The 69699-nt window shown below is 39.9% G+C and overlaps 2 protein-coding genes across 9 annotated transcripts; one reads left to right on the top strand and one right to left on the bottom strand.

Moving 5' to 3' along the window:
- Positions 1–9328: 9328 nt before the first annotated feature.
- Positions 9329–34507, bottom strand: LOC139459815 (bromodomain-containing protein 3-like). Of its 6 annotated transcripts, none has more exons than XM_071241509.1 (23): positions 34118–34202; positions 30434–30507; positions 30132–30234; positions 29493–29687; positions 29071–29217; positions 28753–28821; positions 27967–28473; positions 27538–27735; positions 26686–26781; positions 26156–26257; positions 25640–25768; positions 25105–25308; positions 24585–24990; positions 23730–23900; positions 23154–23267; positions 22476–22607; positions 16302–16589; positions 15502–15591; positions 14855–15067; positions 13929–14104; positions 13562–13687; positions 13013–13261; positions 9329–12575 (listed from the first exon to the last, which is right to left on the bottom strand). In XM_071241509.1, the coding sequence occupies exons 2-23, from the start codon at positions 30469–30471 to the stop codon at positions 12510–12512; spliced, it is 3819 nt and encodes a 1272-aa protein (XP_071097610.1). In that variant the 5' UTR covers positions 30472–30507; positions 34118–34202; the 3' UTR covers positions 9329–12509. The 6 variants fall into 6 exon arrangements, with proteins under 6 accessions (XP_071097610.1, XP_071097611.1, XP_071097605.1 ...); XM_071241510.1 differs by having other exon boundaries at positions 30180–30234; XM_071241504.1 differs by lacking the exon at positions 30434–30507 and having other exon boundaries at positions 34118–34507.
- A 70-nt stretch (positions 34508–34577) lies between these two features.
- Positions 34578–63752, top strand: LOC139459130 (WD repeat-containing protein 5). Of its 3 annotated transcripts, none has more exons than XM_071240580.1 (14): positions 34578–34621; positions 36816–36978; positions 38102–38198; positions 39240–39313; positions 40836–40925; positions 43685–43774; positions 45128–45211; positions 45419–45474; positions 47779–47825; positions 52830–52905; positions 54876–54909; positions 55813–55887; positions 56756–56843; positions 62275–63752. In XM_071240580.1, the coding sequence occupies exons 2-14, from the start codon at positions 36832–36834 to the stop codon at positions 62373–62375; spliced, it is 1059 nt and encodes a 352-aa protein (XP_071096681.1). In that variant the 5' UTR covers positions 34578–34621; positions 36816–36831; the 3' UTR covers positions 62376–63752. The 3 variants fall into 3 exon arrangements, with proteins under 3 accessions (XP_071096681.1, XP_071096683.1, XP_071096680.1); XM_071240582.1 differs by lacking the exon at positions 34578–34621 and adding an exon at positions 34741–34819 and having other exon boundaries at positions 36816–36948; XM_071240579.1 differs by lacking the exon at positions 34578–34621 and adding an exon at positions 34741–34819.
- Positions 63753–69699: the final 5947 nt, after the last annotated feature.

Below are 69699 nucleotides of genomic sequence, written 5' to 3'. Positions count from 1 at the left end.
CCCATGCTTTTCATTATGAAAGTCAAATACAGCTGGTTAGATTTGATGTCTTGACCACCTGACTGCTCCTACCTGTCACTTCTCTGAGATGCTCGTTCAGTATTTAGTTTTCTTAACACATTCTAGTGCAAATTGAAAATTTCAGAGAAAAAGTTGAAGGAAAGGATATGTCAGAGGGAGCTTGTCAGGAAGATATTCTGGTGTCCTCCGCCGTGATGTTGCTGGAATATTGCTAAAAGCGGCGTAAAACTATACTCACTCATTGTCAGGAGATTAAGGAGCATGGGGAGGTAAGCCCAAACCACAACATACAGCCACTGCTACTTCCACGTGTGCACAGGCACAATATCCTGAAGCAGTAGCACACCTAAACCGAGCTTCAATTCGGATCCAAACAGGATTCTACTGACAAATTGGTCAAAAGGTCCAGGGGTGGTCTGGAAGCCTAGTGGTTAAAGCGTTCGCTCGTTATGCCGAAGACCCGGGTTCGATTCCCGACATGAGTACAATATGTGAAAGCCATTTCTGGTGTCCCCCGCCGTGATATTGCTGGAATATTGCTAAAAGCCGCGTAAAATCATACTCATTCATTCACTCGAAGGTCCATGCATATGTTCAGTCGGGTCAGCTTGTGATCAGGTGTCAACATTTTCGGTACCTCCTTGACGTGTGTCAGTGAAAGTTTTACTAACCAAATCTGTCAACGATATTCTGAACTGGCCGGTCCAGACTCGAATATTACAGACGTCAAACAGCTGGAATATTTCTGAGTGCGGCGTAAAACAACAAACCAACCAACCCATTACATAAATCTGTTTCGAAGGGTGATGCAAATAAGTAGATAGGCATTGCCATCGCAAAATATAATTAGTAAAATATTCATATCAATTTTTGAATTTCTCTTAAACTTGTGTTTCCACTCGATACTCTCGGGGTTTACAGAAGATTACTCTACGAGTGATCACATATTTATTTTATATTCACTGACCCGTGAAGATCCGGGGTAGAATAGGTCTTCAGCAACCCATGCTTGCCGTAAAGTGCGACTATGCTTGGCGTAAGAGGCGACCAACGGGATCGGGTTGTCAGGCTCGCTGATTTGGTTGATGCATGTCATCGTATCCCAATTGTGTGGATTGATGCTCATGATGTCAATCACTAGATTATCTGGTCCAGACTCGATTATTTACAGACCGCCGTCATATAGCTTTAATACTGCTGAGTGCGGCGTTAAACAACAAACAAAGAAACAAACAATTTATATTCACTGACACAAAACTACATCAAAGAGATGCATAGGGAATATTACTGAATGTTTGTTGACTTCAAAAAATCATTTGATCTTTGTACTTGCTCGATAAAGGTAGACATGGTAAGATAAGTATACTATTTAGAACTATATATGAAAACGTAAAAGCATGTGTAAGAAGAAGTGAAAATAATATGGAGTCCTGATGTATGCAATACACGTGCAGGTGTAAGACAGGGATGTATACTTTTCTTTTTATTTTGAACATTGATGACGAAGTTGTACAGGCATAGTCGATTATACTGTCTGCGGATGACGTTGCAATATTTGTTCTAAATGAACAGAAAAAGATCTATAATATTCTAAATAGATATTGTGCTAAGTGAGTGAGTGAGTATGGTTTTAAGCCGTTTTTAGCAATATTCCAGCAACATCACGGCGGGGGACACCAGAAATGGGCTTTACACATTGTACCCATGTCGGGAATCGAACCCGGGTCTTAGGCGTGACGAGCGAACGCTTTAACCACTAGGCTACCCGACCGCCCCTTGTGCTAAGTGAAAAGTATCTTTGAATACTAACAAAAACAAAACTAAAGTTGGTGTTTTCAAGAAATGTGGAAAGACATCTTTAGAAACATATTTTTTTAATTTGAAGTTTACACGATATACGGCTTTTCCATTGGACGAGAGGTCGGTCACATGACCGCGAAATTGACGTTCATAAGTGTATGAATGACACAATTTGACGTTCATACGTTTTTCACGAGACCGTGTTCTTGAAATGACGTAAATACTGACGGACAACTTCCACATTCCTGGGGAAACCCCTGGGAATTCCCTAGCACGAAAACATACCAATCATATCTCGTTAGAGAAAACGCATGACAAATACACGTGATAGCTGAAAATAGAGTTGGGGATTACCACATTTCAACCAACGAAAGTAGTTCGACGCCGCATAAATGCATTGAAAGCAATCAAGGAAACATCAAAGTGTACGGAACTTAGGAGTCTGTACGATATTCGGAAACCTGACTCTAATGAACAAACGAAGAAATGCACATCTAAACTATCGTATTATCGACTCAATCCGTGCCTAGACTGACATTGACCGTTCTTAGCAATCTATGAATTTACCTTAGTGTCTGTTTGACGCATCTTTATTCACCTTTCAATTATCGGCCAGTTGATCAATGATGACTAACACATGTAACCGCCACCGGTTCATTAACAACTTCGGAAATCTCTCCCGTCACGTTTTTCGTGTCGGCCATTTTGACGTCTTGTACTTGATGTAAATGTTATACGACGCGCTGTCATTGTGACTGACTTAATGAGGTAGTTCTTAACAGAGCTTTCTCATCTAATGAGGATATGATTTGAACACATGTGCTGCGTAAGATGTTTCTGAAGAGCAAGTTGTGCATCCATACGCCCATGTCACCTCTCTTTTTGAGGAACTATTTTACTCCGCGATATAGCTGGTTGTTGTATGGCTATCAGTGTAAACATGAAGTCACACGTACTAGCCCTAAATAAAATTGTTTTTTAGATCTTGGCCTACATCCTTTGAGGTAAGAAATTATGATATTTTTTTTTATAAGAACTGACTTTCACTTTGTGTGAGTTCATTGGAGTATGAACCTTCATAGAGGGAGGGCCAAACATTGTATGAACGTCGTCGCAAGCACCGACGTTCGAACAGTTTGGCCCTCACTCTATGAAGGTTCATACTCCAATGAACTCTAACAAAGTGAAGGTCAATTCTTAAGTATTCAACTGATCAGTCAATTAGTACATTTTGCTATCCATCTGTTGAATCACTGTTTAAGATGTTTGATTTGACGACTCGAAACTTTGTGGAACCCTATATCGCCACAGTATTATTGAAAAAATCCATACCAAATTCTGCAGATGTGTTCTTGGCGTCAGCTCCCAGTCACCGAACATGGCTATTTTAGCAGACTGCCGAAGGTACCCGATATTAGTAAACTATCAATGCGGTGTTGTCTCATAATGGATAAGTTTGCTCAGACAACCACATACTCGATACTCTAGACGATGCTATTACATGCTTAAAAATACCTTTGATGACTCTAGCAATACAAACTGTACCTCACCTGTTGGAATGCCTTTTCCCGTGGATTTGCATAAGCATAGTTATGCCAGGATGCTGGAAGTAAGATTATGTTTTTGGAAATGTTTCAGCAACGATGTAAAGATGTGTATTGCCAAGACTGGTCAGTTGATATCAGAGGTTGAAAACCGCTACATGTCTATATATGCCATGTTTAAGATGACTATAATACCTGAAATGTATTTAACAACTATTGAGTCGATATATATACGGAGATGTTTATCAAAGTTTAGATGTGGAGTACATTCCCGTAATATACAGTTATACAGACATTCCAAAGATAACGAAAGTTTAACATTGGTTTGTCCTTACTGCAAATATTACAAAGAGTGTGAGTATGGTTTTACGCCGCTTTTAGCAATATTACAGCAATATCACGATGGGGGACACCAGAAATGGGCTTCACACATTGTACCCATGTCAGGAATCGAACCCGAGTCTTCGGCTTGACGAGCGAACGCTTTAACCACTAGGCTACCCGACCTCCCCTATTACAAAGATGATGCACAGCATCTGTTATTTATATGTCCAGTATATGAAGATATAAGAATCAAATACATAAGAAAGTATTATTATAGGTATCAAACAATTACTACAGTTAATGAACAACAAAAAGAGACACACTCTTCTCAGACTTGCATTTTTGTCAATAACAATTGAAAGAAGATGATGCATAAAATACTAACAAGAAAACATCGTTATCAATGTCATCCGCCAATGGGACAATTTAGAATTTTGTTTGTTCACAAAGCAGTGAATATACACGGTAAAGGGAGGGTACCTCGTGAACAAATATATCACGTCATCGGTCTTTCTGTGAATGGCCTAATTGCAAGCACTTAAAAATGATGTACGAAAACAATTACGGATATATGATCCTGAAATTAACAGGACAACCCATCTGGTTTTAAGTTACGCTCTGGTTATGAAAGTAATCTGTATTTGTGTTAGGTCCAACTTGTTGCCAAGGAAACAGCAATGGCACCAGTTCATCATGTGTTTGATACATATGCAAAATTTCATAATAAAATATTAAACGGTTGCCGAGTTATGCCCCGGAAAGGAATGCTACGCGTATTTGAGTCTAAGTCGGGTATGTTGCCAAGGAATTTTTTAATATTTGTTTTAAATACTAAAACATCCAAAGACATCAGTTTAGCGTTATGCAAAGCTCCATATTAAATAATAAACGGTTTCCGAGTTTTGCTCTGGAAACGTGTTTGAGTTTAAGTCCAGTTTGTTGCCATGGAAACTCCAAAAACATTTTCTTAAAAAGATCAAAACACCAAAAGGCACCAGTTCGGCATTCAAAATGTGCAAAATGTCGGTTTCCTAAATGGTTTCCGAGTTCTGCTCACGAAACAAAACGTCACGGATAGATGAACGAACGGAAGGACGGACGGACGGACAGAATCCATTCCTATACCCCCCTCCCACTTCGCGGCGGGGGATAATACAACTCAAATGTGTACATCTATTCCGATTCAAAATACAAATGGTGCTCCATCGCAAATTGTCTTACAACAATCTAGCATTGTATATATCTATCTGTCTGTCTGTCTATTTAATACGGGTATCGTAGGCCACATTCCATGCATCATATCAACCAGTATCTCATAACAGGTGACGTACCCATGACGCCTTATGAACATGGGGATTGCAATTTCACAGTACACAGTAATGTTTGTTTGTATGTTTGTTGCTTAACGCCGCACTCAGCAATATTCCGGCTAAATGACGGAGGTCTGTGAACAATTAAGTCTGAACCAGACAAGTGATTGACATGCGCGTCAATCCACGCAATTAGGTTACGATGACATGCATCAACCAAGACAGCGAGCCTGACGACCCGATCCCGTTATAGTCGCCTCTTACGACAAGCATAGTCGCCTTTTACGACAAGCATAGTCGCCTTTTACGGCAAGCATAGGCTGCTGAAGACCTATTCTACCCCGGATCTTTATGGGTCTACACAGTAATAAGCAAAGTGAAGCAGGCGTTGTTATGATCAGTTTGGGTTGGTTCACAGATACCAGACACTCGCAATAGCGAATATGATCACCACGAGCACTTATGAACGCCCAGATTCGCCGTATTATCTGATGGCGTCATTGGGAATCCGTTGCCACTCGTCCTTCAGTGCGGCCTCCAGCTGTTAACGGTTCTGTGGTGGGTGGAGGCCTATTGCATGATTTGACGATCCACGTGATCCTACAGGTGTTCAATGGGGTCCGGTGAGTGAGCTGACCATGGAAGAAGGGAGACGTTGTGTACGTTGTGTACACACTTCTACATGAGGCAGGTATTGCCTGTGCCCGATCCGATAGGGATCAGAAAGATATTGCGCTTACGTCGGCGTTTTTGAGGAAATATCAATGGCGTGTAGCTCTGATTCACTGGCTGCTGTTTTCCTTGAAGCTATTAGTAGTGTAGCATTGGTCATGGTTCATATGGAGGCTCCATTAATGCTGACAACATTGATATATTCCAATTTGGGAATGTGTAGGTTCTTTTGATTTCTTCCAGGGCAAAGGATTTCATGATTCGATTTAGTCCTGGATGAGTACTTGTGAAGAGGCAAAAATGTTGCAGTACAGAGGCAAGGGCTGATCTGTAGCTTTCAGTTGTGCCATGTCTGAAATTCTTGTCCTTTCTGAGATGTAGCCAACAACCAGCAACTATAGGTATCGTTATATCCACGTCCAGTAAGCCTCTTACCCTTCGCCACTACATGAACTTCTATCGTGTAGATGGCAGCAGGTACTGGTCCCTATGAACTTGCCACTGATTTAGAGTAGCCACCGGCTTGCATCTTTGTTGAAATAATTTCCAGACGTGAAAATTGAGGTTGTTGAGGCTGCCGTAAAACATGTCGGATCTTGGCTGGCGCAGAAGATTGAAATGTTCAGGTAGTTGGAGAGGTTCTTCCATTGGGAGAGGCAGTAATCTCGGGAACCATGTCCTGTTGGGCCATGCCGCTTATGTACACAGGAAGCTTGTTGTTGCGGCAGGGGCCGAATAGATCCACATGTGGAGTATGCCAGGTTGCAGTTATCTGCTTGAATATCTTTGGATGGAAGGACAATTAAGTAGGCACGATCTTTTTCCTTGAACAGGTAATCTCCAAGTATGTTTAACTTGCCCTGTATGTAACGTGGTTCCATCCTGCAGCTCACCGAGTCTGCCAAGGCATATAAACGTGTAACCTTCTTCAACAAAAGCTGAGACCTCCCGCCCCTCGATGATGTATGTACCCTACCACTGTTGTGGCATCTGTCTCGATCAATACCGATGTAGCCAAAGTTGCCATGCTTTGATAGCTTGATAAATCATTCTCATTTCCAGATAGTTGATGTGCAACTTCTTGTCTTGAGTAGACCTTTTCACCTTTACGGGTTGCCCAGTCGTCTAAGGCGCCACGATTCGCTGTGCAGAGTTGCGTCCCTTGGGCACGCCAGAAACCTTTGATTGTGGGTTCGAATCCCGGTTCGCCCCGATTATGTTTCTAGGTTTGTCAGCACCATACCCGTGCTCGTGGGTTTCACCGAAGTGGTTAACGTCTGAGATCTGCATCACTTAGGGCTTTACACGTACATGCACGTCGCTATATAAGTGCAATAATCTTGGACGCGACGTTAAACCCCATTCCGTCACCACCACCACTTCGGGCTTTCTTCAGGGGGCAGGGGTGGCCCAGTTATCTAAGGCGCCACGATTCGCTGTGCAGAGTTGCGTCCCTTGGGCACGCCAGAAACCTATGATTGTGGGTTCGAATCCCGGTTCGCCCCGATTATGTTTCTAGGTTTGTCAGCACCATACCCGTGCTCGTGGGTTTCACCGAAGTGGTAAACGTCTGAGACATGCATCACTTCGGGCTTTCCTCCCACATTAAGCTGACACGCCGTGATATGACTGGAATACTGTTAAAAGCGGCGTTAAACCCAACTCACTCACTCACCCTTTACTGTGGTGTCATCCATGAGAGCACCCCATACCTCACCTGACACGTCCATGTGAAGGTGATGTAAAGAGGTGGAAAATTGAGAGGTCTGCCGCATGACATTGTGACGTAACAGCCATCAATGTTGTTCTGAGAGCTGAGCTGGTAGAGGTTGAGTTTGTTCGTCTAAATCTAGCTCTCTGCAAGTTTTGTAACTGCAACCTGCCTCTGTGGGTAAGTTCCTTGAGGGATGATCTAGCACAACCTGGGCTGGTTGAATGGGTTTAAGGTCATTTCTTTTTCTCTTGCATGTTTCTCCTCGTGGAGGCAGAAGGATACAAAAAGTAGCTAGAGACGGAGATGTGAAGATAGATGTCCTGTAAATCTAAACTTTTCATCCAATCTCCAATCCGAGGGCGTTCCTTAATTTCCTGGTCACAAACTAGATAATCTTTGTGGAGTAGGTTCAAATCGATGTGAAACTGGTGAAGAGAACCCTTGAATGTTGTCTGGCCCTTCTAAAGCGCTGATGGCTCCTTGTCTAGAAGCTTGTGAATGACCAAGCGGCTAGTTTGTCCTGTCAGATGAAAATAGCGCCCTACTAGGTGTATGAAACTTCAAGCAGCCAAGTGTCGTCCATGATTAACTTCTAATTTTGGGTGAATTGCATCAGACGACCCCCGACTGGGCCCAGGGTTGTCATTTTGTTGAATCTAGGTATTTTGCGATCTGCTCCATTTACAGATAATGATTTAGATCTATCCTCTTAACTGAGAAACAGAGTTTTTGAAATGTATAATCTCGTTACAGATCCCAAACGTTGATCTCTTAGATTTTACATGGATGAGGACGCATTTATGTTAAAAGGGAACGTGTGGGCTTAGGTGGGGCTCTGTTTCTGTCACAATTTTCCCTGACCAGAAAGATGTTTGCTCTTTAAATAATACGGGCAAGTTGGCAAGATTTGGGGAGATACCGTCCCCTTGTGATACGGTCAGCTAAGTGTCAGAGCAGATATTTTAGAACCAGAGAGTCACTTTATCCTTCACCCAGTATTTAGTCGTAGAAGGTATTTTCGCCTTTTTTGCCGATCTTCTTTTTTCTGGATGTGTCCGTGTCGTTACTCAAAGCCTTGTACAGTATATTAAACGTGCGTTTTGATAGATTCTTGCAATGGTTATATCTAGTTCTTGGAGAGCATGAAATCTTCTTGTATGCTTGACATCTGGGGTTTGGATCTCTGATCGATGCTGCACTCTGTACATGCTCCAATCTGGGATGGGGAGACCATCTCCCACAATTCATTCTCTAAACTCACTCATCACACACTGATCTTGCTTCTTAACACTCCCTTAAGTCGTCAATTTGCTCTCAGCTTGTCTACACTTGTGCATAAGATGATTTCAAGTAGTTACAGTGCGAAACCAAACCAAACGTGATTTTTTCATCTTGGCACCCAGGAATGTGATGTGCTGTTACATTTCCTGCGAAGGATAGGTTATAGGGCTGGGATGATACACTAACTGTGCGATCCGAAATGTAACACGATACTTGCACGTGGTCTTATCGGTAATGTGTAGGTCATCTTTGACAGGATGGCCAAATACCTGGCTCACTAACAATTAACTATTATGTATGGCGCATTGGATGAAAATATTTCCATTTTCACAAGTAATTAGTGTTTGGTGTAACATTCATTAAAGAATACATGTAAGGTTAGAATCGATACCTTTTACAGAGTGTGTAATTGTGATCCATACATGTATCGAGAAGTGAAAAATCGTGATCCACCGATGCATCCATGTATTGTCCCACTACTGAAAGGTTATCCTTCCAAGTATTAGATATGTTGGCAGTGAAGAGGATGAATGTTGAAAATTTTATAAAGAATATAGTGTGATTGACAGCCAAACTGGAATTTATGGCTTTGATGTAATAGAAGGGTATTCTAAGGAATCATATTCTTCTTTGACAAGAAAAAGCCAAAAAAGAGCAAGTAATACTGACAATGATGTTTTATTGAGCTGTACACAATAGGTAACAAAAATATAACTGTGCAGTACAGGTGGGTCCCCTCCATGCAGGCCCGTTTCTCTGTCCGTCCATACTATGAAGAAACACTCAACAGCAATAGTTAAATAATCATTAAATACACCTGATGGACAATAGCTTCTCTCTCTCTTTCTCTCACACAGCAACTTTCTTTGTGATCTCTCCTCAGTCTGGCTGGCACATGGTAGTGTCACAAGCAACATACAGCCATATTGATGCTAGCACATACAGAGTTATGTCCCCTGTATCAAGTGGAAATGGAACATGGGGAAACGCCAATTTGTAAATATAACGATTTACAAACATGGGAAATGCAAATTTGTAAATATAAAGATTTACATTCACAGATAACTAAATGGCAAGACTGTACAGCTAAACACTTCCAGTATTTAATATATCCTTGCTTTCCTCACAATTGAGTGACATGTGGCAGTTCAAGCCTTGGAATGAAGTCCATGTTGCTATTTAAACTGAATCAGCAGATGCAGACATATAGAAAAGTAAAAAAATAATGTTTTGTGCAAGGGGACATAACTCCAATGAGCAGCATCATCCGGACGCTAATCTACAGAACACAAAGTAAAGGCCTACAATATAGATACAAATACTCTCATACTACACAAATAACAAAAGTACAAATCTACGGAAATGTTACAAAATCTGAGTCACTGAAACATGTTTGATGGCATACTCAAGAAGAAAGTATTAGATGATGATCCTTTGGATGAAAATGAAACATGCAAGCACCCTATTTATATGATGTGGAAATGATGATCAAACCAAGCTGGATTGACAAGATTAAGTACAAAATGATACCAGCTAATGGCTTTTGATGATAACATGAAATGTATAGACCTACTTCTGAGCTAAGGTGTACCATCGGAATGCCTTGCCCTCAAACTAATACCCATTCATCCATCAGATCACTCCAGATCATATAATATATTAAGCTCCTCAAAAATGTACAGAAATACTCCTCACTATGGGCAGTTATTCACATCGCTAGATATGAATATTTTAAAAGAACACAGGCATACCTTAAGCTGGAGAAAATGACAGATACACAGGAAAAACTGTCACATTTTCATATTCATACTTATCAAACAGCTGAGGATAAGGAATGGAACAACTGGACATGTGCATTGTCGGCAGCGCAAACCACCCTCAGAATGAGGCAGTATGTACTCTAAAGATGTTAGGAATATGAGGAATAAAGAAAAGATATTTAATACTGCCAGAAAAATGATGACGATAGCACCAACCTGAATGTTATGAGATGTCAGAAGGAAATGACACTAGCTGGCTGAAGTATGACGTCATGTCGCAACCAGCATGTTGGGTCCCCCTCCCCCCAACCCAAGATATAAAACAATTTCCAATTTCTAGAACCTCAAAGAGATGTTACTCTCCATCTGACCCATTGTATAGCATAGTTCAGAGATGAATATTTGTCCTACAAGCAAGTATTTCTTAACAGAAATAACATTACTTCGCAACCTGGCTAGACAATCAAATGCCAGTTAGCATGCAGTAACGCTCAATTAGACCTTTATCCGACCAAATATGTATTCACTGGTGTTTAATCAGTGAACTTGGTTAAATCAATTTTCCTGTGACTTTGCAGATATGAAGCAAAATCAATCATAATAACAGCCATTATTAAATGTCCCTTCAAAATAATGCAGCTCATATTTTGTAACATGCTCGTACTAAATCAGTCTATCTGCTACAATTTTTACTATACATCGTACATAATATTAGCGGGGCCTCTGGATTCCAGATTATATAAATTCCAGTGTTATTTCTGCAACTTTGCAAAAGGGTTGTAACGATACAGCGATACAGTATTGTATTGAGATACAACACATTCACATACAGGCGTTATACAGTGCATTGCATACCTTAAATGCTATATTTTCATGATAAAGATCCCAAACCTGTGCTTTAAATCAGACAGAAAAACTTGCGGAAACTTCAATCAATTACGGTGCAATGCATTACGCATCATATCGCCCCCTTTCGCACTGAATATATATGTATAGTGCCCTCTGTATTGTTACAGTCCTACTGCACAATATGGATTATGCGGCATTGTGACTAGAACACATTGTGGCTAGCTACTTCAGCTACACAGGGACTGCACATGCACTGGCCATGGCTACACACAGCTTGTACAATCTGAGACAGCTGACCGTACCATGCTGACGCATTGCTGGTCACATACAGGCTGACCAGTTGCCATGGAAACAATGACAACAATCACATAAAGAACACCTGGCATGCACAAACACAATAGACCAGTCCTTGGCCATAGGTAAATCACTAATACTTCACAGTGAACAGTTATTGCTAGAAAGGGCATGAGAATGAATGCCTATATACAACAGGTGATCATTTGAACTTGTTTTAAGTGCTTAGGTTGCAAATGATGCTGAGCCCCTGTGGAGGAGGATGGGCGCCAGCCGGCTTGCATAACATGCTCTGTACAGTTCCTGAGAAATTAATCTGTCTTTACATCCAAGCTGGCAATAGGTCTGACCACCACAGCTACATCTTCAAGTCGACAGCAAAACACTGTGCCATTCATTCTGTTAGGATGGCTTGTTGTGGAATCACTACGACTTGCTCAAGGAAACTTAATCTGATTTTCAAGATGTCAACTGGATCATGAAAAAGAATCACATAACTGGACCCCAACTTACAATCTCATGCAATAATAAAAACAAATCGGGATTCTGTTTTATGTGACATATGTCACTTTGCATTGAACATTTTGAAAAATCTGCTTTCACTGAACCTGTCTGAAAATGCAGAAAGTTTTGCTTGTATTGTCACAATTCCTAACAGATTGTCTTGCAGTCAAATCAACTGATGCTTTTCTGTATAAATTGTCTGATATGCAGAAACAAGGCTGAAGAGAAACATGTAGTTGTCTGGATCTCTGCTCCTACGTCAGAATGAGGATCAACTTCTCCTGATTTTACAGGTTGTCCTCATGGTGCGAGGGTCGTTGACCTCTTCGTGCTGGGAGGGCCACCAGCCCTCCTCTCCGCCATGAACTCGGTGCCTGCTGGCAGTGTCAGAAGGTCCACAAGCAAACAGGCAACACACACCCCAGAGTGGGAGTCACTATAACATTTCCTCAAAGGATGCCATTAGTTCACTCTGTTCATTCATGTCGATACGGTTGGCCAACTGAAAGGACAAAGTAAGATGCATTATGTCAAAAGCATGACAACAAAACATCAAGGTAACATCTTTTTGGTCCAATATAACTGAACTTGATCTGATTGAAGAACAAATATTCCAGAGAGTAATATCAGTTGGAAAGTGCCCTATGCACACATATTAACGAGTGAATATTGTTTAATTCCAGTAAGCAACATAACAGCTTTATCACAACAGCCTTTAAAAAACAGGCAAACTAGAGGTTGTCAACAATGATCCAAGGAGTGAGTGTACAATCGCAACTTAGAAACTTTCACTGAATCTATTCTGCCTGGAATCCACTGAGTGTCCTCACCAAAGAGATAACATCTGATCATCAATGAATGAGTCCCTTCCCATAATACTTGTCAAATGGCTAACTCTCCCCTCGAATCCCCACCGAGACATGCTACATTCCAACTAACCGCCTCTCTGCGCCTGCGCTCCTGTTCTCGCATCCTCTCGCGTTCCTTCTGCTTGTTGATCTGCTCCACCTCGCGCTGCCGTATGATCTCGGCGTGGTGAGCCTGGGCCTGCTGGGCCTGTTTGGCCTGCTCCAGGGCCTCCTCCTCGTCTCGCTCTCTCTGACGCTCGCGTTCCTGACGCTGACGTTCTCTCTCGGCCTTCTCCTTCACCTGCTGACGATGAAGCAGCTGTGTCTGCAATGCTCGTTCCTAAAACAGAATTTACGTCAACATTCAGCTAAGACAGTACAGGAAATCCTTGTTTCAATAAAGTCAGTTTGTCCAAGTAATATAGTATAAAATGTATTGCATTACTGTTTCTAACAATTTCTAACACTTTTTCCTGATCACTCTTTAACATGGTATGAGACTCCTTAATGAGAAGTAAAGATTTCGGTAATATTATGAGAACATTTTAGTCAAATCCTCCATATTATTAATTCTTGTTCATATCATACTATATGTATGATAATGATCAACTGCATCAGCTGAAACAAGTTTGAAACATACCCTCTCTTCTTTCTCCTTGGCTTGTTTACGGAAGTGTTCGAAGCTGTTGACTGCAGCAGGTTTCCTTGACATGTTGTGTGAAGAGTTGGACGTGGCAATGCTTGACCAGGAGCCAGCATTCTTCAACTGAAACATCAATGCTGAAGATGAAACATTGGGCTCTAAACATGACACACACAACTACTGACCTAGTTCTAGATTTTCTTTGCTTGTTTTCAGATAGACGAGTTAGGAAGTTACCATGATCAATATCTAAAGTTTCTTACAATGTACAATTTCCAATGTCTTTGCCATAGGCACCACCTAAAGCAAAATTATAAGGCTTACATAGCTCAAGCTCTAAATGTTCTGAATGGTAATAACTCACCACATTCTGTTTCTGTTTGGTTGCAGCTGCGGCGGCGGCAGCTGCTGCTGCTGCTGCAGCAGCATGGGACGGTGGCATATGCATGGACATCTTTGGCTCCTTTTGAGGCTCCAAGGGTGAAGGCTGGGACAACATTGTGGATCCTGATCCATAGGCTATGCCTACACCGTGAGCAGCTGCCAGGGGAAAAAATAGGCTTGCTATAGAAGTGTGTTCCTGACAGGAATACAACAATTGCCCTTGCTTACTAGCGCCAGTCAGTACATCTTGACAGGCATAGCACCAACAATACATGCACTTATACAATTACATGGCTGTAGAGATAACTCAGCGAGTGATAACTGCTCAATGCCACAATCTTGCAGCTATTCACAATGAACCACGCCTCAGAAACGGACAATGATGTAAGTGTGTTCCACAAAAACCTGAACTGCAACTTAAATCGTACAACCAAAAACTTTTCAAAACAGGGCCTCATCCTTGAGACATTTAATGATGTATGCAAAAGGAACTTGAGAAACTGACCACAAACTTTCGAGCAAAATTTCTCTCATATGGTCTTATTTCACCTTTGACCTTCTCACTGCATGTGCCAAAAGAATTCCCTAGGTGCATGTTCAGAAAGTCAAGAAATTTAATGTCTTTTCAAGGCTTCTTTCCTCACATTCAAGGCCATAAATAGCCAATTGCCTAAAATCATGTCACATTTGAGTCAAATCCCAGAAAAAAATCTGGCAATGTTCACACGGAAACTTTGCCCACTTCCTTCCATTCAGTCATTCTCAAACAGAGGCTAAAGAAATGGAGAGAAAAATTTTATTGTTTCCGATCAAAACAGGTTGTTTTTTTCCCAACATATTAAAAGATATACAAAGGCATTCTGTGGGGCAGCAATTTAGCGATTGCTGTGGTGAAATATTGCTTACATATGGTGGCCCCAGGAGGGGCTGGCTTCGGACTGGGTTTGGGGCTTTCAGGCTCATCGTCACAAGGGAATAGTTTGGATAAGTCATCTGGTGGCGACTGGATTCTGGGAGATGTTCTTCTGACTTCGAGCGGCATCTTTGGTGGTGACGTCACCTCCACTTGCGGTGACATGGAAGGAGGTTTACTGACCGGGAGACTTGGTGTCACTGGAACTAATGATTGAGTAGTGTTAGCTAGTTTTTCTGAAAATGGATATTAAACTGTAACAATACGTCTACAGAAAATAAAAATAATAATAATCAATTTACAGAAGTCTGCAGTTTTGTTTAGTTTTTTTTGTTGTTGTTTAAAGCCACACTCAGCAATATTCCAGCTATATGACAGTGGTGTGTAGCCTGGACCAGACAATCTAGTGACTGACATGGGAGCATCAAGCCACACAATCATGCATCAACCAAGTCAGCAAGTCTGACCACCATATCCCATTAGTCACCTCTTACGACAAGCATAGGTTGAAGACCTATTCCAACCCGAATCTTCACTATTGACAAGAGTTCCACATTATGCCTTGCCTGGAATATTGAAAGCAGATCGTCTGGTTAGAGAGACAATAAGCTTGCACGGCTACCCCCCTCTCCTGACTTACTGGTATTCTTCAATGGTGGCTTGGCTGTGGCCATTGCCGTGGGTCTGCTTGGCTGCTGAGGCATGTGTGTGTGAGTTACAGGCTTTGGGGCTGAAAGACACAAAAGACAGACTGTTGATCAAATCAAGTAAGCATTCAACAAAGCATTTACTTCGGATCAAAATGGGACACTTGATAGCATAATAGGATGAAGAGTTAACAGACTGTTTACCAAAGATACAATTAAATGGCCATTCAAGTCACTTTCACTCCTATTAGCCACACATCTCCTTACATGTCATACCACTATACCATATAAAGTGATCTTTAATTAAAGTTTGTTGTTTAAAGCTGCACATGGTAATCAGATGGCAGCCTATAAAATAATTAAGTCTGGACCAGACAATCCAGTGATAGACATAATGAAAGATCCACAACATTTGGGAACATTTGACGGATAGAACCTGACCTCCCAATCCATTATAATTTAATATATAGTTATGGGGCCTACTTCAACTCAGAATCACACCATCCCAGAATCCCTATTTAATAAAATAGGACTAGTTTCCTCACAGCATTGCATGGAAAAGATGGTAAGAAACTACAATGTCTTTCAATAACCTAGTATGTTTTGCCTCATTGAGGAGATAGATTTCCAGACAATCCCCAAGGCCGCAGTTAACTTTTTTTGACAGGGGGGGGCAAATATTTGTACAAGTATCACTTGTCCCCAACTTGATTCAAATAAAAGTGTTTTCTATAAAAAATCCAGGGGGGGCAACTGCCCCCACCCCTGCCTGGCTACGGCACTGAATCCTCACCTCTTGCCGGAGACAGTGGCTTGTGCTGAATAACTGGAGTAGGAAGACTGGGCTGTGCACTAGCGGCAGCAGCAACAGCAGCAGCATGTGCTGCAGCCATAGCCGCAGCTTGAGGAGGGGGAAATGATGGGTGAAGAGGAGCGCTAAGGGGTGAGGGTGGCGGTGGCGATGACACCACAACTGGAGTGTTGCCTCCCAGCATTATCTTCACTGGTGGGGAGCGTCCAGGGCTTCCAGGAGGCAACTCAACCCGTGGTGGCATTGACTTCAACTTTCGGGGAGTCTTTTCTGAAATGGTAATCAAGCATTATAGGACTATGTACATATCTGAGCAGATGTTGAAGATAGTGCTTCTATTTTCAAGGCCTGAAGCAAGAGATTTCCAAGTTGAAACTTCTAAAAGGTAGAAAAAGAATTTTTTAGTAGTGATCACAGTGTTGGACACACACACACACACTGGTCTGCAGGTCCAAGTCTAGTATATATTTTATCATGTACCAGTAAAATTAAATATATGCTGGGTCCTGTGGTCTAGTGTTATTTCGGAGACGTACAAAGTAATTTAAGTGTGCACGATTTTTTAAATCAGCAATAGATGGACTCTAAAATCTAAGCAAAACCAGCAATGTGGTACAGTGGTTTTCTGCTTGCCTAGTTACCACAATGAAGCCATACCATCTTAAACCAATTTTGGCCAGAACCATTGTCTAGCAGTACAATTTTCAATGTACTGGTCCTTTGGCTGCTAACAAATTTTGGTCAGTGTCAAACCCTGTAATCAACCGAGTAATAATGAATGGGCAAATTTTCAAATAAAGGTAATTCTCGAAGATGGAAGAACAAAAGTCAAGAAGTGCTCGTAAATCTGTTAATAAGGGATATCAAGAGGATCTTATTATATATATATAAAAATAAAAACTGCCAAAGACTAATCCACTAAATTTTCACTAATCCACTAAAAGGATCTACCTATGGTAAAAGTTGCAGTTTACAAAGGAACTTCACCAGTCATCCCTGACGTCACTTGTATCAGGCTAGCAGTCCATGTTAAGTCTGAACCAATAATATTGATCGCATGGTACAAGTTCACCTCTAGACCTATCTGTGTGCCAAGTTTGATGAAGAAATATTGCATGCTTTCAAGAATGGCTCCGGCAACAAGCAATTTCCCCTACTAAATCAAAGTTGTTGCCATGGAAACTCGTTTTTATTAAAAAAATATTAAAAATTCAGTTCACTTATCGATGTACCAAGTTCATGGGATAATGTGACTGAATGAGGCAGTGAATAGAATGGCAGGTTTAAAGCCAAGACAAATAACTTGGAATGCCAAGATGACTTCTCATTATCTATCTATATTACTTTTTATTAAACCACTAGTTCAAAACAGTTGGGGACCAGTTGGATGAGGATGTTCTGGTATAGACCAATGTTCGAGTGTGTGAAATATATATGTATCTCGTCTGAAATCACTGCAAATTTGGAAGGAAGGAAGTTGGTAGCCCATCTGAAACATTGTGATTGTACAAAATCCAACTTGTCTGGGACGTTACTATGTGCTACCTGGCCGATTGTGTATTTGATGCTGGCTTGATCATTCATTACAGGTCACTTTCATAAAACTTTAATATTGCTGAAGATAAGTATTCACTCACTCCTGTCCAAATGTGTTCTTCAGGCAGCTTTTAGTCAAATATGCAACAGCAATTATTTGTTGTGTCCTCAATACTGTGAGTGCTTGTGACTTTGCTTTTTATATTTGTTTCTGCAACATTTCAACTACATGACAGTGGAAATATACAGGAATGGCTTCACACATTCTTTCACATGGGTGTTGTGTATATCAAGCCAAAGTCTTAACCACCAGGCTTCCCTATTTGTCTTGCATCCATTCGAGTTTATTAATTAGAATCTCATATCACCAGAATCAGTTTCTCAATTTTCCGGCTTGGGGTATGGCTACAGGGATGCCACATTTACATTCAGTTTTCTGAGTTTGACATACTTCTTTCTTAAGAGGACCAGTGCCAAGGAAAACTGTTCCTAGAGAACATGTGCTTGACAAAACATGCAGACCAGCACATTCATCGAATGTCTTATTGTTCTCGGCTACATGTGGACAAAGCCAACATTCAGTGGATCCTGGGTTTGCTGCTGGAACATTTCCAAATACTGACCACTCCAAAACTATTTTATGGTGGTAACAGATCCACTGACTTTCATGCTTAACTTCAAACACTTTAAAGACCAAACAGATGCACTTTGAATGTTTTCAACTCAGATGACGGCAAAGTACAGTGGTACCACAAGAACGAAACGCCTAATTGAAACGTGTGTTCTTCATGGATTGTAATGAATAATATCAAACTGGTGAATGGAGGGTATGTACCTGACTTTCCCTTGTGATTGGTGTACAGATGAATGATTCATCAGTCAGAGCTACAGATAAGCTGCATATTTGCGTAAAATACCCCACAAAACTATTCAAAACCCAATTACTTTCACTTCACTTGCGTACAGAAACGCATGCATTAAATGAAAAACTTTGTTTGAAAACACGTAAATTCCCAATGAAGCTTTTTCAGCATGCGTACAACGGAGCTAATTTCCGAAAAACACAATTACGAGCTAATTTACTTTAAGAGTTAAGCCTATATTTAGAACCATTATAAACATTTAAAAAAAAATGAAATAATGTTTTAGATCTCAAAATGCTTACTCATTTTGGAGAAAACCCAATATGCAGCAAGTGATGAATAGATGAGTGAAAAAATATTGGTTACCCAATGAAAAATGTAATAAATTTAAAATAGAAACCTAAGAGTAAAAACTCAATTGCTCAAAAAGTTATCTGGAGCTCTGCATGTGTACTGGGTATTATACCATCTGCAAAGGATTGAAATATATTTTGGCAGTGGTGATATTGCTTCAGATGTCATTCACAGTAGTTTCCCTGTCCTAACTTCTCAGCCTTCTTTGGCAAAGGGAAATGTCCACTGACCATCATTCAAACTGTACATCAACTTGAGTAAGGATCATATTATCCACTTCCCCAGTGGAAACAATTAGAACTCATTCAGTTCTTAGATGTACTTGAAAGGTAGCCACATTTCACCAACATGTTGACATCTCTTTCTGTCTGACATGGGTGTCATGGTTTTGAAACGACCATTTGCTGTATCCACACCTGGGTGAGTATGCTTGTTAAGACATGAAGGCAAGGGACCACGCGAGTTGGATACAGACTTGTACCCATGTGTGGAATCAAACCCAAGTCTTTGGCATGACGACTCCATCTTACATGTACCAGTCATAATCCATTACATCCTGTTACGTGTCAGCTTCTTAATACATATATTGGACACTACACAGACACAAACAATTACCAACAGTGAAATATCTAAAACTTGAAGTGCCATCAATAATCGATCAGTCTCGGGACTAACAATGTGTTAATAGCTGCTTTCACCATTACTCCAGTCCAAAGCAAATTCCAAGAGATAATGTGGTAAACTTCACTGTATTGCTAAATATACTTGAATGGACTCTTATTAGGACATCTTTGCACAAGTTGGAAGTTTGATAGTTTACCAATTTGACATGTAGATGTTAGGGTAACCAAATTCTACCTTTAACATGAAATGCATCTAAAAAGAGGTATGATAATTTGCTAAAATGGAACTCAACTGCCTTTTGAGCAAGGAACTAATATCCTTATAAAGAAGTTAGAATTAGAATAGGATGATTCAGACAAAATGGTCACCTTGTTACAGTACAAAACAGCATGAAATCAAGCAGTTGTATTGCTGGCAATTGCTGACCTTGTCAGTTTTGTTCTGCCCAAAATTTGACTCCAATTTCAGAAGATACCACTCTTAATGCATCTTCAAAATTCATTTTCCTAAAAAATGAAAGTCCTCTTAAATAGGAATCAAAATGATCAAGTTAATTCATCCGTAATAAGTCATCAACTCTGGTAATTGTGGATGTATCTGCATATTAAAACAGGATCAGGATTTACAACTTCAGTAGGAACGATGGAATTTGTCTTAACATATTTTGATTCCCTTAAACTGAATATAGACCAATTACAAAATCAAAATGTAACATTCTCCAGAATTCAGGTCAAAGTAAGTATATCTAATTCATATAATAATTTGATTTAGCATAATCTTTCCCCATCAAAAAGAGACAAAATGCAATTAACATGTGAATGGATCTATTAATAACCTAATGCATCTGCAATATATAGTTTGTAACATTGATCCTTGTGAATGGTTGTCAATGCATAACTTCATGATCAGGTGTCCTAATTTGTATTGATTATGGAAAGCCATAGTGTCAGTGTATGAATAACAGCTGAATAATATCTATATTCCTGAGAACATTCCATACTGCAACATGTATCCTGAATTCCCCATCTCTGAGCCACTGTTTCTTTGTTGGGCTGTGGGAGTGTTGAATTAAAAATAGTATCCTTTAGGTTGAAAGACAATATCAGAAATCATTGGTACAAGAACCATTTCAATCTAAAGAGAAATTCAATACTGTATGTTAAACAACATTTTCATTGGGTGGATCAACACACTTCCCATTTCACCCCTTATTTTCACATGACAATTGTCAGATCCTAAATAGAAAGTGACCAGTGTGCTGACCCAAATTTGAAATATTGACATCTGAAGACAACCATGGCATCCTTAATTGTAACAAGGTTGTTTGCTCAGAGTGTGGTGGCATGGTTAACAATAGTGCCAGTACATCTATTGTACGTGGTACCAGCTGAAAAGAAACTTTGTTGTGTCTGAAATAAGAGTATATGCCAACATTGTAAAATATGGACTTTGAACTGATCAGGAGGAAAAGAAAACTGACTGGATTTGAAACTAAATTAGGAGCTACTCCCCGTCCCAACTGAGTGCAGAATGCGAATCTAGCATGAGGCCAGCCGAGGAGCTGCGAAATAAAAATACAATGCAGATTTGATAGTTGTTTCGTTTTATTGATGATAAAATGATGATGACATGACACTATGAGATCTGACGTATGTACACAATGCTTTATCAGATTTCTGACTTGGAGTAGAGAAATGTACAATACTTATGTATAATGCTTCACATACAAAATGATCTAAAGTCTTTTGTAGACCGGTAGTACAGAAATGTAATGAAATGACCACGACACAAAACACAGTTCAAATTTCTTAACATTACAGCATGCTTTTGTATATATTAGATCCAGAAAATTTGCACAGTGGCTGATAAAGTAATTGGTGGTACTTGCACCAACACAATAAGGAGATTAACTCCAGCTGTTTTGATTATACCTTCAATTTTGTGAAGTACATTTTCTTTGCTGAGCTACATGTGTCCGGCCAGATGGCTGGGAATGCATCTCGCTCAGATCATGTACAATTTGCCATGGAGTGCAAAGATGTGTAGCAGGGGAGGCCAGTTGACATGATCATTCTCCTCCAGCATTAGTCACGGAGTCAAATGAGTCAAATGTTTCGTTTCTCTTAGGTACATTTCACCTGCAAAATGTCCTTGTACTCGATCCTTTGGTGTAAATGATGTGGAGATTAGCAAAGCACCTTTGTGAAGTAAGAAATATTATGCAACCATGAGGTCCGTGAAGACATATTAATAATGTAGTGAGACGGACTACCCTATTACCCACCCTGGTATGAATTGTACCCATCCCTTCCTACCTAGCATCAAGATCACCAGCCCATTCTGTGACTGGCCTCAACCTTCACACATTCTGCACTCGTTGGCTAACAATCTAACCTGTAACCTCATACCTGACAAGACCAGATACTCTTACATCCCTACAAACAATTACATCTTGTCGCATCCATTTTGGATTTCAACAACAGTGCCTTTCAGGGAAAAAGGGCACCACCTTTGAACACAACAATCATTAGTCCCATTCACAGGCAGGGTGCTATTTGCCTCGTAGCACTCATTAGACTGAGGCTAGCTGACGGTAGACTGACCACAGGGTTATACACATACAAACCCCTCCCTTGGCGTGCTACCCAGCTAGCTCATGTTGACTGGACCCACTTGTGACGCTAGCCAGTGCCTGGTGCTGTGAACACCATGTCTGTAACAGCAACTGCAGTTTACAGTAGAAGTCGATAGATCAGCTCACCAGGGAACTCAAGCTAACCTGATTCCGAGTCGCTCGACTCTGACGAGCTAGATGAACTGCTATCACTGCTTGTGTCGCTGCCAGAAGAACTGCTGCTGCTTGCACTTAGACGACTTTGACCACCTCCCGCCTCAACACTGCCTCGTTCAGCTGAAATACATTTTCATACATATACTATCTGATATCCAGTTCATTAAGCTGTAAACCTACATACTTGGACAACTGAGCTGAAAATGCCCAACTTGGCAACATGTAAAGACCTGGATAGTTTTCATCATGAAAACAGTTCTTTAGAACATTAAGCATTTAGATCACTTAAAATATTCTGCTAAGGGAGAAAGCAACTGGTGTGCATCTAAGACCCAATCGTCAAGTGTCTAGGAAGGATGTTTGGCAGACTTCATATTAATAAGTAATCAGACCTCAAATTGAAACTCATTTCTGCTTTGCTTAAGAAGTCCACCTCCCTTTAACCAGAAAAACTCTGGCTAAACTTTGGAAGACAACAAAACAAAGCATTCAAATGACACGCATGATGTCATCATGTTACTTATTAAACAAAGCTGCATCACATACTTTGACAAAAATGACCAAAAAAACCCAGTGATCAATAACCTCTGATGTTCAGATTATCACCAATTGCCAGGTATGAGTGAAATGTTTCTTCGCATATTTCAGCATAATTGTTTTGCTTACTGGTTGGTTTCTTGCCACCGGCCAGCTGCTGTTGTACACCCTGCAATCGGATTTCCAACTCCATCTGCTTTTCCCGCTGCAGATCCTCTTTTGTCTTGCCAGAGGTCTTCTTGGCTGTAGAAGCAAAACACTCTACCTACAGCATTATGTCTAATATCAGGATTTTCATCTCACCGTTAAATTGGCATCACTACAATTGTTTGCAAATCAAAACTTTACAATTGTCTTGCAAAGGTGTGTAACCATTAATTTGAACTGCCTCTATTTCGTTTGTATGTGTATGTCCCCACGGCATGAAACAGCCTTATCAACATTGAATTGGCTGGGATTAACGTGGGATTGATTTTACCTCCAATGATTATGAGATCAATCACTGTCTAGGACTATGTCCCTTGCCCTGGAGGTATACTGGGTTATAATATAATGCCCAACATCTTGTTTTGATTTAGGCTGCACAAAACTTTCCTGATATTACCTGTCTACTGTGTCTATTTCAAACAGAAAACTCGAGTTGATGTGGCAACACTGTTAAATTTGAAAACAAGAAGGAAGGTATAGGAATAAAATAATACTTACAATATGGCTTCCGAGGCTTTTTCTTTAAACATGACATTACATATGCTTCCAGTTCCCTTAGAGTTGAAGGTTTTAATGTTTCAAAGTCTATTTCTATTTCATCAGGATTGGAATCTCGCAAGGACGGCTCTCTTGACTGTATAATATGCACCACACGACCAAGCTTATCACCTGCAATCATAAGTTAAGCAACTCAGCAACATAGAAATGCTGAATTTCCTTACACCACAACAGTGTACATAGAAATGCTGAATTTCCTTACACCACAACAGTGTCTACTGGGAAAACTAACAAATGACTTTACAGGACTCCAAATAGGACGTTATAACCCTTGCATGAAGGATATCATTACATAGGGAAAACTGTCCTTGTAAGAGTATTGTCTTCATCAAAGCATCACCATTCCTAACGTAAAATATTGCTTTGTCCCTGAATTTATCTAGAAAACAATAATTACTGATATAACTATAAAACATTTTAGCCAAAAGTCATAGTAAGATGACGCTACCAGACTCTGCTTGTCTCCTAAATGTAAAAGGGTTGAAACTGACTTTCAAAATGGATTCCAGCAGAGTAATAGCCAAAAAAATATGTGAGCAACCATCACCAAATCTTCCAGATATTGATCATAAGATCATATGGGACTACACAGATTTGAAGAAAACAGCTTGAGTTCTCACATATTTAAAAAATAAATAAAATCCCTGCCTCCCTATCCTTCCTGTTTTGTTAATCCAATCGTGAATACACATGAATCCTCCATGAAATTCCTGAAGCACTTTTTCCACATGAATTGCAGCCACACTCACTCAGCACACCTAACACTCGAGCTGCTGATCACGGGTAGTATCTTACCTGGCAGCTTGTTTATGTCTAAACTCAGCTGTCTCTTTTCATCATAAGTCATTGGCTTAGCATTGTCTTCATCGTCACTATCATACGAAGGCAGGATCGGTCCTGCGGATGGCACCACCACTGCCGGCATTTTCCTCCTAGTCGAGGACCGACTGTTAGTCCTTGATCGTTTAGAACTTGGAGACTTCTGTTTGGATTTTTTCTTTGGTTTGGGAGGATCCAGCGACATCCTGGGTGCACTCGGTACAGGAGGGGGAGGTGGGAGAACAGGGGGTTCCACAAGTTTGTCCTTTTCAACTTCTTTTTCCTTGCTTCGTTTCTTTTTCTTCTTCTTTTCTCTCTTCTCCTTTAACTTGTTCATGTGTTCTTTTGTTAACTTGGACAACTGCTCTTGTATTGTTTGAAACTGTAATAAAACCACAATTGTACAGTTTTAAATAGAGGAAGCAACAACATTCAGTTAACAATAATTAATGGAAATCCACAGTTTACATGTACTGCAATTCTTATTGGAACATACCTGTTCCTGCAATTCCTTCAGCCTTCGCTCCCTCTCCTCCTCACTGTCATCATCAACATCACTATCATCACTATCACTGCTGGAAGAGAGATCACTGGTGCGAGACTCAGTTTTGGGAACCACCATTGGCACAGAGGGTGGGGGCGTTGGTTCAGGCGGGAGTGGTTCATCAGGCATTTTGGCATACTTCATCTCAAATGCATCCTGCAGAGAAAGCATTTATAAGTTAATATTCAAAACAAATGATATGTGAACAAAATTTACCTCATAACAGAAATGAAAATGTGGTCGTGTTTGTTTTCTTAGATCTCAATTACTAAAGTAACATTGGGAAATGTTCATTAGTTTTCGAAGTAACTCTTTACAAAATAAAAGCAATTACACGTTTGCGAATGGAACTTTGAAGGCATAAGCATTCACAAAACGAGTCCAGTCCATAAACAGTCGAAAGGCAACAAACTTAGTTGCCAGCTGTTCTCACAATAAATACAAGGATCAAATTCAAATGGCATTGGTCTGTGTGGGGCATATATACCTGAAGTTTTCTTGCCATCTGCACCACATCACTGTCTCCAGAGTTGTACCGGTAACAGTTGGTGAAGATCAACCGCACATCTTCTGCCATCTCTGTTGGCGTACGGTACTCACGATTCTCCAGTTTCCTCTGCAAAGAAACAATTTACATACGATACAGATAGCACTTCTTTTTCTTCTACCACCATCACGTAAACATAACGCTGTGGCTGTGATAATATATTTATTGCTCTCATGAGATGTTAAACATGTTAAATGAGCAGACCATATACATTGTCATCCACAAACTAGTCTTTGTACACTTGGCAATATTCCAGCAGCTTGTAAAAAATTGAGGTTCGGAGCTACTCAATACACTTGGTCGCCTTTCAAGACCAGAGAAGTTGCTGGGGACCAATTCCAACCACAGGTACTTTTTCAATGAAATGTGGTCCTAACACATGGGTTATTACAGCTTTCATACCTAGGACTATTGGCTTAAGTTTCAGACTGGATGAGTGAACAAGAAAAAACAAACCTTCACACTGCCAAGGTCCATTGGCTTTTTAATGATATCATGGTAATCATGAAGTTCAAGTGAATCAGCGTCTACTGGCTTGTAGAATGGCCAAGCATAAGTCTGCAAAAGAAAGTTAACATTCATGACACATTCCTGTTCGATACATTCTCCACAATTCATGACCATATAGAAACCAAATAAACTTCACTTTGTGCATCCTTTTGGCCACAACACTTTTCCCTGTTCTTAAGAATGTACAGTGGAAGAAATGTATCTGAAATGTTTACTAGCCCGAACATAAAATAGTGATAACATTGGCACACCCTCTAAAAAGCCTCAAATTCTACAAGCCCAAAGTATCCTCAATGTTGGTTAAACAGAATCTTCATTGTGAACCATGACTGAAGTCTAACTACACAACACAAATGACGAGTCAGAAATAGATCACCATAATAAATATGAATTGGACTGTTTTGCTTTGTTTCAATGAATTTCACCCCATCAACAAAACCACTTATGAAAATTGTCATCAAATACAGAATACTTACAGCATGCTTCTTGGCAAACAATTCCTTGATGAGATTAATGCAATACTTCATCTGTTCTGAGATCTTCCCTTTCTTGTTTTTAGAACTATGCTGAGCCTACGAAAGAAACTTGACAGATTAAATAGACAGTGTATTCACACATTTAGTATTTAAACAACATTGGACACACTAAAGGAAACACTTGCAACCTTTTTCTGACCATTCACTATATTTTATTGGAAATACAAATGACAAAACTGAAAACCAAGCATGGTTTCTTAATAAATTCACTTTAGTATGTCCAAGAACATTTTGCAGAACATATCAATCTTTGTGAAGTTACAGGAAAATATGCAGTGATAAAATGTGCAGTAGATCAGTGAAATTAACACATATTTATTTAACATGCCTGCCTTTTCAACAAATGTATTTTAACTTCCACGTTATGAAACTACAAAGTGAAATGTTGAAAGTTAAATCACTTTTAAGATTTTACAGGTGTAATGGATGGTGTTGGGTGAGCAAATTACATAAGGATGAACCAACTGATTAAGCAAGCAAGGAAGAGAACCTCCCAAAGAGAATGCTACTGCTTTCACTGCTAAATTGGAAACAAGTTGGTCTCAAAAGAAGCCTTAAAAAGGAAATTCAAGCAGCTAACTACAAGTTAACTGTATTCAAGCCAGTCCTATTGTTCACTTGAGCACAAATTTGAAATAGCTGGTGTGATTACAATGAAAACCCCCATAGCGTTAAACTTTTGACATATGTGATTAACAGCAGATAATAAATACATTTTGTAAACAATGTCTGGCTTGAATACAAGTAAAAAATCTTAAAGCAAAAAGCCAGGAAAGGCCTCATATGACGCACTTCATCTAATACAACGACCTGGTCATCTGGCAAGTCCCTCTTGGGCTTCTTGATCTGGCGATTACTTTCTCGTCTTGTTGGAGGCAGTCTGCCTGGGATTTTAGGTGAATATATTGATGCAGGGTCGATGCCACCTGAATTTGTTACAATGGCAGCTGGGGTAGTGGTGTCGGCTTTCCGCTTCACACCTTTTTTAGTCTGTAACATGACAAAATGCTTAGTTTCATAACAAACCTTACAACCTTAATTGATCTGTACTTTAAATTAACAGATCTTTAATGATTAACATCACCCAAGGATTGCAAACCATGTCCTTGAGGATTGTTTGAACAAATTAACCAATCCCTAATTCACATTTAACATTTGAGGGAAAATATTGTTTCTTTCCTTCCATATCAATGAACTATAAATATTTCTCAGACAACTTACTTTTGTAATCTGAGCTGGAGGTAGCACAGATGGAGGCATAACTGAGTTTTCTGTCATGTCAGGAATAGGAGTGGGAAGTTGTGGCTGCGGCTGCGGCTGTGGCTGTAGAGGTGGTGGTGGTGAGGGCTTCACTGGCATAGGTGGCGGCTGTATATTTGGAGGGGGTACTACTAGTGGGGGTGGAGACGTATGAGTAAGCACTGGAGGAGGTGGCGGTGGTGGTTGTGGCGCAGGTGGCGCCACAACTGGAGGAGGTGGTGGTGTCACTGGTGTAGGTGTTGTATTGTTAGGTGGTATGACTGGTGGGGGCACAACAGTCGTTTGAGTGGGAGGCTGAGAAGCAGCCACGGCCTGCGCTGCTGCTGCAGCAACTACAGGAGCACTTTTCGGTCCAAGTGTCCCAACACCACGAGGAGTCACTAGTCCTCTTCCAACACCTCCGCCTCCACGACCACGGAAACCCTTAGGACCTGGAGTTTTCTTCTGAGGGATTGACATTTCAACCTCCTGAAAGAAAATGTTTTTGCATTCGATCAAACTGTCTTTAAACTTCAATAACAAACGATTTCTTTTGATCTTGATGCCAGAAAATCTGTCAGCGTGTTATCCATACACAGCAAGTATTAGGCTTATTGTGTCTTTCTTAAATTTGTAATGTGGAATTAATCTGACTTTCCTCATCTAGACAGGTTTTGATAAATTTAAAAGCAGATATACCCCAAGACATGGTGCAGGACAATCAGTTTCAAATAAAAGAAAATGTCACCAGATGTAATAACCACATACCTCTTGTGGCATCTGGGCCACCTTCTGAAGGAACAACTTCTCCAAGGTCTGTGCCATCAGAGTGATGTCCTGAAAAATACCAAATTAACATTAACATCTTTAATTTCTGTGTATAAATAGTCTGCCACTTCAGCTAATAGCTCAACCCTTGTATCATCTGTCTAATCAATTAGCCTGTGCAGCCCATATTCAAGGAGTAAATATTCTGTAACTTTAGTGTAAGGATGCAGAAATACAAGCTTGGGCTAGTCGACTCAAGAATGATCCCATTCACGATAGCAAGACAAGATATATGAAGAGAAATTTCAATCTACTTACATCCCCTGGTTTGTTGTATACATAGCAGTTAGTGAACATTGTGCTGAAATCCTGAATACATTCTTGTGCAGAGCAGTAATAATTTGTTTCAAGTCTCTTTTTAATTGTTCCCAGATCCATTGGTGTTCGGATTATCTTGTGGTAATCCTGAAACGCAAATGTGTGCAAAAAGTTAAAACTCAATAAATGATACACATTTTAGGAATTAAAATATGGTCAGATAAGCTTTTGGGGGCATAAAATCTATCTTATGAAACACACAATTAAGGATGTGAAAGTCAATTAAAGCTGTCAGATGCGAAAATCTGTAGGAACTGGTATTACTTGTATTAACTCATGAGCAAGTATGTTGATGGATAAGAATCCAAATCAAACAGTTCAGTTTAGATACTTCTGTTGTCTTGATGTAAGATTGAACACACCGGTAAATTGAGTCTGTCTGCATCAACAGGTACATGGAATGGCCAAGCAAACTGATGTTTCCACACAGCCTTCATGACTGTTTTGAGTATGTATTGCAGCTGATTAGTTAGACGCCCACGTTTCTGGGAGGTGGGGACAGCTGGCCCCTCGCCCCCGTCATCCCCATCTCCACCACTGTGATTCACATTGTTGGGCTGTAAACAAAGAATCAGATTTCAATCCAGAATTAATTTAAGAGACTGGATTGAAAGCAGCCAATAACCAACCTAATCAACAATATTTTTACAAAAGCTCTTTGAAGATCATACCCAAATTTGGGAATTTCATCTTAGGATTGTCTTCAGTAACCTAAATCCCAAGGTAAGACTCAATGGCTATGTCACCATCAGTCAGGCAGCCACTAATCCGAGACTTGTACAAAAGGAGATGTGGAGGTGTTGGATATGACCCTGATGGTTTGGGACGTTGCCCACACCAATCTCGTTTGTCTGGTCAAGACTTAATTAATTACAGGCCACTGTTTATAGCTGCTATATCGCTGACCGTAGTCTTAGCATTAATTTACTCTTAATGAATTATTTAAACTTGATCAGTATTTCAAAGATAAGCGAAGGAGGGCGACATCTGCTGATGCTCACCACTGTGTTCTCATGAGTTGAGATGCCCTTCATGGTGCCACGACTTACTGAATTTGGTTCATCACCGTCTGTCCTTGTGGGGCTCTCTGCATCCCCATTTGACCTGAAACAAACAAAACCGGTGATATAAACGAAGTTTTCCCACACATTTTTAAGTATTCCACGAAACATGACATTACATTTCTATTCACTTTTGCTACAGTACAACACATGATGAAAAATACTGAAAACTTACTCTGCTAGGATTAAATAAAAATAAAGTTTGTGTGATGGTGACTGCCAAACAAACTTAAAATTCTCACCATGCATATACATCGATTGCTTTTGACTTCATTTGCATTGAGAATGAGCAACCTCCTTTGTTTTGCTGCCAAATCTGGAAAAGGTAAAATGGTTTCAATTGAGTTAAAAAGCTACAGAAATCATGCTTAAAAGAGAATGGCAGTCACCCTCAAACAAAATGCCTGAAAATGACTTACCATAGCAAAAGACAAAAAAGAATAACATGCCTTTATCATTCCACTTATTTGAAATTTTACATGCCTGCTATTTGCTACCATTACCAAAATAAGCAAATTTTGGAGCTCCCACCTTCAGAAGATCAATTTTACAGACATGGAAAATGAGATACTCAAGAGGTAACAATGTGGGATCTGAAAGGTTTTAACTGAAATATATTTCCTTAGGAATGGTACAAAGAGCAGGCAGATAAAACAGGAACAAACATAACCAATGATTAAAACACCCAACTGATTCCCAACGCTCCCTTAGACTATGCAGCAGTAGAATCTAACATTTTAAGCCCACAAGACCCTATGATGACAATGTATATCAAAGCACTTAAAAATGGCAAATTTCAACTAGCCCTTATGATACCTTTACTACTTGGCAGTTTGGCGAGAACTACAGGACTAGAGCTATGGATGTCATTGCATATTGCAATATTGATAAATTTAAAAGGCAATGCTGTATTGGAACAAATTTAGGACTATCGATACTGCCACAGAAACTAATTCACTGCTAAATATGAAATAGGCTGATCTAGTTATGTTAAAAATTCTACATACTTGAAAATAACAATTTGACTAAAAATTTGTGAAATATGTACCATGAAGTAGATTTCTTTATGGTATTACTAAAAACATCCCTGGTGTCCTTGTTTGCAAATGCATAAACGTGTTGCTAACACATATGAAGAATCTGATATCTATTGTGGGTTTAAAAAGATTTTTTGGTTATAAATTATAAGTATTCCTGAACCAAGCATCAAAATAGTTACATTTATAAAAACCATCACATTTTCATTCCATCGTAAAAATAAAATATTTTAACCTTTCACCCGTTTCAAATACACAAAACTTGGTGTGAATAATGTTGGATCTTTTATACAATGCTGTTGAGTCTCCCGTTGGAGGGGTAGTGGTGAATGAAATTTGGGATCATTTTTTGTTTCAAAGCTGTAATAGCGCAGCGAAGAAATGAGTTGTCTGTAAACTGTGGCAACCAAACTCACTACCACCGTGGTAACCAAGAGACGCACTTGCTTGACCTGGAAACGTGATCACTGGACAGTGATAAGTGGAAGAAAATCAAACATGCCCATTATAAAATAGTGTCTTAAAAATAATTACCCGTTTCAGGGTTAGTGAGTGAGTATGGTTTTACGCCGCTTTTTAGCAATATTCCAGCAATATCCCGGCAGGGGGAGACACCAGAAATGATGTTTCAGGGTTAAAAATTGCCACTAGTCCTATAGTCCTTGCCAAACTGCCCAATAGTTAAGGTATCATAAGGACTAGTAGAAATTTGCCATTTTTAAGGTTTGGCTATACATTATCATTATAAAGAATAGTGGACCAAAATTGTTAGTTTCTACCACTGCGTTTTAAAAACGTGTTCAATCTGGAATTGTGGGGCAGTCAGATATGATTTGAAACATTTGCATAGATGTGAATTTCAGAATATTAGTTTTAATCAATGTATCATGAACACTTGATTTGACCTATCGATACTCAAATTTCAACATTAATTTCTCCAAACCTCGAAATTATTTAAACTTTTGAAAAGAGAAATGTTTAAGACTGCTATTTAGTAGAACATCTTAAATAGTAAGTAAGAGGTAGATTAACATTCATAATTGTAGCAGGATTGTTCCTTTTGCTTATGTCGTATTAAGATAAGTTTGTGTCAAAGTTAGTAAGGAAACCATGCACTTTAGTCAGGTGTACTGATTCTTTGCTCACAATTCAGGGAGATACAAATTCCCACAAGTCCAGGCTATTTGGTTTTTAGGTTATTGATTCAGTACAAAGTACCAAATCCACATTTTAGTGTTGCTGTGCGTCAATGTACTATTTGAGGCTTTACAGATTTGAAACAAGAAACAGCAAGCTTGAGTATTTCAGTTTGTTTGAAATGTATGTTACCTAGATGCAAAGGATCGACTGAAGTGTCAGGAGTACTGATGCAGACATGTATCATAATGCATTCAACACTGGACAATTTTCCATATTTTCTTTCATATCTGAAGCAAAACTATTTTTGGGGCATGTCCATCAGTGTTCTAAATATGATAGGTACCTTCATGTGCATGGACTAGCATGGCAGGATAAAGGAAATATTTCTCGATTTCAAATCAATTGCCAACAGGGTTGAAAAACCCACAAAAATACAGTCTCCGATCCTGATTATGGCAAACTTTCAATAGACTTTAGTGTTGTGTGGACTTGTTACTAGCTGAGTTAACTTGACCAAACAATCTTACTACTCAGGCTTCAGACAAGTGGCTACAAAATTATACTGTTGCATCAGGCAACAGAAAGTAAAATACCAGTTCCTCTCCATACACAGAAGCAGTGTGAACAGTCCATGCACACAATATCACTTGTTTAGAAGGACTACTAAGTTTGCTACACAGTTGTCATGACTTAATTTAACACTTTTTCTTGTGCCAAGATCTGTAAAATTTGTTTTGCTTCACTACAAGAGAAAGGAACATATGAATTTTTATTGTTAACAACTAATAATTGTGTATGCCACCATAGAAAGAAAGACCCCACAAGAAAGTCAATGGCTGAAGATATTATTACTGCTGTCTCAAATACCCCTTACACTTAATAGAAGTGCAATCAGGATATAAAGTTTGCACCATATGACCCAAACACCTTACAAATATCAAACAAAAGCTTAATAATCGTACAACTTTAAAAACTTTCTCAAATACGCCTCACATGATCATCTATGAAACAAAGCAATGCGGTGTTGCTTTGTACAGTCCATGCACTTGACCTCTTTAAAAACAGGTCACATTGTCGCGCGACTAGACATTACACCAAAGCAGGAAGTAGCTATATCACACGGATTTCTCGGAAAATGTGACTCTCACGACACAACGAAAGTACAAGGAATGTGCCGACGTGTTCAATAATGACTCATTTAGTCAAAACATGTGACTATTACCAACCCAAAATGGCGGTACAAGCTTCATCGAGGAAAACAAGCGCTACGATGTAATGAGGTCTCGTACTAAGTGCGAGCGTTTCTCACATTTAGTCTATAAAATTATGCACAAACATTGCATGCAAAACGTTCAGAGACGGTTAACTTTCTAAATGGTAGGTCTAGAAGAAGGTAAAAAGACCTAGACGTCGGTAACAATGACAAATAAGACGCATTTCTGATGCAATGCACACGATATTTTATTGATAGCTTACCGTGTCTGGGAAACATTAAATATTTGCCGGAACACGAACAATAATAACCGTACAAAACACAAGTTCGTTTTCAGAAGTCACTTACACAAACTAAACAACCGTAATTTAGGTTGGTATTGGGTTAGGTATCCAGTAATTTATGATATTTCACAGAGCCGATGCGAAGTTCGACCGACGAACAATGGCGGACTGCACAATAAGCCGATCCCGTTGCCTTTCTTCATAGATGCTACGATAATTAATATCCAAAATGTAAAAATGTTGTCATAGTACCCTGCGTTGATGTTTAGTGCATTCTGCTGGTACCCTTGCAGCGCCGGATGGCTCTTCGGGTCCATCGCTTGGGCCAGATTTTCCAGCACACCATGGGTATCAGTCAACAGCATCGCACTCCCAAGCAAGGACCAGAATGCTTTTATACGTTCGTTCAAAAAGCCGTGAATTTGATTGGTCAGCTACATCACATGATGGGTCACCTACAATATTTCATGCAAAATGTAGTTGATTTGGATCATATTTATAAACAAATTCACTTAGACATGCTTCACATTAGTGTTCAAAACAAGACTGTATACAAATTCGGCATTTATCGTCTGTTCGTCCACATGAACACGACCGAGGACCCCGAGAGGTCTGAAACTTCCAGCCTGTTGGGCAAGTTGCTACTGACATGATTGGCTCAGACGATCACGTGATAACATATATTATACTCAATATGAAAGTATTGCTTGAGCTCTAAACAAGCCGCAGTGTGTAGACTTCGTATTTAACTAGGAAGTGAGTGCTTGCAGGGATTTTTTTCAAGATTTCAACTTCATGCCTTGTCTTTGAGCGAAAAACGCTTCCATATACAACCACGCGAGATCGCGGTGTATCGCGTTTTGTTTGTACGCATGCGTCAAGAGTCCATGCGTGATAGCGGGAATACATTGTAAGAACAACACTCAGTGTATGTTCTGGACGTGTAAATTAACGGTAAATTAATGGAAGTGCTTTAATATATGGAATGGTTTTCGATTGACTGAATCATATCTCCTTTATTATGTGTTATATCCAACAACCTTGCAATCCACTTCAAACAACTGTGGCCACTGTTAGAGGAAGAGCAAGATCATTTCTTTCCCCAACATTCACTTAAGTAGATATGTTTTCGATATATGTACTAAGGATTTGATCATAAAACTCACCATAACAACACTACAGTTGCTTTATGTGCAGTTCCAGAATGATTTACATTCTAATATAAAAGATTAACTTGGAGCTTACCGAGTATCACATTTGCATGAAGGCCAAACAACAATCTAGGCCGATTAATGTTCTAAAATTAACCACTCTTTGGTTTTGTTAAGATCCTAGATATGTTATCATGCGTGTTCTATAGGATATTGTAAAGTTATTTAGTGAGTAAAAATTAAAGTTGACAGCAATATTTTAGCCATATGAGCAACAATTAATTTTGTTGATATTTTGACAATCATTTGTGAATAATGTTCCTTTTGAAAAGAAATCCATGAATAGACAATCCTTTAGTTTCAATTGAATAGAATTTGAGGATGTTCAATTCAATAGTATGCATACAGAGCTCCAGATAACCTTTTGAGCAATTAAGTTTTTACTCTTAGTCTAGGGTATCTATCTTTATTAGGTTATTGCATTTTTCATTGGGTAACCAATATTTTGTCACTCATCTCTTCATCACTCTATTGGGTTTTTCCCAAAATTCGAGAACATTTTAAGATTTCAAAAAAATAAATGAATAGATGTATATAACTGTTCTAAATATATTTGGTGCCTCGGATAGTAAATTAGCTTGTAATTGTGTTCCAGAAATTAGCTCTGTTTTACGCATGCTGAAAAAGCTTCATTGGGTATTTATGCATGCCGTTTTTATAATTTGAGTTTTTCATTTAATGCATGTGTTTCTGTATGCAAGTTAATTGAAAGTAATTGGGTTTTGAATATTTTGGGGGAGTATTTTACCCAAATACGCAGCTTATCTGAAGCTCTGTGCATAAGTGTTCCATTGATCATAGCACAATGTAAGGTTATGATTGAGAGAATCAGTAATACCATGCTATGATTGATGACTATGTTAAACTGTTGGATAACTAGAGTTTTGCATTTTCGTTGTATTATTTAAAAGTTAAGAATTCTCTAGAGGCTAAAATGAAATGTGGGTGCTCCAAGATTTGAACAGATGACATTATTCACATGTTCATCTCAAGGTGATCCAACATGTTATTCTGGAGTTGACCGAACCTTGTATGATGTGAATAGTAGTACTTTATACAGTGTTTATTCTTGATGTCCAAAGACATTGGAGACTCTCGAGGTACCATCAAATCACAAGCAGAAATGTATTGTGTATTAAGTTCAACAGGAAGGTTTCAAATCCGAACTAGTAGATGTGAACAAGATTTGTGTCTGCTGCTTTCGTGGGTTCAAATCCCAGATTCATCCTCGATTGTGAATGTGATCCATAACCTGTTTACCCCAAGCTTATTTATTATAAAAGTCAACCAGAGGTGCTCTAAAAAACGTCTCAAAATGGTTAAATCATTTACGCACACCCCTAGTGGCTCTACCAGATTCTTTGTGACCCTGGCTGAAATACAATCTGACTGACATATGTTTATGTTGGCAGCTATTAATCACAGCTATGACACACAATATTGAAGGCTATAAAACATTAACAATTGACGCAAATGATATCCACTTCAAGTCCCCCTGGAAGCAAAAGTGTATGATTTGAAATGAAAACATTTCTGAGATAATATAACTATTTCTCTTCTGACAAGAAAAAACATTAATATTCAGATTGTCCATGTCAGTTTCCAAGAAGTAAACCCCCTCCTGATATAAGCATGTATGGTACTTTCTGTTGGCAAAGTGGTCACTGTGGGTTTCCTATTTTAATGCCTGGGAATTGTTCTCTCACACAGCCTCACCTTTACCTTTGTTGCATTGACAGGTAATTTATTGTCAAAATGTCGGCTGATGAGAATGCAGTCCTGAAGAGTGGGGACGGAGACACAAAGCCGTCGCTGACCACACCAGCTACAACCACATCATCATCAAGTCTAAGTCAAGGCAGCACTGCAACAGTAACATCAAAACCTTCATCAACTCCTCTTGTATGTTACAGAGTTGTCCTCCTTTCATATGATGAACGGTTCGCCCTGATTATGTTTCTAGGTTTGTCAGCACCATACCTGTGCTCGTGGGTTTCAACGAAGTGGTAAACGTCTGAGACCTGCATCCCTTCGGGCTTTCCTCCCACATTAAGCTGACATGCCATGATATAACTGGAATATTGTTAAAAGCGGCATTAAACCAAACTCACTCATATGATGAAACTCTGCCCATGACCATAATGCTAATCTTGTGAAAAACTTTGACAATTAATTGCTACATGGCTGAGATATTGCTGATGCGAAGTTAAATTTTGACTCACTGGCTTACTTTGACAAGTTACATAAGTGGACGGTTTGCATTGCAAGTTTACAATTTTCAAATGTGGTGATTGTAAGTTGGGATTTTGAGGGTTTGAACAGGTCTCAAGCAACCAATACTTGCTGTAAAAGGTGACTATGCTTGTCGTAAGAGACTCCCTGACTTGGTTAATGCAAGTCATCGATCCCAATTGCTTGGATTGATGCTGATGATGTCAATCACTGGATTGTCTGGTCCAGATTCGATTATTTACAGACTGCCGTCATATAGCTGGAATATTGCTGAATGCGATGTTAAAACAACAAACAAACAATGCATGTTACTATATGGAAGCATTGGGGACAGGCAGCTCTTTGGGCTCATCAAAGTCCCCTTTGGAAAACTAACTCTGAATATCAAGGGGTCAGAAAAGGGATGCCCCCCCCCCCCACACACACACTTTAAGGCCTTTGTTTTGGTAGGAAGAGTTTTTATTTTAAAAAATTCTAACTTTAAATGGCATGGTACCGAGTTTGTTGCTGGAGTGACTACCCTTTTCTGTCAACGCTGCATAGTCAAGTAAATCATTGGAGAAGTGATTCCTTCTGCAAGGTAGCAAATTTTGATGGCGAAGTCATCTCGTTACAGCATTGCAAGATACAAGAAATACACTTTTTCATTCTTATGCAGAAGTTTGTATTTATTTTACATTTTTTCAGTGTTTTGGGTCGGAAGATCCATTTAAAAAAGGCCTAGCTATGTTATCTGAGATCAGCACTTGAAGCCGTACAAACTGAATAATATTCATGATGTGTTTCCTTCCAGAAACCCAATTACACTCTCAAATTCACACTTGCCGGGCACACAAAGGCAGTTTCGTCAGTGAAGTTTAGTCCTAATGGTGAATGGCTGGCAAGCTCATGTAAGTATCACTGCACTTGGTAAATATCAATTCAAGCATCCCCTTTGGTTCCATGTCAGAATAGGTCCCCAGTCCCCAATGTACTTCTTATGAGCAGTAGGATCAGGTCATGTGACCTTGGTGATGGTGTGTCACTTCACCAAGGTGAGATGCTCGTTTTATCAACCACTGGTTCACATTGCTTGGATTCTGTTGGTTATTTGTGGCCATGATGATACTATATTTGTTTTGGCCATGGCACTTAATAACATTCTGACACTCCACTAACTCGTGAAGATCCGAGGTAGAATGGGTTTCCAGCTACCCATGTTTGCTGTAAAAGGCGACTATGCTTGTTGTAAGAGGCGACTAACAGGATCGGGTGGTCAGGCTCCCTGATTTGGTTGATGCATGTCATCGTATCCCAATTGTGTGGATTGATGCTCATGATGTCAATCACTTAATTGTCTGGTTCAGACTCAATTATTTTACAGACCGCCGTCATATAGCTGGAATATTGCTGAGTGCAGTGTTAAACGACAAATAAACAAAAGTTCACACACTCTTCTGAAACTTGTGAAAGTCCAAAGGGTATGGGGAGTCATGGGGGGGTCCAGTTGTGGCTTTGCTATTTGCCGTGCTGATTTGATCGCTTGGGCTAGCTAGAAACCTATGATTGTCGCTTCGAATCCCGGTTTGTCCCAGTGGTGTTTCTTGGGCCTGTCAGCACCATATCAATTCTTGAGGGTTTCACCAAAGTGGTAAAAATCTGAGCTCTACTTCACTTTGGGCCTTCCTCCCACATTAAGCTGACATGCCGTGATGTAAATTGAATATTGTTCAAAGCAGTGTAAAACACAACACACACCCAAAGTGGATAAGAGTGAATTGTTTCCTTGTGGTTAGTTTGTATAGCTTGCATAATGCTTAACTTGCCCATTATTTGAAAAATTTAATATTGTTGAAATTAGTGCCTCCGAAATATCTAACGTGGTTCATGAAAGTGTTTCAGCAGGTAAGTAAGTGTGGAAACTGATGGAAACTGCCCATTTCATGTTTCAGCTGCAGACAAATTAATAAAGATTTGGGGTGCTTATGATGGCAAATTTGAGAAAACAATAAGCGGTCACAAATTGGTGAGTTTTCTTATGCTTATCTCTAAAGCTTCACAAGTTACTTTAGTGCTTCAACTGTTTATGATAAGGTAATGAGGTTAATAATGACTGGCGCATTGTATTGCACTTATCAGAATGCCTTTTCATGTTGAAGAACATCAATTGGTCTTTCGTCAGTGGAGGGTTAATTCAAAGCTCATCTTTATTAGAGATACCAACCTCAATTATCCAGTGTTTTATGCCTCCATACTATTATGATAAATACCCTGGATCCTCTCACAACAATAGGGGCACGGGTGGCCCAGTCGTCCAAGGCGCTGCGATTTGCTGTGCAGAGTTGCGTCCCTTGGGCACATCAGAAACCTATGATTGTGGGTTCGAATCCTGGTTCGCCCAAGTTATGTTTCTAGGTTTGTCAGCACCATACCCGTGCTCGTGGGTTTCACCGAAGTGGTAAACATCTGAAACCTGTATCACTTCAGGCTTTCCTCCCACATTAAGCTGACACGCCGCGATATGACTGGAATAATGTTAAAAGCGGTGTTAAACCCAACTCACTCACTCACTCTCACAACAATAGTTTTGTGTTTGAGCCCAATTCAGATGAGACAGGGCTCAAAACTTAAAGAGCTGTGCCATGAGACTAACATCTAGTCTCTGAAATGAACGTATCGTACAGAAAAAAAACAGTTGTTCAGTTATCTTAATAAAAATATAATAAAAAGGAGCCCAGTGATACACTGCAGTGATCTAGACTTCCCAAACATTACAGACTTGCATGGGCTGTATTTGATATATATTTGTATCAGTTGTTCAGTTATCTTAATAAAAATATAATAAAAAGGAGCCCCGTGATACTGCAGTGATCTAGACTTGCCAAACATTAAAGACTTGCATAGGCTGATATATATTTGTATCAGGGTCTGTAAGACAGACTACTGTGCCATCAATGTAGACTCCTGAGTGAAATGACTCCTGTGCTCTGATGGCAGGGGTTTACCTGCCCAGAGGCTGATAGTCAGCCCCAAATACTGCAATTGTTAGTACAACTTTCTGAATTGGAATAATTAAGGACGTCCCAATTCATGTTAATATGGATATAATTAAACTAAAATACCTCCAAATTTGGGAAAATAAGAACTTTAAGAAAATCCCTATTTTGATCAGTTTCTCTCTTCCCTCTCTCTCTCAGTTTGCCTGCCAACGTCACTTACTTTAGAATCCTAGATCAATCCCTGCTGTTATGAGATAAGAGGGATGGTGATAGTGACGTCACTTCTGAACAAAATTATGGTAGCAAATGATTCCTGGGGTTTTGTCAAAATTGAATAAAGATATACGACCCATGGAAGATGGAGGATGTGGACACTGGATACCAGGACCTCTCGGGTAACACATCATCTGATATTAACTCGGACATTCACTGTGAAAAACACAAGTGCCATTCTATTTTTCAACAACTAATCGTTGGATTACTGTCAGTTTGATTTACATACACAGGCCACTGCATCAGTACAGTTTAACCAAACACTTTTTGCTTCAGGGTATATCAGATGTATCCTGGTCTACAGACAGTCGACTTCTTGTCAGTGCTTCCGACGACAAGACTCTCAAAATCTGGGACTTTGCCACAGTGAGTTCATTATCCATGTAATAAGAGATATGGGTTCTCATATGGACATCAAATAAGCACATATAAAACCATATTAAAAAGGTAAATTGTTTTCAAACAGAAGTGAAAAAACTTCAATTGTGTTGAAACTGAAATCCTTTTGATAATATAGTTTCTAGGCAGTTATTTTTCTCGATTCCACTGCAGTTTTCTGTTCAAAATTTAATATACACAAGAAAATATAGGCCTTTTTTTAAATTTCCAGTCTTAGTTGGGGCGCTTATAAAAATTCCTTATAGATTGGTGCAGGGGTCCGGAAACCGTCATATGCGCCGGACATGTCCGATTGGGAATCTCAAATGTCTGGTTTAAAATATTGCTTACCGGACATTTAAATTTTTCTGTCCGGACATTCTTAAATTTTGACCGGACATGATCAACAGTTAGGACTGAGCAGTTTCTGTCTGCAGTTGTAACACAATGAAGATTATCTACACTGACAAGCTTTGTTTGTTTTTGATTGCTGTAAAAACATCGTACCGACAATGATAGTCCAATCAGTCAATCACTGTAATAGGCAATAAACTGAGTTGACACTGATTAATCGAGGATTAATTACTGAGAACATCTTGTTAATTTGCGTGAAAGGTGTTTACAACTGTACATAAATACCTTGCATCATCGATGTACCTCATTATCCTCACAATGCTACGATACGTAACCTCAGACAAGAAGCGAAAGCGTGACGACAGCCAGTCGACCGATGCAGATCAGTCAAGCGGATCTGCCAAACCCTCAAAGTCTGAATGATCATTTTGTAAGTCGTGGCTAACGACTTTCACTTGGTTGACATACAATGAGGATTTGCAGATTTTATTGTTTTCAGTAGCTAGTCGTATATTGAATCTTGATTGACCGCCATTTTGCTTTCTGTGACGATCAATATCCAATTTTTTTATGGTCAATAATTAAATACAGATGAAAAAGTATTCAAATAACTATTGCTATCAACGATAGTTTAGGATTTATGATTATATTATCTGTCTTGTTTTTAAATAATCTTTAGTTTAAAAAAACCCTTTTCCCGTGAGGTCACGTGATAACCAAATATGGGATAATAGTCCCGATCCAAATGTTACAATGCGTAAACTTGAGCAGACTCATGATTATTAATTAGACCGTTCACAACGTTAACAGATCGTTATTATAACAGAAACAAACGTATGTTTTCCATATATATCTAAAATGATATTGTTATTAATTGTCCGGTGAATTAAACAATTTAAATTGAAACAATTCATAATTCATCATATTATGAATACGTAACAACTTGTAATTTGTGTGTAATAAGTCGTACTAAAATACGCTGTTTGAAGGGGGCGTGGCATAAATGTAAATGTCCGATTGGGATTTTAAATTTTCCGGACCCCATTGGTGTACAAAGGGTTTGGAAGAAGGTCAGGGGTGCTTATTCGAGCAGGATACTGAATATCGCGAATACAGTATGTAGGATCAGGTAGTAACAGTTTCTGACCTGGTTGAGTTGAGTCATTGTGAATGTCTTTGATACTTCAACAGGGGTAGAAGTAACACTTTTAGTCCACAAGTCCTTACAAAGATAACATATCGCAAAACCCTTCAAAATGGCAAATTTCTACTGGTCCTTATGATACCTCAACTTTTGGGTAGCTTGGCAAGGACTACAGGACTAGTGCCAATTTCTAACGCTGCGTCAAATATCAGCATGTGGTTTAAGTATGATGTTCATTGTGTTTCAGTCTCATTAAAATCAGATCATTTACTCCAATACAATACCTCTCTGCATCAAGATCTGAGGACACCTCCAAAGGTCACAGCAGGTGAACCCAAACTTTGACTGCCCAATCAAAATGAAGGATGCATGGGTTCTTGAGCCAATCAGATGTCATCTTTCTAAAATAGTTCAGGGTCATTTCTTTACTACCTCGATTGTGAATTTTCAATCTCTGTCACAGAAAACTGCTACAAAACATACCTTTGTACTTATACACACTTGTGCATGTAGAGGCTGTGATGCTCACAAACAGTAGGGTGTAGAAATATCCACAGCCATATAAAAGTGCATCATTACCGTTTCGCATTCGGATTTCCTTGATTATATTCATTTTCAAGATGCAGAAATCAGATGTGCTTGTCTGAATGCTGCGCTCCAATAATTTAGATATTCTGATTACAAGGTTCACTTGACACAACCTCCAGAGGTCCAGAATACTTTTTGAGCAATTGAGTTTTTACTCTGGGGTTTCTATTTAAATTGGGTTATTACATTTTTCATTGTGTAACCAATATCTTTTCACTCATCTATTCATCACTCTATTGGGTATTTCCCCAAAAGAATGAACATTTTAAGATTTAAAAAAAATTAAATAATGTTTTAGATGTACATAATCATAACTGTTCTAAATATATAGGCTTGAAAGTAAATTAGCTCGTAATTGTTTTGGAAATTAGCTCCTTTGTACGCATGCTGAAAAGCTTCATTAGGTATTTATGCGTGCTGTTTTTATACATTTGAGTTTTCATTTAATGCATGCGTTTCTGTACGCAAGTTAATTAAAAGTAATTGGGTTTTGAATATTTTTTGGGGTATTTTATGCAGCTTATCTGTAGCTCTGAACCTCTGATTTGGATGTCCTCAGATCTTCACATGGAGAGGTATCATATCAGATTAAAAGATCAGATTGTAATGAGATTGTAATATTTCTTTTTATATAATACAACCTGTTTTGTTATTTGTGAAGGGCAAAAGTTTGAAGACTTTGAAAGGACACAGTAACTACGTATTCTGCTGCAACTTCAATCCCCAGTCTAATCTGATTGTTTCAGGATCTGTGAGTATCATCCAATTCAATGACACTTATTAGCCAGTATTAGTTACAAGTAATCTTGTTTTACATCACTACATGTTCAGGGTTCCCAACACTAGTCATAAATGGCACGTTTCTGTCACACATGCTGTAGTGAGTTCAGAAGATGGTCTGTTGCACCCAGTTGGGGCATGATGACCCAGTGGTCTGTGTCACCCAGTTGGGGGCATGATAGCTCAGTGATCTGTGGCGCCCAGTTGGGGCATGATGGCTCAGTGGTCTGTGTCAATCCTTGTTTCACCCTTCGAAAACTGGGGAATAGTCATCATTTTTTACGCCACTTTTAGCGATATTCCAGCAATATCACGACAGGGGGACACCAGAAATGGGCTTCACACATTGTACCCATGTTGGGAATGGAACCCAGGTCTTTGGTGTGACGAGCGAACGCTTAAACCTCCAGGCTACCCAACCACCCCCACTGATTAATGTAAAGCTTCATTTAGGGTTGGCATCTCTGGTTGATTTAGTCGTCATGCCCCGACAGCATTGATCTTGTGATCTCACATTATCATGTACTGACTGTTAAATACTTTCTTACAAAATTTTGCATGTTTACCAGACACATACTGAACTGATGCCTTTTGCTATTTAGGAATTTTATAACTTTTTATTTTTTACGTTTCCATTGAAACAAGTTGGACTTAGGTTCTACAGGGTAGAGGTTGTTTCCTGAGCATAACTCAAAACCCATTCAATACTTTCCAACAAAAACTTTGCATGTTTACCAGACACATACGGGAATTTTAGAAATTTTTATTTTTCTCGTTTCCATGGCAATAACTTGGACTTAGGTTCTACAGGGGTGGTGTTCGTTTCCAGAGCGTAACTCAAAAACCGTTAAATACTTTCTTACAAAACTTTGCATGTCTACCAGGCACATACTGAACTGGTGCCTTTTGATATATAGCACTTTTAGAATTTTTTATTGTTTATGTTTCCATGACAACAAGTTGGATTTACTTAAGGAGTATAACAAATAAACTGTTAAATATTTTCTTTCCAAACATTGCATGTCTATATATAAAGTGCATATTGAACTAGTCCCATTTGATATTAAGGAGATTTAGAAATGTTTATTTTAGAATTTCCACTGCAGCTATTTTGACATGGGCAAAGAGAAAAGTGTCAGTTACCTGGTTTGGGACCATAATGTGTTAAAATGGGCGGGGGATATAGATGACAAAGTCATCTATACGCTTGTTTTCAGTAAATTTAGGTGCTAATTAGTAATATGTGATATAGTATATCACTACAGTCCAAAGTATATGACAAATCTGTTACATGAAGGCCTAAAGCTGTATATCTGTGTTTCAGTTTGACGAGAGTGTGAGGATATGGGATGTCAAGACCGGCAAATGTTTAAAAACATTACCTGCACATTCAGATCCTGTCACTGCTGTAAGTACTTCATTGCTTCACTGCCCTCTGGAATAAAGTATCAAAGTTGGCTAGATATTTAGTGCATATGGACATTCTAGAACACCTGCATGATTTTATCGTTTTTTGATGGTCCTCTATCATTCCAAGTTGCAAAATAATCTTTAGGATGTATTCATATTCACAAATGTTTGTTATGTTAAGTAACCATGTCGATTGACTTTTCAGGTTCATTTCAACAGAGATGGCTCCCTTATAGTGTCAAGTAGTTACGACGGGTTATGGTAAGAAGTGTTCCCCTCCTTATTGTGTGAAGTAGTTACGACAGGTTATGGTAAGAAGTGTTCCCCTCCTTATTGTGTGAAGTAGTTACGACGGGTTATGGTAAGAAGTGTTCCCCTCCTTATTGTGTGAAGTAGTTACGACGGGTTATGGTAAGAAGTGTTCCCCTCCTTATTGTGTGAAGTAGTTACGACGGGTTATGGTAAGAAGTGTTCCCTCCTTATTGTGTGAAGTAGTTACGACAGGTTATGGTAAGAAGTGTTCCCCTCCTTATTGTGTGAAGTAGTAACGACGGGTTATGGTAAGAAGTGTTCCCCTCCTTATTGTGTGAAGTAGTTACGACAGGTTATGGGGAGACATGTTCTACCCACCTTATAACCCATGTTACCGTGTCAAGAACTTACAAAGGAATACTGTGCGAAAAGTACCCAACAGTTTAATGCCAAAAATTCACCCGAGAAGATCCGGGATAGAATAGGTCTTAAGCAACCCATGCTTTGCCATAAAAGGCAACTATGCTTGTCGTAAGAGGTGACTAACGGGATTGGGTGGTCAGGCTGCTGACTTGGTTGATGCATGTCATCGTATCCTAATTAGATCGATGCTCATGATGTCAATCACTGGATTGTCTGGTCCAGATTCTATTATTTACAGTGTTTGAATAGGTCTCAAGCAACCAATACTTGCTGTAAAAGGTGACTATGCTTGTCGTAAGAGACTCCCTGACTTGGTTAATGCAAGTCATCATTCCCAATTGCTTGGATTGATGCTGATGATGTCAATCACTGGATTGTCTGCTCCAGATTCGATTATTTACAGACTGCCGTCTTATAGCTGGAATATTGCTGAGTGCGATGTTAAAACAACAAACAAACAAACAATGCATGTTACTATATGGAAGCATTGGGGACAGACAGTCACTTGGGCTCATCAAAGTCCCCTTTGGAAAATTTAAGAGAAAACTAACTCTGAATATCAAGGGGTCAGAAAAGGAATGTCTCCCCCCCCCCCCCCCCCCCACACACACACACACTTTAAGGCCTTTGTTTTTTGGTTGGTTTACAGATTTTTACAAAAAAATTGCTTTGGTAGGAAGAGTTTTTATTTTAAAAAATTCTAACTTTAAATGGCATGGTACCGAGTTGTTGCTGGAGTGACTACCCTTTTCTGTCAACGCTGCATAGTCAAGTAAATCATTGGAGAAGTGATTCCTTCTGCAAGGTAGCAAATTTTGATGGCGAAGTCATCTCGTTACAGCATTGCAAGATACAAGAAATACACTTTCTCATTCTAATCTTATGCAAAAGTTTAGGTCTTAAGCAACCCATGCTTTGCCATAAAAGGCAACTATGCTTGTCGTAAGAGGTGACTAACGGGATTGGGTGGTCAGGCTGCTGACTTGGTTGATGCATGTCATTGTATCCTAATTAGATCGATGCTCATGATGTCAATCACTGGATTGTCTGGTCCAGATTCTATTATTTACAGGTCGCCGTCATGTAGCTGGAATATTGCTGACTGCGGCGTTAAACAACAAATAAACAAATATTAGACAAAGGATAATGTTTCGGTCACATCACAGTTTCTAGTCACAGTCCGGAAGGGACTCAACCACAAAAAAAGTATGAGAATCTGTATTTTCCTCAGAAAGACCACTTTCTAAATGGCAGTGTGTGTTCATAGCTTTCAGTCATGGGAGCCGTGCCAATTAACACATTTCAGAGGGGTACACAAAGTACATGAACTAGACTACCAGTTGTCGCACTTTCATTTTTGTGGAAGCCTCGGTGGCTGAGTGGGTTAGATCGCTGACTTTGTGTGCTGGCGATTAGGTGCCTCACTCTGGCAGTGTGGGTTCGAATACTGGACAGGACTCAACCCCCCAAAAAGTACGAGAATCTGTACTTTACTCAGAAAGTGTTATCCCAAATATAACATTTGTTACATTTGACCACTTTCTAAATGGCATTGTGTGTTCAAACCTAAAACAGAAATAAGTGATCTATTTCTCATTGAACTTTTTTAACTCCTCTGGCAGCAATTTAAATACGACTCTTTGACGTTTTATACTGTTACTTTATAACCAGGTGAACTATAGTACTGTGGCACTTTTTTGGTGAAATGAACTTGACACCATTTAGCAGTTCATAATCTCATCTAACACAGCTGAAAACAAATTGTACTAATCATACCTTAGTTATTTGAACCAACATCCAGAGGCATGGTTGGCCCAATTGTCCAAGGTACCACGATTGCTGTGACTTTTTCCATAGCCTTCACAACTGACCATTGTCTTTACATTCCAGTCGTATTTGGGACACAGCGTCTGGCCAGTGTTTGAAAACATTGATAGGTAAGACATTCTTTATTTTGCCTAATTTTAGATGTGTGTGTGTTTCAGAGTCTATGTAGGGGCGGTCAGGTACCCCCTGGTGGTTAAAGCGTTCGCTCGTCACTCTTAAGACCCGGGTGCGATTACTGACATGGGTACAATGTGTGCAGCCCATTTCTATTGTCCCTGCCGTGATATTGCTAAAAGCGGCATAAAACCATGCTCACTCACTCACTCACTCACTCACTCACTCACTCACTCACTCACTCACTCCCTAGTGGTTAAAGCGTTCGCTCGTCACTCTTAAGACCCGGGTTCGATTACCGACATGGGTACAATATGTGCAGCCCCATTTCTACTGTCCCTGCCGTGATATTGCTGGAATATTGCTAAAAGCGGCATAAAACCATGCTCACTCACTCACTCACTCACTCACAGTCTGTGGAGAAATTCTCAGGAATATAACTGATTTCACACTGATTGTCTTGTTTATGGTTATGTTTCTATTGTTTCTGAGCAGCCCCTTATCTATGTGATGTTGTATTAATTAGAAATTAAACAGGGGCTTTATTTGACCACAACCATACGTTTCTCAACTTGGAGGTTACAGCGATGGGGTGGGGTAACCCAATTTGAGAGTCAGCTCATCGTACCAAAGACTTGGTAAATGTAAACATTCCCAAAGTTCAATTTATGATGTCCCAGTCCATCTTAATATACCATATTTTCGACATAATAAGTTAGAAATAGGGGGCTCTTATAAGAATATTATTTTGGTGAAAAACAACAGAATTGAAAGATCGTAAATTTTGTGGTTTATGCTGACAGCCTGAAATGTTTGCATATGACAGATATATTTTTTCCAGAATTTAATTTCCCATAATTAAGAATGCATATAACATACGTATTATACGCAAATAAATAAGTCCTTTGTACATTGATCAATTGGAAGGGGTGCTAATTGCGATTGTTCACTAGTCAATATATTAGCAAATGTCGTCGTTCGCGCTTATTAGAGCGGGGCGCTTATTACGTCAAATACGGTACTTAGTATATAGTTATTACGGTCTTCAGCAACCCATGCTTGCTGTAAAAGGTTACTATGCTTATGTACATAATAAAAACATTATTTATAAAACATTTTTTAATTTTTTGAAATCTTAAAATGTTCACTCTTTTGGGGAAATACCCAATAGAGTAGATGAGTGAAAAAATATTGGTTTCCCAATGAAAAATGAAATAACCCAATTTAAATAGAAACCCTAGAGTAAAAACTCAGTTGCTCAAAAAGTTATCTGGAGCTATGGTAGAGGGTGTCGCACATTATGCTTGGGTGCTCGCTATAGTTAAGAAGAGACAGTGATCTCTCTGTATAGGTCATGGCTTTCCAGAGGGGACATTATCAAACATGACAAACTCCAACAGCACTTGCTTAACAGTATTAGGGGTGTCACGATAAATCAAAATATCAATATATTGCTATTGATAAGCACTTAAAGTCAATAAATTGATTGTTTAATCAGTTTCCGATCAATAGTATCAATTTCAGTTAGGAATGTCGATAGCTTCTATTGTATTTACCATATCAATAAAATACATGCAATGCTGTTCAAATTTGTTTTTCTTTTCATCATGAGTGGTAGGAATTTACACATGGTAATGTGGAAGTTTCTTTTTCTTAAATTATTAGGGTAAAGAAAAAAACAAATCAGTCATATCTCAAACTTTACCTTTTATTTGTTATGGTTATCACATTCAAAGGAAAAGTCAGTTCCAAGGTTTAATTCAACTCCAAAAGCCATCAAAAATGATACCCTGAAAACTATCAATATTTATCGCAATAGTTGCTTGTAATATCAATAGTTATCGCAAAAGTGATTTCAAGACCAATATTCACCCCTGAACAGTATCATTCCGACTGTTATTGAAAACAATTTTTATGTGGTTCTTATGCAGTGTTATAAACTGAACCTCCAGGGCAAGGGACATAGTCCTAGACAGTGATTGATCTCATAATCATTGGAGGTCACATCAACCCCACGTTAATCCCAGCCAATTCAATGTTGATAAGGCTGTTTCATGCCGTGGGAACATTCAGTATAAAGTGTAAAATTAGACCTGCCAGTGGATGGTTGTCGAGGAAGTAGTAAGGCAATGCAGATCAGGCTGTTTCATGCCGTGGGGACATTGTCGATCTACAGGTGGATAATACCTGGTCTCTGGGCCAATACATCAAAAAAGGGCATGGTTGGCCCAGTTGTCCCAACTATTTACTGTGCAGAGTTGCGTCCCTTTGGCATGCCAGAAGCCTATGATTGTGGCTTCAAATTCTGGTTTGCCCTGATTATGTCTCTTGGTTTGTCAGCACCATACCCATGCTCGTGGGTTTCACCAAAGTGGTAAATGTCTGACACCTGCATCACTACAGGCTTTCCTCACATATTAGGCTGACACGCAGTGATATAACTGGAATACTGTTCAACTCACTCAATCACTCACTCCCATGTAAAGATTGTAACAATAGTGAAATTGTATTTGGTAACATCATCCTAATGCTAAGTTTACTTTATTGGTAGAGGCCAAGTCTAAATAAGGGATTGAAAACAAACAACCCTGCTGGACAGCATTGGTATTCCTTTGGAGCAAAAAATGAAGACTATTTCTGAAACCAAAGTAGCACACATATAACACTATTTAAATAGGTTAGGGATGGCACCTCACTAAAAAACACAACAATTGAAAATGGGTTTGTTTCTTTCATGCTGTCTATTTCCATAAAGTAGCTTTACAGGATTTTGTTTAGTGGAAAAAAAGTTGGGGGGAAAAAAAGACTGCTTCCATGGTCTAGTGGTAGGGTATCCACGATCGGAGTCAATATTCTGTGATAAGGTAGGGTATTCATGTTGAACTGTGCCACTGTATCTCAATGGGCTAGCACTATCAAATCAGCATTAGTCCAGACAAGTACAAGCAGACACAAGTATGTTTTTTCACATTGCTATTATCTCGGACGCGATGTTAAACCCCATTTCACCTTACCTAGTTGAAAAAATGACACTTTTTGATTTGACTGTGTGGTTGTTGTGTGAAGTGGTGTATTCATTCACAACTAACAATGACTATTTTAGTCAAGAGTATTAGGATATGCTCCCCACACAAGAAGCTGAACCTCCAGGGCAAGGGACATAGTCCTAGACAGTGATTGATCTCATAATCATTGGAGGTCACATCAACCCCACGTTAATCCCAGCCAAGTCAGTGTTGATCAGGCTGTTTCATGCCGTGGGAACATTATACAATTACTTGTACTCATATATATATATAAAATTGGAGCTCTGAGATTGATTAGTAGCAGCTCATATATATCACTGAGCAGATACAAGATCAATGAAGTCCTTCCTGCAGACATCCTGTCGCAACTACACTAAACCAGAGTTGGGCAGGCCAGTAGCCTGCGATCGTCAGTTTGGATCCAGGTTTGCCCTGATTTTGTCCTAGGTTTGTCAGTCCCAGTGCTCATGGGTTTCACCAAAAGTGGTAAACTTCTAAGACCTGCATCACTTTTAGGCTTTTCTCTGACATCACACTGACATGACTTGATATAACTGGAGTACAGTTCAAAGTGGCTAAAGACCCAAATTGCTCACTCACTCACTCACTCACTCACTCACTCACTCACTCACTCACTCACTCACTCAGTGCTTCATGACCTGCATCCAGGTTGGATTCTCATATGGTTCATTGTTTGTAGCCTCTTCTGGTGTCTCCTGCAGTGATATTGCTGAGATATTACTGTACTGAAAGTAGTTTAAAGCTATACCCAGGACAGGCCTGGGGCTCACAATAAACTGACGGTGTTGTTTTAGAAGCTGAACCTCCAGGGCAAGGGACATAGTCCTAGACAGTGATTGATCTCATAATCATTGGAGGTCACATCAACCCCACGTTAATCCCAGCCAAGTCACTGTTGATCGGGCTGTTTCATGCCGTGGGAACATTATCCATTTAATTGTACTCATATGTATATAAAATTGAAGCTCTCAGACTGATATCAACAGCTGGTGGCAATGACAGTGGGACAGAATGGGTCCTCAGGAAGTTTGGATATTAGGCTATAATAATAATAATGTGAATGTCTAAAGTGGGTTCAAAGTGCTAATCATTACCCAGGTCAGTGTGCACCAGAATTGTATTCTCAGCTCCCTTGGGAGTATACAACCCATGCTGCCTTATGTGGGTGAGTATGATTTTATGCCGCTTCTAGTAATATTCCAGCAATATCACGGCAGGGAACACCAGAAATGGGCTTCACACATTGTACCCATGTTGGGAATTTGAACCCGGGTCTTCGGCGTAATGAGCGAACGCTTAAACCACTAGGCTACCCGACCGCCCCTGTGCCTTATGAAAGATGCAAGGAGGTTAGGAGTCACATTGCCATCTCATCCTGCCAGGTAGCCATTTACTGCTGGGTGAGGACAGCACCGATACAGTTTCAGTTGGAATCGATTTCAACTTTTAAAGTTTTCAACTTACCCAGGTCCTTAAAACACTGTCCCAAAGATAGGGATGTGATGACTGAATCCATGTGAAATACCCCAAAACAGGTCGGACATTAGACTGTAGAGCAGATAGAGATATGGTTGGGACCGATTTCAAGTTCCCAAGGTTTCATTGAACTTGTCCAAGTCCTCATAAGAACTGCACCCAAGATAGGGATGTGATGATTGAGTCCATGTGAAATACCCACAGAAGTGTAGAAATCTGATTGATTAGAAGCTGAACCTCCAGGGCAAGGGACATAGTCCTAGACAGTGATTGATCTCATAATCATTGGAGGTCACATCAACCCCACGTTAATCCCAGCCAAGTCAGTGTTGATCAGGCTGTTTCATGCCGTGGGAACATTCAATGTGAAGTTCGAACAGTAGCTTTATACAATCATGACAATGTTCCTTCACTCAATCTATGACATTTGAGAAACTGTTTCAGAAATGCTTTTCACAGTATTCTTTCTGTTTGCAGATGATGATAATCCTCCAGTCTCATTTGTGAAGTTTTCTCCGAATGGAAAATATATCCTTGCAGCTACACTTGACAAGTAAGTAGTAGGTGTCGCAGTTTGCCTCTTAGTGACCAGGATGTGCTGGTCAGAGTTTCTTAATCCTCCCTGAAGGGCCGGGTAAGATTTGGTCTTCAGCAAGACGTGCTTTGTCTTCCACCTTGAAGATCCAGGTTAGAAATTGTCTGCAGCAAGATGTGCTTGTCTCCCCTTGTGAAGATCTCGGTTAGAAATTGTCTGCAGCAATACATGCTTGTCTCCCCTCGTGAAGATCTCGGTTAGAAATAGTCTGCAGCAATACATGCTTGTCTCCTCTCGTGAAGATCTCGGTTAGAAATAGTCTGCAGTAATACATGCTTGTCTCCCCTCGTGAAGATCTCGGTTAGAAATAGTCTGCAGCAATACATGCTTGTCTCCCCTTGTGAAGATCTTGGTTAGAAATTGTCTGCAGCAATACATGCTTGTCTCCCCTCGTGAAGACCTCGGTTAGAAATAGTCTGCAGCAATACATGCTTGTCTCCCCTCGTGAAGATCTCGGTTAGAAATAGTCTGCAGCAATACATGCTTGTCTCCCCTCGTGAAGATCCAGGTTAGAAATTGTCTGCAGCAATACATGCTTGTCTCCCCTCGTGAAGATCTCGGTTAGAAATAGTCTGCAGCAAGACATGCTTGTCTCCTCTCGTGAAGATCTCGGTTAGAAATAGTCTGCAGTAATACATGCTTGTCTCCCCTCGTGAAGATCTCGGTTAGAAATAGTCTGCAGCAATACATGCTTGTCTCCCCTTGTGAAGATCTCGGTTAGAAATTGTCTGCAGCAATACATGCTTGTCTCCCCTCGTTAAGACCTCGGTTAGAAATAGTCTGCAGCAATACATGCTTGTCTCCCCTCGTGAAGATCTCGGTTAGAAATAGTCTGCAGCAATACATGCTTGTCTCCCCTCGTGAAGATCCAGGTTAGAAATTGTCTGCAGCAATACATGCTTGTCTCCCCTCGTGAAGATCTCGGTTAGAAATAGTCTGCAGCAATACATGCTTGTCTCCCCTCGTGAAGATCTCGGTTAGAAATAGATTGCAGCAATACATGCTTGTCTCTCCTCGTGAAGATCTCAGTTAGAATTGGTTTCTGCAACCCAGGCTTGTAGCAGGATCGCGTGGTCGGGATCACAGACTTTGTTAATGGATGTCATAGTAATATGTTGATCTGTTCTGTTGATGCCTATCACTGGACTGCGTGTTCCATATTCAATTATTTACAGACCGGCATCACATAGCTTGAATATTACTCAGTGATTTTGACACAAAAAGCTGTATATAGGTCAATGGCCTGGATCCAAGAAATGTTATGAATCAATGGCAAAAGTCAAGAGTACAATAAATAAAAATGGCAGACAAACCATAAAAACAAGTCAGTGCAATACAACTCATATATTTCTGGCCAATGAATGTTGTGATAAGTCATTATAGCCCCTGACAGCATTTCCCCATGATACAGAAAGTATGATGCGAGGATGCGAGTGCTGCTCAGAATTTCATTTATGATTTTTCATGGCTGTGCATTGTTTTATTAAACTAATACTGTAAGTAGGGATAATCCTTACTATTTACTTTTTAAAATCATGAAATTATGAAACACACAACGCCGTACTTAGCATTTCAATCAATAGTCTGACAGTTAAACACACCATCTGTCAAATTGAAAATTTATCGGTCTTTGACCGGCAACTGATTTTTGATGGCTGTGCATTGTTTTATTAAACTAATACTGTAAGTAGGGATAATCCTTACTATTTACTTTTTAAATCATGAAATTATGAAACGCACAACGTCCTACTCAGCATTTCTATCGATCAATAGTCTGACAATAAAACACACCACCTGTCAAAATGAAAATTTATCAGTCTTTGACCGGCGACTGACGGCCATCTGAAACATTGTTACTGCATTCTGTGATATACAACAAACAAATTATAGCTATCTGACAATGTTTAATGTGAGCTTTTGTCTTTCAGCACATTAAAATTATGGGACTACAGTAAAGGGAAGGTTAGTAAACAGTCAAGGACAATGTTTTCTTTCATTTTGTGCTTCAGGGCACATTTATAGGGAAAGAATGATTCCAGTAACCTGAAGTTATGATTAAGACAGTAAAAAATGTTTGTTTTTTGGCATGTGACACCCTACTCAAAAGAACATCTTAAACTTATTTTGATTAGTACTGTATTCGACGTAATAAGCGCCCAGGGCGCTCTCAAAGTTAGAAAGAGGTGCTCTTATTAGAATATTATTTTGGTGAAAAAAACAGAATTGAAAGATAAATTTCGTGGTTTATGCTGACAGCCTGAAATGTTTATGTACGACATATATTTTTCCAGAATTTCATGGCCCATAATTGAGGGTGCATATAACACACGAGTGCGTATTATACGCGAAAAAATAAGTCTTGTGTACATTGATCAATCTGAAGGGGTGCCAGTTGGGATTGTTCACTTTTCAATATATTAGCAAATATCGCCGTGGGCTCTTATTAGAGCGGGGCGCTTATTACATCGAATACAGTATATATTTATAAAGACACTAGAAATGAAATATGATCGCAGAAAATTTCTGTTTAATAATTTCTTAAGATGCAACTTTGGACCCACCAAACCTCAGAAAACGTTACAAAAAGTGTTATCACAGATGTTGTAGTTCACATTTCTGTGTTGTCATTTGTTGTCTGATTATGTTTTTAATTTTCAAAGGTAGGGTACACATTATTTCGTAACACATTTCTGGCTAGGGTTCTGCCCTTAGAATTCGGTCTCCATCCCCTGTAATTATTTAATAAAATGATTAATTTATTGTTGTGTTCATGATTGTCAAACTCCAGGTTTATTCTGTATAATTTGTTCTGACTGTCAGCGAGTTTGTGTCGGTCTGATCCAAGTAACTCTTACTTTGTTGCAGTGTCTAAAGACATACGTCGGTCATAAGAACGAGAAGTACTGTATATTTGCCAACTTCTCAGTAACAGGGGGAAAGGTATGTGGAAAATTAGATGTCAGGAGTTTCTGACCCATGCTTATGAGCGCCATTCAAGGATATCGATGCATCGGTGGATCGTGATATTTTGCTTCCCGATACAAGTATCGATCTTAGTTGCACACTAAGTACAAAATATTGAATCTTACCTTAAATGGATTCTTTAATGTTTCACCAAACACTAATTAGTAGTGAAAATTAGTAGTGAAAACGTAAATAGTTTCATCCGTTGCGTCATACTTGACACTGCCAGTTGTAAGTCGTCAGTGTGCCAGGTATTTGACTATCCTGTCTATGAAAAAGATGGCTTACACACCACAGATAAGAGCACCTACAAGTATCGTGATACGTATCGGATCGCACAGTTAGTGTATTTTATCATCCCAAACTGGCTCCCACAGGAGATATTGCTTGGGTGAGATCAAGCGATAGCTACATTGTAGATATCGCTGCAATGAAATTGCATCACAATACTTTACAGACCATTGTGACGTCATTGGTTACCATGACATCACAATCAAATGACATCACTAATGGCTCTGCTACTGAAGCTGTTAGCAGTACTTTTTACACTTAAGACACTGCTTATTACTGTCTACAAACTGAAAGAGTTGCAAGAATGATGTTGGATGATAAATAGAATCTCACCCTTGTGTCTTTTGATATCAAATATATCAACACTCGTTGATAAAAGTGGGAAAAGTCCTTGGCAAGCCTCTGAGTTTTTCCGCGTTTATCAGCTCGTGTTGATAAATCTGATATCAAAAGACACAAGAGTGAGATTCTCTATGTCCCAGCCCTAGTGCTATGTCTCTATAATAACCTGTGGTATAGGTGTGTAATCACCAGTTGTTTATCTAATCCCCAGTGGATCGTGTCGGGTTCGGAAGACAATATGGTGTACATCTGGAATCTGCAGACAAAAGAAATCGTCCAGAAGCTCCAGGGACACACAGGTAACCATGGCAATGATAGCAACATCTCTATTCTTTGTGGAACATACGGTAGGGGTATAACAGGACATGATGTCCTGACTGATGTGTCGAGGTTTGGTGCAGCTGTGAATAACATGAGTGTTTTTGTGAGGTGGAAGAGGTTTTCTTTGCCTCCTGTATCAAGGATTCATGTAGTGTTTTGAGCATTCAGTGAGTAACATGATGACATCATGCGTGTCATTTGAATGTTTTGTTGTGTTGTCTTCCAAAGTTTAGCCAGAGTTTTTCTGGTTAATTGGAGGTGGACTTCTTAAACAAAACAGAAATGAGTTTCAATTTGAGGTCTGATTACTCCTTGTGCGGAACAAGCTTCCCAGGCCTTGATAATATCGTGTGAAACATCTTTGAGAATCTTCAGGGTTGGATGCATGTGCAGATGAGGTGAGGGTATTTGAAGGGTTGATTTGAGTATTTCTAGACTTGGAGGATGAGATTTGGTATTTCTAGAGTTATTGTGAGTATTTGAAGGGTTGATTTGAGTATTTCTAGACTTGGAGGATGAGATGGGGTATTTCTAGAGTTATTGTGAGTATTTGAAGGGTTGATTTGAGTATTTTTAGACTTGGAGGATGAGATGGGGTATTTCTAGAGTTATTGTGAGTATTTGAAGGGTTGATTTGAGTATTTCTAGACTTGGAGGATGAGATGGGGTATTTCTAGAGTTATTGTGAGTATTTGAAGGGTTGATTTGAGTATTTCTAGACTTGGAGGATGCAATGGGGTATTTCTAGAGTTATTGTGAGTATTTGAAGGGTTGATGTGAGTATTTCTAGACTTGGAGGATGAGATGGGGTATTTCTAGAGTTATTGTGAGTATTTGAAGGGTTGATTTGAGTATTTCTAGACTTGGAGGATGAGATGGGTTATTTCTAGAGTTGATGTGAGTATTTGAAGGGTTGATGTGAGTATTTCTAGACTTGGAGGATGAGATGGGGTATTTCTAGGGTTGATGCAAGTATTTGAAGGGTTGATGCAAATATTTCTAAGCTTGGAGGATGAGATGGGTGTATTAGCAAAGCAGAAATGTGTTTCAATTTGAGGTTTGATTACTTCTTGTGCCAAACATGCTTCCTAGGCCTTGATGATATCGTGTGAAGCATCTTTGAGAACAATCAAGGTTTGATGCTGTGTAGACAGGATAACCTGCCCCATCTCGTCAAGTTGCTCACACAACACTGAGCAGTCCAGACATATGCCAACCTTATAAAACAAGCTACTACAACCTGCCTTGTCACTACAACAATACATGCATGTGTACTTTAAAAAACACTGACTGACTCTGAGTTACCTTTTCACACACGCCTCTTTCAACTCATAAAAAATAATACCTTCAAAAAGTAGCTTTGATCATTGGTAATATCATTAACAGGGCTTAGCAAAACTTTCCAGATGCCGTTATGGCTATGGTTAGCCACTGGCAATGATTTCATGGTGCAAAATGTTTTCATATTTACAGTATTTCTAGGCTTAGTAAATATTATAGGATATTCAAATAGGGTTTTGAGCATTCAGTGAGTAACATGACATCATGCGTGTCATTTGAATGTTTTGTTTTGTTGTCTTCCAAAGTTTAGCCAGAGTTTTTCTGGTTAATTGGAGGTGGACTTCTTAAACAAAGCAGAAATGAGTTTCAATTTGAGGTCTGATTACTCCTTGTGCCAAACAAACTTCCCAGGCCTTGATAACATCATGTGAAACATCAGTGTTTGATGCATCTGCAGATGAGGTGAGGGTATTTGAAGGGTTGATGTGAGTATTTCTAGACTTGGAGGATGTGATGGGGTATTTCTAGAGTTAATGTGAGTATTTGAAGGGTTGATGTGAGTATTTCTAGACTTGGAGGATGAGATGGGGTATTTCTAAAGTTGATGTGAGTATTTGAAGGGTTGATGTGAGTATTTCTAGACTTGGAGGATGAGATGGGGTATTTCTAAAGTTGATGTGAGTATTTGAAGGGTTGATGTGAGTATTTGAAGGGTTGATGTGAGTATTTCTAGACTTGGAGGATAAGATGGGGGTATTTCTAGAGTTAATGTGAGTATTTGAAGGGTTGATGTGAGTTTTTCTAGACTTGGAGGATAAGATGGGGTATTTCTAGAGTTGATGTGAGTATTTGAAGGGTTGATGTGAGTATTTCTAGACTTGGAGGATGAGATGGGGTATTTCTAGAGTTATTGTGAGTATTTGAAGGGTTGATGTGAGTATTTCTAGACTTGGAGGATGAGATGGGGTATTTCTAGAGTTGATGTGAGTATTTGAAGGGTTGATGTGAGTATTTCTAGACTTGGAGGATGAGATGGGGTATTTCTAGGGTTGATGCAAGTATTTGAAGGGTTGATGCAAATATTTCTAAGCTTGGAGGATGAGATGGGTGTATTAGCAAAGCAGAAATGTGTTTCAATTTGAGGTTTGATTACTTCTTGTGCCAAACATGCTTCCTAGGCCTTGATAATATCGTGTGAAGCATCTTTGAGAACAATCAAGGTTTGATGCTGTATAGACGGGATAACCTGCACCATCTCGTCAAGTTGCTCACACAACACTGAGCAGTCCAGACATATGCCAGCCTTATAAAACAAGCTACTACAACCTGCCTTGTCACTACAACAATACATGCATGTGTACTTAAAAAAACACTGACTGACTCTGAGTTACCTTTTCATCACGCCTCTTTCAACTCATAAAAAATAATACCTTCAAAAAGTAGCTTTGATCATTGGTAATATCATTAACAGGGCTTAGCAATACTTTCCAGATGCCGTTATGGCTATGGTTAGCCACTGGCAATGATTTCATGGTGCAAAATGTTTTCATATTTACAGTATTTCTAGGCTTAGTAAATATTATAGGATATTCAAATAGGGTTTTGAGCATTCAGTGAGTAACATGATGACATCATGCGTGTCATTTGAATGTTTTGTTTTGTTGTCTTCCAAAGTTTAGCCAGAGTTTTTCTGGTTAATTGGAGGTGGACTTCTTAAGCAAAGCAGAAATGAGTTTCAATTTGAGGTCTGATTACTCCTTGTGCCAAACTTGCTGTCCAGTACTTGCTGTGAACCCATTACGACCATCAATGTGACTGACTTACTGAGGTAGTTCCTAACTCATGACAATACTCTTGTAATTGATAAAATTTTCTTGTCAAAACAAACTTCCCAGGCCTTGATAACATCTCGTAAAGCATCTTTGAGAACAATCAAGGTTTGTGCATGTATAGACAGGATAACCTGCCCCATCTTGTCAATCTGCTCACACAACACTGAGCAGTCCAGACATTTGCCAGCCTTATAAAACACCTGCTAGATAAACACACTACTACAACCTGCCTTGTCCATACAGCAATACATGCAAGTGTACTTTAAAAAACACTGACTGACACTGAGTTACCTTTTCATCACGCCTCTTCCAACTCATAACAAATAATACCTGCAAAAGTAGCTTTAGACCCGTGAAGATTCCGGGGTAGAATAGGTCTTCAGCAACCCATACTTGCCGTAAAAGGCGACTATGTTTTTCGTAAAAGGCGACTAACGGGATCGGGTGGTCAGGCTATCTGACTTGGTTGACTCATGTCATCGATCCCAATTACGTGGATCGATGCTCACAATGTCAATCACTTGATTGTCTGGTCCAGACTCGATTATTTTACAGACCACCGTCATATAGCTGGAATATTGCTGAGTGCAGCGTTAAACAACAAACAAAAGTAGCTTTGATCATTGGTAATATCATCAACAGGGCTTTGCAAAACTTTCCAGATGCCGTTATGACTATGGTTAGCCACTCGCAATGATTTCATGGTGCAAAATGTTTTCAGATTTACAGTATTTCTAGGCTTAGTAAATATGATAGGATATTAAAGTAGGGTTTTGAGCATTCAGTGAGTAACATGATGACATCATGCGTGTCATTTGAATGTTTTGTTTTGATGTCTTCCAAAGTTTAGCCAGAGTTTTTCTGGTTAATTGGATGTGGACTTCTTAAACAAAACAGAAATGAGTTTCAATTTGAGGTCTGATTACTCCTTGTGCCAAACAAGCTTCCCAGGCCTTGATAACATCGTGTGAAGCATCAGGGTTTGATGCATCTGCAGATGAGCTGAGGGTATTGTAGGGTTGATGCAAGTATTTGTAGGCTTGGAGGATGTGATAGGGTATTTCAGCATTAGAAATTGGCGCTTGTCCTATAGTCCTCATCAAACTACCCAATAGTTAAGGTATCATAAGGACGAGTAGCAATTTTTAATTTTTACAGGTTTGGCTATATGTTATCATTTTAAGGACTAGTGGTCTAAAACTGTTAGTTTCTAATGCTGTATTTTGAGGCTTGGTGGATGTGATGGGGACTTTTCTAGACTTAGTGGATTTGATAGGGTATTTTGAGGCTTTGGGTATGTGACAGGGAATATCGAGGCTTAGGGTATGCGATAGGGAATGGTGAGGCTTAGTTGATGTGATAGGGTATTTCGCGGCTGAGGGTGTGTGATAGAGTGTCTGGGCTTGTTGGATGTGATGGGATGTTTCGAGGTTTGCTGCAGCTGTGAATAACATGAGTGTTTTTGTGAGGTGAAAGAGGTTTTCTTTGCGTCCTGTATCAAGGATTCATGTAGTGTTTTGAGCATTCAGTGAGTAACATGATGACATCATGCGTGTCATTTGAATGTTTTGTTTTGTTGTCTTCCAAAGTTTAGCCAGAGTTTTTCTGGTTAATTGGAGGTGGACTTCTTAAACAAAACAGAAATGAGTTTCAATTTGAGGTCTGATTACTCCTTGTGCGAAACAAGCTGCCCATGCCTTGATAACATAGTGTGAAGCATCAGTGTTTGATGCATCTGCAGATGAGGTGAGGGTATTGTAGGGTTGATGTGAGTAGCTGTAGGGTTGATGTGAGTATTTGAAGGGTTGATGTGCGTATTTGAAGGGTTGATGTGAGTATTTGAAGGGTTGATGTGAGTATTTGTAGGGTTGATGTGAGTATTTGTAGGGTGGATGTGAGTATTTGTAGGGTTGATATGAGTATTTGTAGAGTTGATGTTGTCGTTTGGGTTCGAGAGCTTTATAGGACTCGAAAATGCCATGATACTTCCACAAGAAAATGTGATGGCAAATGATCATGATGTAACTGTCATCGTGGAGTTTGGCAAGGTTGACGGAATGTCCGTATATAATTTCAAAATAGTTTGATTTGCTAATCGAATACGCAGGGTTACTTCACAATATTTTGATGAAACACACTAGTTTCATTTTTGTAGTGTATCTGTAATGTTCGTTGGGTATTTGATATGCTTGAATTTTATTTCACTGGGTATTTCCTGCATTTCTGATGCATATTTAACGCAGATACGCAGCTTATCTGGAGCTCTGTAAGTATTGACACATTTTGTTGTTTTCAGATGTGGTGTTGTGTTGTGCCTGCCACCCAACAGAAAACATCATCGCGTCAGCTGCGCTGGAAAATGACAAAACAATAAAGCTATGGCGGAGTGATGTGTAATAATGGGACACTTTTCTACCAAGTTGAACATATAATATGGCAGCAAGACAATTGTACCACCATCATCAGAACTGCCTGCTCATCGCCCTGTGTGGGTGGATTATCTCCCTTGCCACACAGACTCCTCACAGATGCAAAGGTTATTTGTCAGAAGAGTTTGAGATCGTACTGCTGTTCAAATTTTTCCTGTCATCTTAATTCCTCTCCAATTTCATGTGGCTAATCTGACAGAATTGGGGATCAGGTGGGCACAATGGCTGCAGAGTTGTGGTTGTATGGCCATGGTTGATATAGCATGTTATAACCTAATTCCTTGTGGCCAACCGGCTCTGGTTGATACAGAATGTTCTTACCAGTTTTCTCGAGACATGATGTACTTTGTCATGAGCTCAACTCCCAGGAACATTTTGACTTATGTTATTTACAACTGAAAGTGAACCCCATGATCAGGTGCTCTTATTTTTACTTGCCACAAGGCATCAAATTGCTCGTCTCTACTCAACTTTGTCCTTGGGGATATTGTCATCAACAGCCAGCACACTGAGGTGAAAAATAATTGGTTTGAGACAAACTTGAGCGGAAGTTGAGTGAGGTGTATTCCTCGTGTACTGTACTGGCTGCTGGAGCTCACTCTTAATAGTCTTGCTGAGAACTCGCACAAATAACCAACTCTAAGCATGTCTAAGCTGTCTCTTAAAATAATGATAAATTAATTCAGATATGCCAGACCTCTGTTTGTGAGAGGTCCATCTGATCAGAGTCTATGATCTTTTGTCAATGTCCAAATGATGCGTCTTAATCAGCAGTCACTGTTATAACTTGCTTCCATACTTCCCTAGGAAATATCCACCGTATCATGCCGACGATGGCCCACTTGCACTCAGAGATTGTGGTACTGGGACCTGTGTCCCCAACATGAAATGGGTTTAATACGTCAACCAACCAACCAGAGATTTCTCATTGCAAATTCTACTTTTAACTCAAGTTCTGATATATTTTCAGAAGAGCATGCCGTTTTTTCATCCCACAAACATTTTTTACTCCTAATTTAATTGATTCATCTTTTTTTTCATTGTCCAAAAAACGTAAGGATGACAGTGACTAAACTGGTCCTTAGACCTTGTGATGTTGATGAAGAGACAGCCCAGTTTACTGAGGCAACAGCCTTCATACATTCTACCAGTATCCATTTCCTGGTGGCAAGTGAGTCAGCAATATATGATAAACTTGTTTTGATAGATAAAGTTACTACATAAGTTTTGTGTCACCTATGTGATGGGTTTGATGCCCGGTTCGCCCTGATGTGTCTATAGGTTTGTCTGCACCCTACCCATGTTCCTGGGTTTCACAAAAAGTGGTAATTGTTCATAGGGCCATGGGGGGCACTGGTGGCCCAGTCGTCTAAGGCGCCGCGATTTGCTGTGAAGAGTAGCATCCCTTGGGCACGCCAGAATCCTATGATTATGGGTTCGAATCCCTGTTCGCCTCGATTATGTTCCTAGGTTTGTCAGCACCATACCCGTGCTGGTGGGTTTCACCGAAGTGGTAAACGTCTGAGACCTGCATCACTTCGGGCTTTCCTCCCACATTAAGCTGACATGCGGTGATATAACTGGGATACTGTTAAAAGCGGCTTAAAACCCTAATCACTCACTCATAGGGCCATGGTAAAACTAAAATACTGTTCAAAGCGGCTTTATGCTCATCACTGCATATTATGAGAGTGAGTGAGTATGGTTTAACGCTGTTTTTCGCAATATTCCAGCAATATTGAGGCGGGGCACACCAAAAGTGGTTAACTTCTGAGGCCTGTATCACTTCGGGTTGTCCTCCCACATCAAACCTTAAATCCCCGTGATATAACTGGAATATGTTTAAAAGTGGTGTTGGACCCATCTCGCTTGCTGGGTCAAAGGTTCATGCTACGTCGCTGGATATGGCTGGAATGTTGCATGTGCGAATCAAGAGTTTATGTGTTAACTCCACCCTCAGCCAAGTCACTTCCTGACGTGTAGACGACTACCTTAACTCCTGGATCCGCCTGTGTAGCCATGAGTGGCATTAAACTATTGTCACTCTATACACTGGCTCTCAGTGTATGGTCACATTTTTCTTTATAAACTGACCATGAAGCTAAGGGATTCAGTGCTACTGTGTTTATAATTATCCTTAGACTATGCACTGTGTTCGAGGACACCTTTGTTATAAAGGAATCCATTAACCAATTAACCGTATAGGTTGAATGAAAATAAGGGGGATCCTTGCAAGGCTGTCTCACTGTGATGTACAATGTTCCCTCTTTATTGCGCTGCACTCAGCAATATTCCAGCTATATGACGGCGGTCTGTAAATAATCTAGTCTGGACCAGACAATCCAGTGATTAATATCATGAGCATCAATCCACGCAATTGGGATCGATGACATGCATCAACCAAGTTAGCGAGCCTGAGCACTTGATCCCGTTAGACGCCTTTTACGACAAGCGTAGTCGCCTTTTACGGCAAGCATGGGTTGCTGAAGACCTATTCTACCCCAGCGTCTTCACGGGCCGAATGAGGTAGGGAAAAGTCAGGGATGTTTGAAGCTTATTTCCATTGATTTCCTTGTATAACCTTTTGGAGCCTAAAGACGTTTTCAATTAAACATTTTAAGAATCTTTTGTATTTTATTATTACATAGACATACAACATTTGGTAGGCGTGTCATTAATTCAAGAACATGAATTAGGCTGACTTTGTCTCTGGTACTAACAGTCATCAATTATTTTTCAATCTCATCAGTCTTTGTTTGTTTTCGGCTAAACCCTGCTCTCACCAATATTCCAGCTTTATGACGCCAGTCTGTGAATAATCGAGTCTGGACCAGACAATCCAGTGATTGATCTCATGAGCATCGATCCACACAATTAGGATACAATGACATGGTTCAGACCTATTTACAGACTGCCAGCATATTGAAAAAACAACAACCAAGATATGGACTGGGCGGAGTTTAACTGCACCAGATGGTGTGTCTTGGCTGTCTAGCCCTTTAGGATTAGATTTCGGGTGAGAACATAGGTCCCAGCAATCTTGTGCTTACCGTGTCATTGTATCCCAATTGCGTGGATCGATACTCATGATTGTCTGGACGCGAATAATTACAGGCTGCTTAATATTTTTTGGCGCCAAAATTTAGGTGAGTAGGCTGAAATAGAAAAAGAGGAAAAATCCAATTTCAAATCTATATATTATGTCCACTTGGGATTCGTCATATTTCATTGTATTTTGGCAGTTTTACAATAAATTTTAAAAAGGTTTAGATGCAAGTATTTGAATTAATTTATTTATGTTAATAACGGCAGAAAATGAGATTTTTTGTTTATTTACATATTTCTTGTCCGTGTAATAAAACAAAACCACTTTTTTTCTCCTTTTTGGTTTTTCACATTCTAATTTTCGGGAGTAAGCGGATTTGTAAACAAAGTTTAAAGACGAGCCTTGGTATAACATCCCTGTTCATATGAAGCAAGCATGATTCAGTCGTCACTTTATGGTGTGACGTGTGCGTTGATACAAGTCATTCAGAAGTTCTGCTAAATCATGTGCAGTCTTCCAGTCAATTGTCCCTGGAGTTTACATTGTGGAAATAAGTGCAGAATTTCTCAATATATATTCACTTTGTATGCAATCGATACACTACTAGTAATAATGTCTAATGTTGACGAAATGTCATTAACAGATCCTCCAGGTCGGGTGTTCCACTGTGTTTGTATATGCCATGAATCAAACATCGTCAATACTTCACATGTTAATGTAAATTACGCTCCTCCATCACACCCGAGTACACTGGGCCGATATGCGTTGTCGTAGTGAATCCTGCTTGAACTTCGTGCGAATCCAACCGCTCCTTGAATTATACTACTAAAAAAAGTTAAGGATCACCTTTTTCATTCATATTATTATAGTTAATCTGTCATGTCATGACAGAATCATTATAGTAAGGGGTGAGAATCTTCTCCGGATCCTTGAAGTCTAGTGACCACAAATTTGTAAAAATCTGATGGCTTCAGTGGGGCCGTCGGGGCGGTCGGTTAGCCTAGTTGTTAAAGCGTTCGCTCGTCACTTTAAAGACCCTTGCTCGATTCCCGACATGGGTACAATGTATGAAGCCCATTTTTGGTGTCCCTCGCTGTGATATTGCTGGAATATTGCTAAAAGCAGTGTAAAACCATACTCACTCACTTACTTATTGGTTAATAGCAACTACCCTATGTCATCACATGATGGAGGAATGTATGTGTAGGCAAACGTTAAGTGTTGACGATATGAATAGAAGTACTTCATGTAGACCCAGTTTTCCTACATCAGCTTGTATATAAGCCAGATCTGTATAGCTGTCAGCGTCTTTGTTGTTGTAAACCATTGTGTAAATAAACATGCTTCAGACATTCATAGTTCTCATAGTGTTTCCTTATATGGTTGTCTGGTCCATACTCGATTATTTACAGACCATCGTCATAGTGTTGTAATATTGCTGAGTGCGGCGTTAACCAACCAACCAACCAACCAGTCTTATAGGGACCCTCACCAGTGGTATTCTGGGTTGGAATTAGTCCCCAGCAACCTAAACTGGCCAAAAAAATCAATTGATTTGAACAAAATATGATCTCATCACAAAGAGAAACATGCATGTCAAAGTTCTGCTAATTTCAGAGGACAGGAAATTTAGAGACGGGATGTGAGATCAAGGTCAAAACGTCAAGACTTATTATCGTTATAAACGAAATATATGTTGAAACACACAATAAAGTGCACATGCACCATAATTATTCCATTTTGAAAATCCGATTGAACAAATTGGGCTGTCATCATTGGAGGGAACAAACGTGTTTTAGCGTCAATTGCTTCTAAGGATAAGATGTTGACGGTACAATGCTCACCAGACAAACACGGCACGACATAAGCTCACTTGACTTGCAGTTAAATGTTATCATGCGAGTGTAGGTCAAGGTGACTACTCCTAAACAACCTTATAACTTGAGATGGGACACATGAGTAGACTAGGTGGGAAGGACTGGCTGACTTTAATTGTCAGGAAGCTGTACACGAAAGTATCGTATGACCTAAAGTAACTCGAAACACATACGTGGACACAACGCCAGTTAAGTGAAGACTTATGTGTTGAGGTGAGGTGACGCGAAATGTTTTTATATTCCACTTATATCGCGACGTGCATGCACGTGTGGCTGTTTGTACTAGTATGGACTAATGCCGAGTTTATAGTGCTAGCACACTGAGATACTATGCCGCAGTTTAGCATGAATACCCCACTCAGACACAGTATGCTGACGCCGAACCGACCAGTCCTTGTTTTAGCCCCTTAATGTCAAGCGCCAGACAGGGTAACAACAAGTACCAACTTTTAACGTCTTTTGAATTATAAGGATAGTGCCATGACGCCAGCTTATGTGGTTAAGTTGTCAACAGTTACAAATGTGAAATGAATCCTTTATGTTTAGACTGCCTCCATGGTCTAGTGGTAGAGCATCCACGGAAGGTCCGGCGGGGTTTGATCACCGACTGCGTGATACCAAACGATTTTAAAATATGGTACTTGTTGTTACCCTGCCTGGTGCTCCGCATTAAAGGCCTAAAACAAGGACTGGTCGGCTCGGAGTCAGTATACTGTGTCTGAGTGGTGTTAAACTGCGAGATGGTATCTCAGTGGGCTAGCACTATAAAATCGGCATTACTCTGGAATAGAAGAGCAGACACACACACACGTGCATGCACGTCGCTGCATAAGTGCAATAATCTGAAACGAAACGAAGATTCCGGGGTAGAACAGTTCTTCAGCAACCCACGCTTGCCGTAAAAGGCGACTATGCTTGTCGTAAAAGGCGACTAACCGGGTCGGGTGGTCAGGCTCGCTGACTTGGTTGATGCACGGTCATCAATCCCAATTGCGTGGGTTGATGCACATGATATTAATTACTGGATTGTCTGGTCTAGACTCGATCCATCCGTCATATAGCTGGAATATTGCTGAGTGCGGCGTTAAACAACAAACCAACCAAACAACAAACCCATTACGGGTCACGTTAGAACGACCTTCATCCAACCAATCAAAGCGTCGCTTATCAGACCATGAAAGCGACAGTCCGAATGTCTTTTCTGATCATGCAACCTCGAAAACGTTAACACGGGGTATTCCGAACGACAGTTACGGCCCGTACGACCGAATCCGTCAAAATTATCGCCTATCTCTCGCTTCCGTGAGATAAACATTTGAACGGAGGAGGCGTTGCACAGTACGTGGGAAGCACTGCCATACAATCGCAACCATATGTACTAGCCACTTATGAAACTGTGCACGGAGAAAATATATTCTGGATTGAAATACAACACAGCAAGAACAAAATGATGCAGACGCTGTAGCAGCTGAATGATCGGACCATAAGAATATGTCAACGGGACCTGAACAACATCTGTTACGATGACGTCAGAATGGAGTAGGGGGTCATACGACAAAGTCACAAAGTCAATAACGGGTATGACCACCCGGTGCGTGAATCACAGCAGTGCATCGGCGACGCATGGAGTCCACCAAATGGGCATGGAAGGCCTGGGGAATGGCCTGCCATATCCTCCTCAAATCCTGTGCCAAGTCACGGACGTTATCTGGAGGATGTGGAAGACGACACAGACGGCGCTCCATTTCATCCCACACATGCTCTATTGGGGAGAGATCTTGAGAAACTGCAGGCCATGGCAGTAACATGACATTGTTATGGTGAAGGAAATCCATTGCGACCCTAGCCGTGTGAGGACGAGCGTTGTCCTGTTGAAATGTCAATCCCGGGCCATGACGTTGCAGGAAAGAAATGACCACAGGCCTCAGAATCTGATCTCTGTAGCCAACACCGGTGAGATTGCCCTGAACAACCACCAAAGGGGTTCGGTGCCGTGCTGTTATCCCACCCCAAATCATCACAGAGCCACCTCCAAAACGATTCCTCTCCACAATACAGTTGTGTGCATAACGTTCTCCCAAACGCCGGTAGACACGTTGGCGCTGTGGGAAATATTCGAGGTTGGCGAACATGATTTCGACACCATCTTAGACGGTTGACTCGATGACGGTGTGTCAGGATGGGGCGTCGTGGTCGAATCCCGTACTGACATAAACGATTCCTGACGGTGTTGGGATGGATACGGCGCAGTCCAGGGACGTCGTTACTGCCGTTTGGAACCTGTGTCGAAGATGTGTAACTCGAATCCATCTGTCCTGTCTTGGCGTCGTTACTCGGGGACGTCCTGAACGTGGGTGGTCGGCAACGTC

Source organism: Haliotis cracherodii, unplaced genomic scaffold, assembly GCF_022045235.1.
Source record: "Haliotis cracherodii isolate W230 unplaced genomic scaffold, xgHalCrac1.p SCAF_13, whole genome shotgun sequence".
In the NCBI taxonomy this organism is placed as follows: Eukaryota; Metazoa; Mollusca; class Gastropoda; order Lepetellida; family Haliotidae; genus Haliotis; species Haliotis cracherodii.
This window is presented reverse-complemented; position numbering and strand designations above follow the sequence as displayed.

What these genes read in the sequence shown, in the direction of transcription:
- LOC139459130 (XM_071240580.1), top strand. Translation starts at nt 36,832, where the DNA reads ATGTCGGCTGATGAGAATGCAGTCCTGAAGAGTGGGGACGGAGACACA. An exon ending in AACCTTCATCAACTCCTCTT is followed by an intron (nt 36,979 to 38,101) that starts GTATGTTACAGA and finishes GTTTCCTTCCAG; the next exon opens with AAACCCAATTACACTCTCAA. An exon ending in CAATAAGCGGTCACAAATTG is followed by an intron (nt 39,314 to 40,835) that starts GTGAGTTTTCTT and finishes TTTTTGCTTCAG; the next exon opens with GGTATATCAGATGTATCCTG.
- LOC139459815 (XM_071241504.1), bottom strand. Translation starts at nt 34,230, where the DNA reads ATGCTGTTGACTGATACCCATGGTGTGCTGGAAAATCTGGCCCAAGCG. An exon ending in AGGTCGTTGTATTAGATGAA is followed by an intron (nt 26,782 to 27,537) that starts GTGCGTCATATG and finishes TTTCTTTCGTAG; the next exon opens with GCTCAGCATAGTTCTAAAAA. An exon ending in GCCACTGTCTCCGGCAAGAG is followed by an intron (nt 15,592 to 16,301) that starts GTGAGGATTCAG and finishes TGTGTCTTTCAG; the next exon opens with CCCCAAAGCCTGTAACTCAC.